Source organism: Nannobrachium achirus (assembly GCF_963921795.1).
Source record: "Nannobrachium achirus genome assembly, chromosome: 19".
NCBI lineage: Eukaryota > Metazoa > Chordata > Actinopteri > Myctophiformes > Myctophidae > Nannobrachium > Nannobrachium achirus.
In genome coordinates, this window is record NC_137826.1 from 20,627,489 (window position 1) to 20,699,577 (window position 72,089).

General features: G+C 41.6%; 6 protein-coding genes across 6 annotated transcripts in view; 5 read left to right on the plus strand and 1 right to left on the minus strand.

Moving 5' to 3' along the window:
- Positions 1 to 4,865: 4,865 nt before the first annotated feature.
- Positions 4,866 to 29,204, minus strand: slc47a1 (solute carrier family 47 member 1). Its single transcript, XM_080749782.1, has 17 exons — positions 28,763 to 29,204; positions 28,417 to 28,518; positions 12,159 to 12,227; positions 11,857 to 12,005; positions 11,513 to 11,555; positions 11,183 to 11,227; positions 10,983 to 11,080; positions 10,674 to 10,771; positions 10,358 to 10,471; positions 9,472 to 9,539; positions 8,411 to 8,519; positions 8,177 to 8,252; positions 8,001 to 8,070; positions 7,523 to 7,655; positions 6,741 to 6,835; positions 6,435 to 6,533; positions 4,866 to 5,450 (listed from the first exon to the last, which is right to left on the minus strand). Exons 1-17 carry the CDS (start codon positions 28,973 to 28,975, stop codon positions 5,079 to 5,081), a joined length of 1,953 nt encoding a protein of 650 aa, XP_080605908.1. The 5' UTR covers positions 28,976 to 29,204; the 3' UTR covers positions 4,866 to 5,078.
- LOC308305107 (X-ray repair cross-complementing protein 5-like) lies at positions 20,056 to 22,163 on the plus strand (the record flags this gene model as incomplete). The annotated part of the gene is given in 2 exon segments (XM_080749781.1): positions 20,056 to 21,765; positions 21,768 to 22,163. Coding segments are annotated over 2 exon segments (2,106 nt in total).
- A 14,225-nt stretch (positions 29,205 to 43,429) lies between the features above and the next one.
- On the plus strand, positions 43,430 to 47,756 carry tmigd1 (transmembrane and immunoglobulin domain containing 1; the record flags this gene model as incomplete). The annotated part of the gene is made up of 5 exons (XM_080749303.1): positions 43,430 to 43,457; positions 45,177 to 45,449; positions 46,007 to 46,291; positions 47,007 to 47,110; positions 47,745 to 47,756. 5 exons carry the CDS (start codon positions 43,430 to 43,432, stop codon positions 47,754 to 47,756), a joined length of 702 nt encoding a protein of 233 aa, XP_080605429.1.
- A 3,262-nt stretch (positions 47,757 to 51,018) lies between these two features.
- Positions 51,019 to 55,201, plus strand: pimreg (PICALM interacting mitotic regulator; the record flags this gene model as incomplete). The annotated part of the gene is made up of 4 exons (XM_080749304.1): positions 51,019 to 51,312; positions 51,744 to 52,087; positions 52,347 to 52,442; positions 55,030 to 55,201. 4 exons carry the CDS (start codon positions 51,019 to 51,021, stop codon positions 55,199 to 55,201), a joined length of 906 nt encoding a protein of 301 aa, XP_080605430.1.
- Positions 55,202 to 57,633: 2,432 nt separating this feature from the next.
- On the plus strand, positions 57,634 to 69,515 carry cct8 (chaperonin containing TCP1, subunit 8 (theta)). The gene is made up of 15 exons (XM_080748499.1): positions 57,634 to 57,765; positions 59,410 to 59,500; positions 59,633 to 59,712; positions 59,802 to 59,951; positions 60,386 to 60,566; positions 60,750 to 60,811; positions 60,900 to 61,037; positions 61,995 to 62,173; positions 62,725 to 62,791; positions 63,261 to 63,348; positions 65,365 to 65,480; positions 66,290 to 66,361; positions 67,150 to 67,314; positions 67,538 to 67,657; positions 69,207 to 69,515. Exons 1-15 carry the CDS (start codon positions 57,706 to 57,708, stop codon positions 69,279 to 69,281), a joined length of 1,644 nt encoding a protein of 547 aa, XP_080604625.1. The 5' UTR covers positions 57,634 to 57,705; the 3' UTR covers positions 69,282 to 69,515.
- Positions 69,516 to 70,825: 1,310 nt separating this feature from the next.
- rskrb (ribosomal protein S6 kinase related b) overlaps positions 70,826 to 72,089 on the plus strand; it is a 21,229-nt gene continuing 19,965 nt past the window's right edge. The window contains exon 1 of the mRNA XM_080748408.1: positions 70,826 to 71,092. Within this exon, the coding sequence (XP_080604534.1) occupies positions 71,063 to 71,092 (30 nt within the window). The 5' untranslated portion in view covers positions 70,826 to 71,062. The remainder of the gene's footprint in view (positions 71,093 to 72,089) is intronic.

Consider the following 72,089-nt stretch of genomic DNA (forward strand, 5'->3'; position numbering starts at 1 on the left):
AATAGGAACACTAAGGTTAATTTGGTTAAGCTGCTGTCACGGTGTCACTTTAAGATTATCATTAAAGCAAACTGTTCTTTGCTTTATTATGCACTCCTTTGATTTGGACACAAATGTGATGATGATGAAGGTGGCTGGCTGGCCTTAAAATATACACTTGCCAGCTGCCTAATGCCAACCTACACAGCAAAATCCTCCTATTAATTTAATTCTGAGAGTAATGGTCCATATTTACATGCTCAAAATTTAATTAACACTGAACATTTTGCTGTGCGGTTATATTACTCCACAGAAAAGTGCCCACATAATTGGGCATGTTGGTTGAATGAAGAAATTTCAAGCCGAGCACATCAATTATCCCTTTTTGCTCTTAGCAGGAAGAGATAACTAGCCTGTCAGCTCACACTTCATAATCACAGCCCAACAGTACACTCGGCTAATGAGTTCTTTGTGTTAACAGCATAAAATTAGACCTATTAACGCCTGAGGTCCATAATTTGGAGTTGAGGTAATACCAAGCACCGCTTCCATTGAAGCGGATTGTTGCTGATATAATAGATAAAACCTTGCCTGGTCCGTCTGAGACCCTTTGTTTGGTGGCACAGACAAACACAGACATCTGGTTGGTCTGATATCATTCATGATTCCCATAAACATGATTCACAGCTTAACCACAGTCAGGGTTGTCGCACCAAATTCTGGGCCCTGGTTACAAGGATTCACTGCGGGCCCCCCATGAATGTTCTTCATAGGGGGAGGGGGGTTTAACCCATTTAGACTGGGAACGCAATATTACTCATTTTTTTGTGCTTTGACTATTGAAAAATAGCAGATATACAAGCTCTGTGCCGCGCTGTGAGCTTGTAGAGCTGCTATTTTTGAAAAATCTTGAAAATGTGTGCACGTCTTTGAATATTTCAAATCCTTCTAAGTTTTCTTTTTTTTAAAACCTATGTTTCTATATCAGTGGTGCTCAAACCTTTTCATGTGAAGGACCCACAAAATGATATGTATTTGGCGACAGACCCCCATCTCAAAATATTGAGTTCCAGGGACCCACCAGAAGCAAATTTTGAGGTACAAATGTTCGCTTAAAAAATACATATATTCAAAGATTTGCACACATTTTCACGACTTTTCAAAAATAGCAGATCTACAAGCTCGCAGCACGGCACTCAGTGCCATGCGGTGAGCTTGTATATCTGCTATTTTTCAATAGCTAAAGTATAAAATAATTAAGGCCCCTCCGCCTTGGGCCCTAGTAACTCAGTCCCACTTTTCCCCCCCTTGTGACGCCCCTGACAACAGTTAACCCCTGCCCCCTTTCCTGAGCATGTCATTATAGGCAATCATTCAGAAAACATTCTGCAAAAGATGCTGATCTTATGAGTGTCTCTTTTTGCTATTTGACATATAAATAAGTATATGGGGTTTAAGAGGTTAAAGAAATCATAATGGACATGCCTCCCACATGCTGTGGAACAAAGTTAACCTTCTATGAGGGAGGCAACAATTTCCAGTGCACAGAGCATTGTAGGAGAAGAAAACTAAATATAAATCCCCAATTAGTAGCCCGGGCGTTTATTTCGCAAAATGGGGTCGGACCCCGGGCGCTTAAAAGGGACCAGGCGGCTATTGGTAACAGGCTTTTATTTATTTTGGCACTGGCCAGCACTGGGCCATTATTTGGTAAATTTTTCTTTCTCAAACTATATAATAGGGGTAATAATCAAAATGTTATAATAAATGTTATAATTATTATTATTATTATTTTAATTGTTATGAACACCCAGAAAATAGCACATTGTGATCTATTAGACCAAACCTCATTTAAAAAATATCAAGAGTGTATGAATGCCTTTTAAAAAAAATATATATACTATTATTTATACTAAGGGAATCTTTCTCCAAAATAATCAATTACCGCATGCCAGCAAAGACGCATCTAGGTCTGTAGTCAATGAGTCAACGACCCAATTAGCGCAGAAGTCCTGCAGCTGGAGCTGTTCTGACTGGACTCGCTGACATGACCACTGAACAGTTCCACTATCCTGACATTAAACCATTATGGTATTGCATTATGATTAAGCCTTCTGCATTCCCCTTGCACCTCAAAATAATGGATTACTTCTTCAAAATGCGGACTGGATAAAAAGAGGCAGCAACAGTAGGTAATGACTCTGAGTTATTCTGATCCAGCTGGCCTTTATTGGCCAGTCTTTCTCCATCACAACGTTTTGCCATTAAAGTAGCCTACTCACGCAAACTTTGCATTGTAGCAATGTTTTAGACAGTAATGAATGGTGGTCAGTGCGCAGAGAGCAGCAGACTCCTTTTTTCCTCTCTCTTTTTTTGGAGTCCTTTGGCAATCTGTTCCCCGACGCACACCTGCGCGTCATGGTAGCGCTGCACTGGGCTGGGCACCATATACATTTGGCTTAGAAGTGTCTGTCCACAGGGCTGTGAGCTTGTAGATTTGCTGTTTTCAGCGCACTACCGTCATCATGCAACATATGATCCGTAGCGACGCACAGCGAGTGCGGTGCGTTGCAACGTGCTGTCACAGCACTGCTGTGAGCTTGTAGATTTGCTGTTTTCAGCGCACCACTGCCATGCAACATAAATGACCAGTTAAGTTGAATAAATAGCAAATAATACCAAACAACCAAACAAATAATAGCCCGGGCTCTTACATAAAACATAATAAGGATAATATTAATTGCAAATAACGGCCCGCTTATACGAACCGTGCGCTTATTTGAAACAGCGCAAAATGGGGTCAGACCCCGGGCGGATATATGGGACCCGGCGGCAGTTTGCCACCGGGCGATTAATTGGGGATTTACGGTAGATGAGCTGTTATCTACTCCTCTGTGCCCAGCTGGGCTCACTGTGTGGATTTGTATTATGTCCAAGCTGGTCCCCTTTGCCATTCACATTATTAGCTGCAGTGCTGGTGTACGTGTAGGCTACATGGTAAGATGGACTTGTTTGAACTAGGCCTACGTATGTAGGCCTACATAACGTGTCTTCTATATACACACATTATTGGATTGTAGGTTAGCTATAAATAGATACATACATAAATAAATAACTAATATCTTTACAACTGGAGCCAGACAGACGGACAACGTGGGCAGTGATAATTTTATGTATCTAACTAGGGGTTTTTCATGATGCTGAATCCATTGCAAGCATTTGTTTTGCACAAAAAACATTCCCCTGGTTATAAATGGCCCCAGAAAACGATGGTTTAGTGATGAAAAGTGATGAGTCATCACTTATCACAGTTTTGTGGGTGTTTTGTGGGGCCATTTATAGCCCAAGGAATGTTTTTTGTACAAAACAAATGCTTGCAATGGATTCAGCATCATGACAAACCTCTAGTTAGACCCCTCACATCCGAAGTTCAAGTGAGTGTAGCTGGGTAGCCAAACAAAAACGTCATCCCTACATTTTCAGTGGTACGTCATCAGTTTAAAATACTATATCACAACAGCGCAGTTTTGAGTGCAGTTTATCCATCAGATCAAAGATAATTCTTCATCTCCATCTTTGTAGCTTTACACAACTGTGTTTTATTCAATCACTTAATGTCACAACATGTCTTCAACCACATTATGTACAAAACTCTATGTAGCCGTCTAGTATTATTGAGTAACTTAGTTGTACCATATAGCTGGCTACTTAATTTGAAAGAGTTTTAGTCTGTAGCACTGCACAATACCTTTTTTATGAAGACTAGGCCTATGTAATAGCTTCGCTAGCTAAATTTTTAAAGTTCCCCCAACTTTGACAAAATGTTATATTTTTTTCATTCAACTCTCATTCAAATTTATTATTTCAACTTTGCTCTTAATGCTAAAACAATTACATATTCTAAACCATAATGTTTATTTAGTTTAGATCTAGAAGGACTTAGGGAAACACATCTGATAACAATATTATTTAATGTATTTATCAAAAAAAATAGAAAGCTTACAAATAGCTTCAGCAACTTTCCTGCCTTTTTATTTAATCAGGAAGTAAGACACAGGACCTTAGGGTAAAGCTAGGCCACGTTTATGCCTGATTAAATAATGCTTTTGTAGAAATCTGATGGAGTTGACAAAGATCTTGGACGACACAACTTTAAAGGGCCAACATTAAAAAAAATGTTTTAGTAAAGTAGTTTAAGTTGTATATCCTTGTCTGAGACCAGGGTTTAAATGTAAAAAAACAAAAGATAAACAGACAATGGTATAAATCATAATGAAAAGCTTTTTTTTTTTTTTTTTAATTAGTGTGTTAATAAGAATAAGTAATAATTTGAAATGTTTTGAAAGGACATGATATGTCCCAATTCTCAGGAATGGTTGAGCTGCAGCTTGTCCAACACTGTGTACAGAACAGTATGTATCATTGGTCAGGGTTTTGCAATACCCCATACAAACTGGTATATATAGTTGGACATTTTATATTGGAATTATATTTTCTCAAAATGTATTTTAGATACTATTTTGGGCCTCTCAAAATGTCCTTTCTCCCATATGAGTCCAACATTTGAAACATTTTTGCCATGTACCGTTTGTCAACCACCACCACCACCACCACAACAAGACAAGAATGAATATGTGTTTTATGGCTTTCTGTTGGATGTGCTCAGTAATGCAGTACCCACACCTGCTGACTCATCATCTATACATCTATTTTCAGTCTACACTCGAAGCTGCCATGGTGAATTGAGAACTGAATGCTGTATCCTTGGACACGTATACTGGCTTTTTACCACATGCCGTTCCTAGCAAAAGGGAAAAGAAAAGAAAAACCTTTCAGTCGTCATTATTTCACAGAACATGGAAAGCAAAGGGAGGGGGGGGGGGGGGTCTCTATAATACATTGGGAAAATTGCCACTTTTGCCAAGAAGTGACAACAGACGACCATTAGATAGATGTCTGCTGGACAATCAACTGCCACAAGCTGGCTCGGTTCGACTTCTTCGAGTTAACTCTCAGGAGTCTGCATTTTACAGTGTATGAGCATGTGCGGCTAAAAGGCTCCCCATGTGTAGCTTGTACGACTTAACATTCAATACTGCTTAGGGAGGTGGGGTCAGTTCCAGGTACACTGTTGGGGTTGGTGTAGAGTTATTTGCCCAGTCTGTGGTGAAGTTGCTCCTGCTCTGAGCAGAGGCCTCTGGTGGGGGGAAGACAAAGTGCACGGTAACGCCTACAGCCAGGACGAGAACTGAGGTCAAGACAGCGAGTCCTCGTCGCAGGATCAGCTGAGTGAGGGAGAGTTTGGCGTTGGGCTTGATGCCTGGTGTGTTTTTACCACCCTCTGTTTCTCCCAGTGTCTCTGAGGGGCCCTTGCTGCTACTGCCCTCCATCTTAGGCCTTGGTTTCAGATCCCCATCCTGGGTGCTGACAGCGCTGTAGCCAGCAGGAAATCCATCACCCTCCAGTTGGGCCTTTAAAGAGGAAGGAAAAAGGTGAAGAATGCAATGCCACAACAAAACCCTGTGACGTGTCCTAAAAAAAATGCTCGAGACCTGGATCGCTGGCCTAGCAGTCCGGGCACCTAGGCTCCAGCGTAGCCTAGGTTCGAGTCCCCTTCCCGAGGATATTAGCAAGATGTCTCTCCCCGTCTCTCTCTCCGTTTCCTTTAAATCTATTCCATACCTATAGTATGAGTGAAGGCAGAAAAGCCCCATGACAATATAAAAAAAGAATGCTCGAAACAGAATGATATCTTGGTAACTACACAAAAACGGGACAGCATTGCACTTATTCTGGGGGTGCCAGCATTTACTGTTGAGACTTCCCGGTGTGTTGACAGTGTTGTTGACCTATAAGACAACAAAATATCGTTGGTATCCGCCCGAATATGGACAATTCAGACATTTATGTTCTTAGATTTCTTCCGTTTTTTTAACGCCATCTATTTCCCGACTGGAGTCAAGCAGCCAGACCATACCTTAACAGGATGACAGACTGGCTCTCCAACAGTAGGAGAGCCAGTTTGCTCAACGCAGACATGCTGAGAAAGGAAGCAATTCAAGGGCGCCCTGGAGAGGACTGCTATCGCTGTCAACTGCCTGCCCTACGACAACTTTAACTGCAACTATACATGATGTCACCCCACGTGTTCTCTGATGCCTTCTAAAGCCATGTTAAAACTTGGGTGACATGGGAATGATCCCAGACTCTTAATTGTGCAACTATATACTAAACGTGACTGGGGTTGGCTCTGTCTGCCCTCTACACACCTTTGATTTTGACCTATCAAAGTATAATGGTGTGACCAAATCTCTTACCCGAAAATAGCATTATGTACCATTGTGAACTTGTAGATCAGCTGTTTTCTGCGAATGCCACTACCACCACCAGACTACGGATGCTAGGGTTCAATTGGTTAAGTGACACAGATCAGTAAATAAAAAAAACACACTTACTGTATTAGGACAGTCTGACACATCAGGGAGTTTTGTTACCAGCTGACTAACAGGACGTTTTGATGTGACAATCATTGTCTTGCCAGCTCGCACTTGTGCCTGCAAAAGCACACAAATCAAATACTGTATAAAAGGGGGCCCATCAAAGGGCAAATGTAGCCCACTTTGACAATAAATTTGTTTCCCAGTTCAGATGAGAAAGAAGTCAGATTATCCTCTTTCCTCCGGTAAATATAACTGTGTGTGGTGTTGTCAAATGAAAATGGTAATCTCTAGGACCTTTATAGGATTTAGGGGACATCCTACCTCCGCTGTGACTTTCTTCCAGTTAAGTTTAAAGATGATGAGAATGAAGAAACTGGTCTGAAATATGACACAAAGAAAGATACCCAGCCACAAGCCTGACACAGGGAGAGCGTGCACACACACACACACACACACACACACACACACACACACACACACACACACACACACACACACACACACACAGGAAAATATCAAAACGAGTAGCTTATTCACAACCACAGCTGATGGGAAACAACAACAGTGAAACAAAGGGAGGCATAATCCGCTTTTCCATTAAGAGGGGGGACCTTTCCAGAACCTGAACCTATTTTTTTGGTTCTGGTTTTGTTTCAGACAAGGTTCTGGGAACCTTTTTTAGGTCCTGCTCTTGATGTAGTTCTAAACTTGAGTTCTGGGAACCTATGGGCGGGGTCAGCAGCGCTGCTGCTCTTTTTTGGAACCTCTGGTTTGGTTATATGGAAACGTAAGCAGAACTTGGTCCCGGAACTTCACAGGTTCTTGAAAGTCCTTGGTTCTGGAAAGGTTCTAGTTCTGGTTCTGCCCTGTAGTGGAAAAGGAGCTTATATTGTGTGTTTTAGTGTCTACTTGTATTGCTAAACCAAATTAGAGAGTGTGTGTGCGTGCGTGCGTGCGTGCGTGTGTGCATGCGTCAGAGAGAGAGAGAGAGAGAGTGTGTGTAAAGGTAAACTCTAATCAAGTGCATACTGTATGTAAGCTGTCTGCATGGACATGCATGTGTACATTCATAATACTCTACTACACAATAAGCAAAGCATTACCGAATATTCTGAGGTTGGCAGCAAACATCAGTGCTATTCCTATTGGCAACCCTACGCAGTAGTAGGACACCAAGTTGGACAACGCAGCAATTTTCTGCATCCCAGCACCCACCATGATCCCAGAGGAAACACACTGAAGATACACAGAAATACATATGAGAAGCACAAACTAGCAAAGTGACAAACTAGCAAACACCCGTAGGCTATGTATCCTCCTTACTTTCACTGCTTGTTTTGATATTTTACTTAATATGACTTTATTACCTTTTTTTTCATGCCAAATGTTCCCCTTTTTCTCCCAGTTTTAGACATTATGCCAATTCCCCACACACTTGTGTTGTCTTGTCACTACTGACCCCTACTGGTTGGTCCTAGGGAAACCACATGCCTTTCCATAAACATATGGAATCACACAGTGTGTGCAGGAGGAACATATTTAGCCATAATATCACAAAAGTGTCCTCAAAACATTGCTTACCAACAGTGCGTCAAAGAACTGTAAGATAGGGTAAAGATTGAGGTTATATGAAACGATCTCCACAATGTTTCTGCAGATGTAGAAAAGGAGACGTTTTAATTATTTTCATGTATTAAATGTATGTGGTTTATTATTGTTATTATTATTATTAGTAGTATAAATTAAGCACTACTCACTCATCTGAGGTAAATATGTAGCCAATCACAGACTTGGAGGCAGCAATAATAACACCCTGAAACACAGCCAGGACGGCTAGAAAAAAATGAAAATACAATTTTACAACATTGTGTGTGTGTGTGTGTGTGTGTGTGTGTGTGTGTGTGTGTGTGTGTGTGTGTGTGTGTGCGTGCGTGCGTGCGTGCGTGCGTGCGTGCGTGCGTGCGTGCGTGCGTGTGTGTGTACGTACGTACCTGACAAAGCCAGAGTCACTCTGCAGGTAAGAATGGCCCTTGGAGTGTCACCAGCCCCGAGGGCATTTCCAACACGCACGCAGGCAGCTGCATGGACACCTAGAGGGATCTGATACCACAGGTCAGTTACCTCTAGAGACGTTCTCCTATATCCTTGTATTCTTTTCTATGTATTCTTTCTTTGTAGATCGGCTATTGTCAAATAGCCAATGTAGATAACTTGTCAAATAGCCAATGTAGATAAATGTAATCCATTTACCATGAGAGGGAGTGGGTTGTTGGCTGATTTACCACTGTTTCAGGGTTGTGGCACGAGGCGAAGCCAAGTGCCAAACAACCCTGAAACGGTGGTAAATCAGCCAACAACCCACGACCCTCGAATGGTAAATTGCTTTTCTACCACTTCTACCATATAAATGAAAGAAAACACAGTTGTAACTTGCAAGGTTATTTAGTTACATCAACTGGAACACAACAGTGGGTGGGTCCATGAGCCAACTCAAGGTTGTTGACTGATTTAAAGTGGTAGAATGTCAAATAACCAATGTAGATGAATTGTCAAATAGCCAATGTAGATATAGGGTTAAAGTAGTTTAACCAATTTTATTGAGGGGGTCCCCGGACACCCACTTTGCGAACCACTGTGATACTGTAGGTCAGTGGTTCTCAACCTGTGGGTCTGGACCCCCAGGGGGGTCCCCAAATTACTTTGGGGGGTCCCCAGATGATTAACTTTATGTGCAACATTGTTTTGTCACTCAACAGTAAACAAACCAACTTAAAGTTTAAGTGTATAGAGGGTACACGCACATTTCTAAGGATTTTTTAATGCCTCTAAAATGACAAATTACAGTAAACATTGGCAGAATTGTCAAATAGTAGAGGCAGAAATTGTGAAAATATACAATCTACATGCTCACGAGTCACAGCGCCTCGCGTTATACAAAATGTAATGCCTCTCTTAGTGCTCGTTAGGGTGGGGGGTCCCCAGTTAAAATATGATTATTTTGGTTGAGAACCACTGCTGTAGGTGATGAGTAGAATGAATAGACAAATCATACCATATATGTAATGGCTCCCAGTTCCAGCAACACATGCTGGGCTGCAAGATCCACCTCTCCCAATATTCCTGTATTAGAGAGAATTCTTTTCTGTAACTTGCGGGCCTGATGATATCTCTCATGTAAAAGAAAAACAGCACAGACTACAGCTGACATTCAGCGTGGCGCCGCTCTGCGGCTGTGTGATAGGAAATAACTCTTCATTATGTGTTGCATGCTGGGCAAATATGTGAATGAACATTATAGTAACAAATTAATTTAAAACCAATGCAATCCAGCTGGGTGATGCAGTATCCAAATCATTACAGACTAACTTTGTGTTTTGAATAACAGCAATCAAAACACAAAGTGTAATGCCAAGACAAAGGAACACTGGATTATGTTCCACCATGGCCATGTAGTTTGTTAACATTTTTGGAGCAGAGAATATTGGTGGCTTGTCACGCATTTAACTTGCTTTACTTTCACCCTAATCATGCTGGTACTTACTTCAAAAGATCAGGAAGCACGCAAACCATACACTATACAGTTAGGGATGAGTCGTCAAAACTCAAATATCAACTGTTTTCAGCCTCAGATTTCTGCTACTGTGATATCCAAGGTGGGACTGCCGGGTCTCTGCTCTACATGTAAAGTGTCTTGAGGCAACTTGTTGTGATTTTACAATTTAATGAAATTGAATTGAATTGAATTGAATGCCCAAGATTAACTGTTCACAGGTGGGCAGATGGACAGACTCACAGGAGCAAAAACATAATCCATCATGGTCTAATATAGAATCCATTATGAAACACTTGACATCATTTCTTATAATTTCCTTACAACAATATCATTAAAAAGCGCAAATAAAGTAAGGATACAAAAATACAAAGTCACAAATACTGACCCGCCAGGAAACTACCCACCTCCCAGATCCACCATTCAAAGCAGACCATGAGAGTGCTGGGAATGGCCAACTGCATATAGGAACCCCAGTCCTGAAGGCATTCACTGGACCAGCCTAGATGGAGGGCAAAAGATTCACCAACAATAAAAATCCAGAGAAGACAGAGAATGCAAAATATTAACACTCAAACCATGTTCTTATCCGTACGACTATACAGACGTACTTAGTTATAACCCAAAATACTATGTTTTTTGCGTGATTTTGATATCTCTATTTTTTTCTCATCTTTGTGTGTTTTTGTGTGTGAGGCATGCACCTGCCCATGTCTGTTTATGAAGCTTCTTCCAACGAATGTAACCATAGAGAAGCAGACAGAGTATGATCCAACCGAAGCTGTTAGCTATTGCCGATCCTCTGTAAGTACAAACAAGCACACACACACGCGCACACACACACGCGCATACACACACACACACACACACACACACACACACACACACACACACACACACACACACACACACACACACACACAGCAATGCTTTGTTGCTGAAGCGTAATTGTAGGCTTATGACGAGAAAACAGTCTGAGGAGGACAGGAAGAGCAAATCATGGGCACACCTACATCACGCCCATCTTCAGGACGATGATCAGAAGGTAGTTGCATCCCAAGTTGATGATGTTGGCTGCTGCTGCTGTGTACATCTGGGGCAAAATGATCCCCTGTCCCATGAAACAAAATAGAATTTACTGTCAGGCACAGGATGTTATAGTCCGACCAACATCATTATTACTTCAAACCAGCCCGTACAAATTAATCCTTACTTGATTCTGAAGGTATGCAACCTGTAGCTGATGCAGGAACATAGCCTGTAGGGGGGGGGAATGTAATTTTCAGACAGCAACTCTCAAACACAAACACACTCTTAACGTGTAGATCTCTGATGAGATCATTTGATTTTCAGGCTATGCTAATGTCTATTACTGTTCTATACATAACACTGACTTGTAAGTAGGCTATTACCATTCAAATTAAAGAAAACTAGTGTATACTTTGTAAGCAGAAAACGTCAGATTTAGTCATCATAACACTATCTACAGAACATTCCAATTAATTTAGCTTCTTAGCAGAAAGGTGTAGTAGAATGCACTCACTGGAACAGCAGGGAGAAATGCTATCATATACAGCTGGGCAATCCTAGAAAAGTACAAATAATTTTATAATGTCAGTAAATAGTGTGTATATACTTCTGTAAATGTGTCTTTGTTCCTTTTTTGCCTTCCAAAGTAACCATTATTATTACTTGCATGCAGTATGTACAAAACATGTATATGCACGTAATGAACTGTATATGTCACTAGTCACATATACACTAGTTTTGTGCGACAGTCTTGTATGGTGAAGCAGGGCTTTATACTTTACGAGAACACATACACATTTGAAACTTGGAGATACGAGATTTCTGCCCGACAGTGATGATACAGTATATTGAACTTACCTGGCTACCTCCCACTCCTGCTGCAGGAGGAGAAGCAGGCTTTGTGAGTTGATGAGTAGCCCCCAGCAGGGCAGACAGAACAGCAGTAGTATCAACATGCTCCTCTGGAGGATTACTCCCACACGGTACATGTTCTTACTGCCAAAGGTCTGGAAGAACAAGCATACTGCTACATAAGACAGGAAGGACTGGGCAACTAAATTAGTTGCTTTATATCAGTTCAATGCTAAAACCTTTCCACACTATGAGGCCATTATTAAGTATTCTTGTGTTATTATAATAACAAATAGTACTGTGCTCACCTGAGAAATGAGCGTGTCACAAGCAACAGCGAGGCCAAAGCCTGTGGCTGCTGTGGTCACGTTCATAGTCTGACAAAATGGAAAACAATATGGAAAATTAGTCAACAGATGGATAATAATTCAACCCACGTTTGATCGATTGTTATGACTGCCCATTATTCTGAAACCCCAATAGGCCGAATATGTTCAGATATTAGGGTTACTAATAATTTGGACCAATGGTGCTTTGGAATAAAAAGCTATTGCACCGTTTGGGCAGGGCCATCCTTTTGATCGGCAGCTAATCTGCTGCTTCTCTGTAATGTGTGACAATCTTTGTCGAAGGCCAAGGACCCCTGCCAATATTGCTTCTGCATGAGTCCACCACTACATTTGCTTCACTGTGTATCTGGAATAGTGTTTACTTTTTTATTTTGCCTGAACCTCTCTACCTTGGCATACTTGTGAACTGTGTTAGCTCGAGGTCATTGAGTATAGAGTATGTCCTTTTGAGCTGCTCTCCAATAAACTTGCTGTACAGCACGTGTCCACACCCCCACCTGTCTGGTCCCTCTCCTGCATAGTAAAAACCTTAGTGTTCATTCATCTATTTGTAATAACACTGAGTGTACAAGTTAGTGTTAAATGAACACTGGGACTTTTATTGTGTACTCTGTCAGTCAGTCTGTTTGGGGCAACTTTGTTATTCACAATCAACAAACCCCAAAGGCAAGAACCCTTTATCGCAAATACTATAAATGTGAATCTAACTGACAACAATTGCAAAATTCAATCAACGAGTGGGGGGTGGGGGTATGGATGCTGAGCGTCCTGGACCATTGGTCCAGAGAGAGCGGAAGTACAGATTAGCTTTGCCTCTGTGTGAATATCCACTCAGACCTGTGTCCTCAAGCTTTGTGGTGATAACAAAGGTTTTGTAATCTAATCTGAGATAACCTGTGACCATACATACACTATCACTAACACCTTGATAAAGATCTGTTTACTATGTGATGGTCAACCCGGATTTATGAACAAACAAGCCAGGAAAAAGGGAGAAACGCTCATAACCCTCTCCCCCCATATGTTTCATTATTATTATTATATTATTGCTGCTACAATGTCTGAGGAAACAGAAAAAAAGGAGTTTAGTCTAATGCACCCATGACCATTCACAAGATGCAACAATGAAAAAATCTTGAACCTTGAACCTTCAGGGTACTACTTTCAAACTGGTGTCTCTATTTTGGGCAAGGTTTTTTTGAAATATTTAAACCAGCATGTCCTGTTTTTTAATCATACTTTAATCTTTTGTAAATGTGACCAAAATAGGTCTGCCAGGGTTAATGTTATCAGAGATCATTATGACTCATTTTGTGTTACCAAAATGAAACATTAGTAGTTATGGATGTGCGTACCGGTATATCTGTTATTCTAACTTTGACTCTGACAATCACATACCGTAGATATTCCAAATGATTTCTCTCCCAAAAACCCCAGAGAACCAAGATTATAATAATAAAATAATAACTAGAACTGCACTCTGTCGAGGTGCCAACTTGCGCCTCGTGCACAAGTAGGCCATGTATGGCCGAATACATGAAAGGTCGACCTAAAACAAAGTCGACCCAAACTCGTTTCCCAACGGGTCTGTGGCCTTAAGCTAGATGCAGAATAGACCCTTTGCTTCTGGGGGTCCCTGGAACAAAATATTTTGCGATAGGGGTCCATCCGTGGAACAAAATATTTTGAGATGGGGGTCCGCTGCAAAAAACACATTTTGGGGGTGCTTAACCACTGATAGGCACATTCTACAAATGTCTTCTAAATCCTAACCTTTCCTGAAAAAACCTAGGTTGCTAACATTGTTTCTCAAACTTTGTCATTTCAAGGACCCCCATAATGATATGTATTTGGCCACGGACCCCCATCGCAAAATATTTTTGTTCCAGGGACCCCCAGAAGCAAAGATTAGATTTGTGTCTATTCTGCATCTAGCTTAAGGCCACAGACCCGATGGGAAACGAGTTTGGGTCGACTTTGTTTTAGGTTGGCTTTTCCTGTTACCGTATGGCCTACTTGTGTGCCAGCAGAGTGCGCCATGAGGTGCGCTCTGCTGGCCTCATTGGCTGTTAATGATGACATTACCAGGAATGCTCTTGTATACCAAACTCCGCTGACATGGAAAGGGAAAGGATGACATCACCATATCAAAGGTATCGTGATGTCTGATTTGGTGAAGGTTTACATCAGATGATGAGTAAAAACGCCAAGAACAATATAGTCTGGTTGGAAAGATGGATGGAAGGAATAAAGTCAGACAAGTCTGGTTGCCCTTAACCTCGCGTCACCAGGCTTTCTTGGGGGAAAGCCTGGTATTCGTTTACAACGGGCCGCTTGATCCGGTCTAGGCGGAAACCACAAGCAGAAGAAGCGGCGTCGCTTTGTTTTGGTTCCCCTCCGTTTGACTACACTAAGTAGCTTAGGGTAGTCTTTCCAGCCGCTAGGTGTTGGACTAAAAGATGCATATACCAAATGAATTTACCAAAAGCAAAACTACGCCGCATCAAGGGGTTTATTAGGTAGGCCCTAAAAGTATGTCCTTGAGCGCAGGGGAATTATTTTGGGTTAAAACTGGTTTGATTGTTCCGGCCAAAGTGTAGTCTGTCTAGGACTACAACATGACGTAGAGTGGTTTACGCCCCCGACCGGATCAAACCCCGAAAAGTGAAGGGATCCCAGGCTAGGTTGCCCTGCAGGGGCAACCACACTAATAATAATAACACTTTATTTAGATAGCACCTAGCAAAACAGAGGAAACAGCTAAACAGCAAAAGACAAAAACATAACACACAAAACCTAAGGGGAGTTAAGGGGAATGGGGATTAAAAGCTAATCTATAGAAATGAGTTTTGAGGAGGGATTTAAAACGGGGGACAGACTCGGCCAGCCTGATCTGCATGGATTGCAGGATGTGACGTCCCCACAATGAATTGGGAAGCTGACTTTGGACTTGCATGTTTGTTTGAGCTTTACAGCCAAGTGAACTTTGATTTATAGTATTCCTATCAGTTCTGAACTACAAAATCCAAAAAGTAATCCGGTGCCCTACTAGTCTACTACTGTGACCTTTCTAACCTTTGTCTTCTTACAGTAGCCTAAATTAAAGCAGTAAGCTCAAAACTTCTCAAATCAAGGACCCAAAAATATATATGTATTGGGCCGCAGACCCCCATCAGAAAAGGTTTTGTGCCCCCAGAAGAGAAGATTTATCTTATTATTATTCAAAAGTTTCTAAACATTTTCAATGTTTGTCAAAAACCTTCAAAAATAGCAGATTTACAAGCTTGCAGTGCTGCACGAAGTGATGCGCTGTGAGCTAGAGCTGCTATTTTCTTTTAATAGACAACATATAAATGGATAAAGTGGTTGAAATGATTGTGATGCTGTATTAACCACTTTTGCTGGGGACCCCCTGGATCCCTCGAAGGACCGCTGGGGTTCCCCGGACCCCACTATGAGAACCACTGAATTGTGGGTTATAGGGCCGATGCATACTCCACTTTTAGAGACAAATTTATTTCGGTTATTTCGTTATTTTCGTTATTATTACTCATATCACTCTGTAAAAGTTTTATTTTTATTTTTATACTAATGCTAAATAAAAAGCTTAACCATTTAAGCTCCTTTTCATACTTTCACAGATCTACAAGCTCACAACACGTTGCATACGTTTTTTTGCCTATAAGGACATGCACAAAATAGGGACGTGAGGTTAAAAGTGGTTAAAATATATAGTAAATATAATATTTTAGGGTATAGAATCTGCATCTGTATGGGAAATGAGTGTGCACAAAGTACTGATATAGTAAACTATAAATAATATAAATAACCAGTAAGACTCCCTAATCGGGAGATAAGCGACCGTCAGGTCGCAGCGTGATTTTAGGGCAAAATGTGTAGGAGTAGTGTCCAAAAATGTGTTTGAAGATATTGGCCTGTTGGTGGCGCTATATGGGACAGATCCATATTGATGAGATGAGTGTAGACATAGGCTACTGTGTACCGATTTGCGTGATTTTAGGGCAAAATCTGTAGGAGCAGTGTCCAAAAATGTGTTTTAAAAAATCGGCCTGAAGGTGGCGCTATATGGGACAGATCCATGTTGATGACATGAGTGTAGACATACTGTGTACCGATTTGCGTGATTTTAGGACAAAATGTGTAGGAGCAGTGTCCAAAAATGTGTTTTAAAAAATCAGCCTGAAGGTGGCGCTATATGCGACAGAACCATGTTGATGACATGAGTGTAGACATACTGTGTACCGATTTGCGTGATTTTAGGACAAAAATTGTAGGAGCTGTGTCCAAAAATATGTTTTGCAAGAATCGGCCTCATGGTGGCGCTAGAAGAGGGTCATGTGTGAAATGATGGGTGGAGGTTGTGATTTGGCAGGCAAGGAGTATGTGTGCAAAATTTGGCATGGATCGGGGCAACGGATGCGGAGATATGAGCAGGGCAAAAGTGTGACGCGTGCGTGTGACAGACAGACAGACTGACGGACAGACAGCTGGTCGAGGTTTTGACAGTAACTGCGACCTGACGGTCAATAAATAGGCTGAAATGGGTCAAAGAAAGCACGAAAGCAAGAAAGACACATGGTTACAGCAATTCGAGGATTACACAAGTAAGTCATCAGACTTATTTCCGCTGAGGTCCTCAAACACAAAAAAACTGTTAATAAGTAAAAAAAAAACACATACATATACAGTACAGTAAAAACATAACACGTGCTCCCATTAGGTAGTTAATGTTTGTACAGAAAGAAAGAAAGAAAGAAAGAAAGAAAGAAAGAAAGAAAGACAGACAGACAGACAGACAGACAGACAGACAGACAGACAGACAGACAGACAGACAGACAGACAGACAGACAGACAGACAGTGTGCTGTAATCCATATCAGTAAAACCAGTAAGACTCCCTAATCGGGAGATAAGCGACCGTAGGTCGCTTATCTCCACAATTACACCAAAAATGTGTTTTTCCAAAATAGTCCTGATGGTGGCGCTAGATGGGACAGATGCGTTTTGATTACATGACTGTAGAGATACTGTGCGATTTGCGTGATTTTAGGGCAAAATCTGTAGGTGTCCAAAAATGTGTTTTAAAAAATCGGCCTGAAGGTGGCGCTAAATGGGACAGGTCCATGTTGATGAGATGAGTGTAGACATACTGTGTACCGATTTGTGTGATTTTAGGGCAAAATCTGTAGGAGCAGTGTCCAAAAATGTGTTTGAAGAAATCGGCCTGATGGTGGCGCTATATGGGACAGGTCCATGTTGATGACATGAGTGTAGACATACTGTGTACCGATTTGTGTGATTTTATGTGAGCTGCAGTGGAGGGGGTCCTCCACTGGGGGCGCCACCACTTTTGCATCCGTTCTGGAGCACCAGGAGTCGGTGGTCCCAGGGAATTCCCCGTGAGCAGCCCCGTTGGGGTGGTCATTTGGTCATTTTTGCACATTTGGTCATTTTTTACACCTGGGGGTCCCCCTGGAGCTCCGGGGGTCCTTGGAGGTTGTAGTTTGGCAGGCAAGGAGTGTGTGTGCAAAATCTGGCATGGATCGGGGCAACGGTTGCGGAGATATGAGCAGAGCAAAAGTGTGACGTGTGACGAGTGACGTGACGGACAGACGGAGGGAGGGACAGACGGACGGCCGGTGGAGGTTTGGATAGTATAGGAGTGCAAGTAACTGCGACCTACGGTCGCAATAAAGAAAATTCAAAAGGTACTTACCTGCCTGTAAAATAAAAAGAGGAAGGTACTTAAGGTACAGTATGAGCAGGTCAACCAGCACAGAAAGTACATTTCTGTTCTGGCAGGCAGAACCACCATAATATAGGGAAATTAACTAAATGTATTCCTGTTCTCGTTTTGCGGCGACAGTATGAGTCATCATCTTACTCTCTCCATCTGCATATTCTAAAAGTGGCTTCACTTCATCTACTACATGATTATGTTGAAATTTCATTTGGTGTTAGCCATTGTAAGCTTTCACATCCAGGCACTGTTCTTTCAACCTAGGCATTGTTCCCTGAGCACTCCATCACCTTTGCAAAATCCTGCTTTATTGCAATTCCCGATTCATGCTTCGTTGTACAACAATGTCACAGACCAAAGATTGCAGATCACAACACATTGCGGTTGCAACCAGTTGAGCTTATAGATTGCTATTTTCAGCGTAAAGAGCAGGCACAAGAATGATTATGTAAAAGCAAAGTTTTTACATGGAATAATGCATTTGAACCTCTTGCTCTTCCTATCATTTTGGGACGTAAGCCCCTTCCCAATTCAGAGTGCGCACCCTTCAAAGTGCGGGACTAGCTAGGGTAGGATAGGGTGTTGCCCTGAGCCTGTGGGGTGCACGTAGGACACACGTTTTGCCAGTGAATTGGGACAGCACTGCTGAGTGCGGAGCCAAGCCGAGGGCTACCGAATGGAAACGAACGAAGTCGAACAGCAGCCATTGTTATTTTCACAGATGTATTATTTACCTTCTTAAACTCTCTCAAACACCTTTTTGTGGCACGGATTTTACGATAGCATTTAGTTGTTTGAACATCATATGTGTGGTCAATTCACCATGACAGAGCCTATTTAAAAATATATCGCCAAGACATTCGGCCAGAACCGGCAGCCGGCAGTGATACACTCATGTAGCCGGCTAAAGCAGCCTAATAGACAGATACCGGTACATGTGTATCCCGGGACAATACACACCGCTTTTGAGTTTGAGGGCTCTTTTGGGGTTGACGTTATTAGACAATGAACATTTTAATGGTGGACACTCTGGTTGATTCGGTTGAGTTGAGGTGACCATAGTCCATAGTGGCCATAGTGCACATTCAAAGGGTAGATTGAAGAGGTCTACGAAATGGGACAGCATATGTGACGTCATTGCACTTGAAACCCGCTCTTCGTAGTGTCCGTTCCAACCCCCGAATTGAGAAGGGGTTAGTCTTCTTTTTCTTATTATTCTTTAGGCTAATTCCCATCTTGGTCTCCTCTTGCCTGGCAGCTCCATCTTCAACATGCTTCTCCCAATGTACCCCTTATCCCTCCTCTGCATATGCTCAAACCATCTCATCCTCACCTCTCTTGTTTCACAGAGACACTGACTAGCATTATTTCCTGGGCCATACACTTAATAGTATATTATTATACTGTAATTCTTGGAATATGTCAAACGTGTGTGTCAAACGAATTTTGTCTCGGGCATAACTTGTAAAGAGGAATAAACTGTGTTCGGGAGATGTGTGCATCAGCTTCCCTGATTGGCTAACCAGACGGATTGGCTGAGCGTCACGTCACATTTGTGCCACAGACAGTATAAATTCCTATTTGGCTGAATGTTTGGCCGAGCTTCGAATTACGTTTGTGTCACATAGTCAATTTATTTGGATTTTTCAAGATAGTACGTGTCAACTAGACTGTCACTGCACTCTGTCGAGGTGCCAACTTGCACTTTGTGCATTCGTGGCCAACTGGCCATGTATGGCCTACTTGTGCGCCAGCAGAGCGTGCCTTGTTATTTATATCAGGTCGCACTTGTTGATGATGACGTGACCAAGAATGCTGGTCCCTAATTGGCTGTTGATGGTGACGTCACCAGGAATGCTGGTCCAAGTTAAAAAATATATTGTTTCATATCAAAGACCAACCTGAGACCTGTCTATTTTGCCCTCAGATGTCTAATGAGTGCTGTGACAAGGCTTTAATTTATGTACCACTTGTAAAGGTTGACTGAGTGCCAAGGACAATTTCCAAGATTCAAAGTTTTGGGGGGTTTATCTTACCTAAATCAACTTCCACCAACAGTTCCGTGCAAATAAGTGAAGGCCTTTAAAACAATACCATGGCACCAGCAGCTAAGGCAGCCTGTGTGTTGTGCATGGATGTGGGGTATTCCATGTATAGCCAAGGCGGAGAAGGTCCTTTTGATCAAGCCAAAAAAGTCATTCAGAAATGTGTTCAGCGTCAGGTTTTTGCTGAGTCAAAAGATGAATTGGCATTGGTTCTTTTTGGCACTGACAAGACCAAGAACCAACTAGCACAAAAGGACCAGTACCAAAATATCACTGTACATCGTAATCTGTCTGTACCTGATTTTGGGCTTCTGGAGGAAATTGAGAATCAGATCCAGCCTGGAAGTCAACAAGCTGATTGGCTCGATGCCCTTGTTGTTTGCATGGATCTTCTTCGGAGAGAAAAAGAAGTGAAAAGGTTTGACCGGCTAAACATTGCCATCCTGACAGACCTCAGCACCTTAGCCAACCAGGACCAGCTGGAAGTTATTGTTGAAAATCTGTCAAAAGAGGGCATCAACCTGCAGTTCTTTTTACCTTTCCCGTTGGAAGGTAATGATGGTAACGAAGCCAATGGGGACAGTAATGAATCCAGGCATGCAGGGAGAGGCAAAGCTTTGTCCATGGAACAGCAGCTTGGCGTGGAGTTGATTAAAAAGATCATGCTGGGTCTGGATGACGTAGACGGCTTGGATGAAGTTTACTCCTTCAGCGGTGCCATTGAGCAGCTGGCCATGTTCAAGTGTATTGAGAAGAGACCTATGGCCTGGCCCTGTATGCTCACCATCGGCAGCTCTCTGTCCATCCGCATTGTGGGATACAAAGCAGTGACAAGTGAGAAGCCCAGGAAGGCGTGGACTACAGTGGATGCTCAGTCCCACAGCAAAGAAGATGTTAAGAGAGAAATCGTATACTGTCTGGACGACGACAATGAGACCGAGGTTGGGAGCGATGACACAATTTCTGGATTCCGCTACGGGAGCGACATTGTTCCCTTCTCCAAAGTGGACCAGGACCAGATGAAATACAAGCATGATGGTAAATGTTTTGCTGTCCTAGGCTTTGTCAAACAGAACATGGTCCAGCGACATCAATTCATGGGAAACCAGGTCATCAAAGTATTTGCCCCCAACGACGACGAGCATGCAGCGGTGGCTCTGTCGGCTCTTATCCGGGCACTGGATGAACTCAAGATGGTGGCTATTGTCCGTTACGCCTATGACCGGCGCACTAACCCTCAAATAGGAGCAGCCTTCCCTTGCGTCAAGGAGAAGTACGAGTGTCTCATGTACGTTCAGCTGCCCTACATGGAAGACCTCAGGCAGTTCAAATTTTCCTCTTTGGAAAAGAACAAAAAGTTCAACCCCTCAGAGGCTCAGCTGGCTGCAGTGGACTCTCTGATTGACCGCATGATGCTGGTAGAAGACGATCAGAAAGGAAACAATGTGGATTTGTTCAAGGTCCACCATATTCCCAACCCTGCCTACCAGAGGCTCTTCCAGTGTCTGCACCATCGGGCAGTGAGCCCTGGCACCCCTCTGCCCTCCATAGAGCCATGGCTGAAGGCCCTTCTGGAGCCACCCAGGGCCCTCGGTACAAGCTGCAAGGCTCCACTGGAGGAAATGAAAAAGCTGTTCCCTCTGAAGAAGGTAGAGAAGAAGAAGCAGTTGAAGACCAGCGCTCAGATCTTTGGCAAAGGCTCTGAAGAGCCTGACTCCAAGAAGGCAAAGGTGGATGAGGAGGGGGAATTTAATTTTGTTCTTTAATTAAGCAGAAGACACTTTCATTTGGAGAAGTCTGTCAGCAGCTAACTCAAAGGATAGAGCAGTTGCTTAGCAACAAGAACACACACTACTTCATGAAATGCATCAACTGTATCCAGACCTTTAGAGAGCAGTCTATCAAGGTGAGGAATGCTGCTCTGTACAATAGCTACCTACAGTCCCTGAAGTGGAGCATTCTTGACAGGGGCCTGCAGGACTTCTGGGATCTGCTTGTTCAAGATGCCATAACTCTCATCAGCAAGGCCGAGGTCGAGGAAAGCATTATATCCAAAGAGGATGCTGCTCAGTTCCTGGTTACAGAAGAGCAGAAGGTGGAAGCAGCCCCTTTAGTGGAGGATGATGGAGATGTGGATGACTTGCTGGACATGATGTAAGAAGGGAGGTAATGTGAAGCTTCTTGAGCGCACATAGTGGTGTCAGAAGAAAAAAGAAAAATCACACCCAATGTGAAGTGAGCGGTGGTCGTGCTTGCATAACCTCTTCAGACTAGGATTTGAGTCTAGGATGTACAGGGTATGCTACACACACACGTTTTGCTATGGCAAAACGCTGAGGAAAAAGGCTACAGACATACGACATATGACATCACTAGACAAACATGATGCTACGTACACACATTTTACTATGGCAAAACGCTGAGGAAAAAGGCTACAGACACACGCACAGCCACTCTTAGGAGCGGTTTACCACCGCTCAAAAAGTTAAGACAGTCCAGAATGCCTCCAGAACCAGCAGCAAGCCACGCTCTCGAAGGAAGAAAGTGCCACAGGACGGAGCCGTCGCGAAGGCTTCCAGCCCAGATTGGACACGACCACCACTTCCCACGGGGCAGGTTCTGCAACCAGGTCAGGCGGCTGGAGATGGTAACACCCAAGGAGAGCAGCCAGGAAGCCCTTATGATAGGGTTTATTGCCTGTTAACAGTTTCTTACGTTTTGGGTTGTTTTCCTAATTTGTTTTCAAGTTAGTTTTCATCTCGTCTTTTTGTAAATTCAGTGTTTGTTTGTTCGAGGCCTTGCCACTGTACACACTTCTTCAACAGGGAAAAATAATACACCCTAAAAGTTATTCTTGGACTTTTTGGAGCCTTGGCCCTCGGGCAACCTTTACACTTCTTTTTACTTATGTTTTGTCTTTCAAATGTACGTTTTTGAGCGGTGGTCACACCGTCTCCATAGCGTGGCCGTGTGTGTATCCGTATATGTATGTATGTATGTGTGTGTGTCTGTCTGTCTGTCTGTCTGTATGTAGCCTGTGGTGTATGTAGCCTGCTATACCTTTTCTGACCACACATGTTAAGGGAGGGGCACTGTTGTTCAGGCCAGGCCAGGCACACTCACACTCACATTCACACACACAAATACACACACACAAATACACACACACACACACACACACACACACACACACACACACACACACACACACACACACACACACACACACACACACACACACACACACACACGCAGCCTCCACCGCTCAGTTCACACAAGTGTGATTTTTAAATGTATGTACTGTTTTTGCCAGACCCATGAAATGGGTAGGCCTACATAAGCAAATGTCGGTCTGTCCGGGTTTTCTATATAAAGGGTATATATGATGATGACATGATGATGACATGCCTACAAAAGGCATGATGTCATAAATGATGATGACAGACAGGGGGTCTGGCACAACCAGGTTGACCTGGTCTAGTTATAATGTATGTGGAGTCATGGACCCCAGGAATACTAGCTTTGCTTTAGGGCACAGCTAATGGGGATCCTAACAAATAAGCAAATAATAAACACACCACTTTAAAAGTAGGGCACTGTGCTCAGATCAGTCAGTAGTCAGGTTCAATATGTTAAGATCTGTTTATTCGTTGGAATTTTGTGGGGATTTGTAAAACTATACATTTTTGAAATATTCAGAGCATGGGGAATCCAGAAATCTTTGTTGCCATTTGCTCTGACACCTGCAAAGTCACCATTTTGGACGTTCAAAATGGCCGACTTAAAATACATAATTTGTGCTATCTTGGCTTCTAAACAACCTAGAAACATAATTAAACATGCCAATCCTATGTTTTCTGGGTCAAGGCATCGAATGAGTAAATGATGGGTGTAAAATATTCCGGACCCCCACCCCCTTTCTGGGGGTTATCTATATTGGGACCTCCCAGAACAGTACGCCAGCCAGTTAATGTCTGATTTTCATAATGTTAGAGTTGTCTTGTAGGTTTTAAAACATCCTGAGTTCATTTATTACACTTTTAAAACAGCCAGAATAACATTTCTGACTTTTGGTCAGGGTCTTTCCTCACCTCACCTGTGACCCCCCAATCGCTGTGCTCCTGCTCCAGAACAATGTTAAATTAGATCATAATTGAAGCAAAGTTGTTGTAGCTGGGCTCTGAAAACAAAGAGTAGTAGCAAATACCAGGGGTCTTCCACAGGGGGTCCGGGACCCATGGGGGTCCTCAGAGTTACTGCAGGGGGCCCGCTGAATCTTGATGGGATCGTTTTTTTTTTTTTACATTTGAAACTTTGAATGTTTTTATGTGTCTTGGGTTTATGTATTGAACTTTGATGGTTTATTAGTATTCTCAGTATTATTTATAAAATGTTTGTGTTAGACAGTTATGGTTGACAGGTGTTACTGCAGGGATTGCAAGAATTAAGGTATTGCAACTTCTCACTTTGGGCACGCAGACTAACGTGTCCATTTATTACACACACACATGCACGCACGCACGCACGCACGCACGCACGCACGCACGCACACACACACACACACACACACACACACACACACACACACACACACCTTTGTTATCGTCACCCCAAAAGTCGCACTCTTATAGAGCTCATGGTCAATTATGCCCAAAGAGATTCACTACAATACATGTCCTCCCTAATAGTGTTGACAGTCTCCACCATAGCATTTGCAGGGAGGAGTGCAAGGCAGGTTATTGAGCACCTGCACCGTTCCTTGCAACCTGCTTTGCAGCCACATTTGATGAGCTCAAGTCAGTGGCGTAGCCAGGATTTAACAACAATAAAGACCTGATTACAATTATATAACATTCTCTATAATCAGTAAATGTACAATAATGTAATTTAATAGGTTATTGTATCAAGGACTGCTGACAACGTGGTCAGAGATGGGGAAGGGAGGTTAGCCCTCTGTTAAAATGTCCCTCTTTACGCAACACTGGAAGTTGTGTTAACATATTCTGAGGGGACGTTGGGGTGAACGTGTTGCTCCACAATAAGCTGGTAGAAACCAAACTCTCAGTTCCACTTCTACTTTCATAAGGGTTGTAGGGGCCTACACAATTTTTCTGATGCTGACTGGGGAAGAACAAAAAGACATGGGTCAATGCCTTCTTGAAGCCGGATAATGATGACAAAGCCATTAACCACTTCAAGGACCTTGGCAAGGTTTCCATTCCTCCTAAGCTTATTAATGGTGAGCTTCCATCAACATTGCAGTCATTGGAGCATTTTCCATTCCATGTTTACAGTTCAAAAGGTCCAACAAACCTGTGCTTACTTAGATGGGAACTATTTCTGTCAAAGAACTTGGAGGGTGCGATGCTACCTCCAACTCGTGCCGCACTTGCCATATATCCCCTGTGCCAACTACGTCACAATGCTGGATAAATCATACCTGACAAATTGCCCAGAGCTTCCACCAATCGAAGAAAATAGATGGAATTCGAGAGTGGAGTGTATGTTTCAGTCAGGTGTCTTGCCCTCAAATAACCTGCCTTTCACTCTATGCTATGGTGGAGACTGTTTCAACACAACTATTAGGTTAGACGCACATCACGCCACACAGCATCAATTTCTTTTTTCTTCTTTTTTGGGTGGGCACAAAAACTAAATGGGGGGGCATAGGCCTACCTAGGCCCACCTGTGGCTATGCCACTGGCTCAAGTACTGCCTTTATTTATATGAGTTAAAGAGAAGGTTGTCAACCGAAATATGCCTTGCCTTACCTGAGTTTCTTTTTAGTTGACCTTGTATCAGTGAACTGTACTGTCATGAAACTGTACCTTTTCTTATGCAAAACCTCTAATAAATACTTCAATCAATTAAAAAAAGAGCTTCCACCAATCGAAGAAAATAGAAGGAATTCGATAGTGGAGGGTATGTATGTTCCAGTCAGGTGTCTTGCCCTCAAATAACCTGCCTTTCACTCTATGCTATGGTGGAGACTGTGTCAACACTATTAGGTCAGACGTGAACGTGTTGCTCCACAATAAGCTGGTAGAAACCAAACTCTCAGTTCCACTTCTACTTTCATTAGTTCCCCATGATGCAACACTATTTGGTTAGACATTGAAGATGACAATGATGAAGACGAATAGATCCTGCATGTCTGAAATTACTGTATTGTAGTGAATCTCTTAGGGCATATTGACCATGGGCTCTTTAAGAGGATAGGTGAGGTTCTGGGGAGACAATAACAAAGAGGTGTGTGTTGTGTTGTCAGTGTGAGTGCAGTGCAATAAATGGACACGTTAGTCTGCACACCCAAAGTGAGAAGTTGCAATACCTTCATTATTGCAATCTCTGCAGTAACAGCTGTCAACCATAACTGTCTAACACAAAAATTTTATAAATAATACTGAGAATACTAATAACCATCAAAGTACAATACTTTAGTAAAAAAAAATAGAGATATGGCGGGCCCCCCTGTAGTAACTCTGAGTACCCCTGGTATTTGCTACTATACATTTTTATTTTCAGAGCCCAGCTACAACAACTTATATGCTTCAATTATGATCTAATTTAACATTGTTCTGGAGCAGGAGCAGAGCGATTACTGAGATAGGCTCAGGGTTAGGGTTAGGGTTAGGGGGGTCCCAGGGTGAGGAAAGACCCCAACCAAAAGTCAGAAAGGTTATTCTGGCTGCTTTAAAGGTGTAATAAATGAACAATGTTAAATCATTTATTAAAAGTGTAATAGATGAATGAATGATGTTTTAAAACCTATACAAAACAACTCTAACATTATGAATATCGGACATTAACTGGCTGGCATACTGTTCTGGGAGGTCCCAAAATAGATAACCCCCAGAAAGGGGTGGGGGACCGGAATATTTTACACCCATCATTTACTCATTACTTTGCCACTCGCCCTTACTGATTCCTTGACCCAGAAAACATAGGATTGGCATGTTTAATTACGTTTCTAGGTTGTCTAGAAGCCAAGATAGCACAAATTATGTATTTTATGTTGGCCATTTTGAATGGCCAAAATGGTGACTTTGCAGGTGTCTGAGCAAATGGCAACAAAGACTTTTGGATTCCCCATGCTCTGAAGATTCCAAAAATGTATAGTTTTACAAATCCCCCAAGAAAATCTGACAAAAACCTGACTACAGTGTGTGTGTGTGTGTGTGTGTGTGTGTGTGTGTGTGTGTGTGTGTGTGTGTGTGTGTGTGTGTGTGTGTGTGTGTGTGTGTGTGTGTGTGTGTGTGTGTGTGAGAGATAACACACACACAGACTATGAACACAGACGGCTCCTTATGTAGTTAAGCAGTGTTATGTAGTTAAGTAGTTCTGCTAAGACTCTTGCCTGCAGAACCGTGACTTTACCCTAACCAGGCTTTTGTTTTCAACGGGCCGTTTGATCCTGTCTAGGCGGAAACCACAAGCAAAAGAAGCGGCGTCGCTTTGTTTTGGTTCCCCCCGTCTGTTTCCCCAATCCTTAGTGTAGTCTTGCCAGTCGGTACGAGTTGGACTAAAAGATGCATATACCAAACGAATTTTCCAAAAGCAAAACTACGCCGCATCAAGAGGTTTATTAGGTAGGCCCTAAAACTATGTCCTTGAGTGCAGGGGAATTATTTTGGGTGAAAACTGTTTCCGGTTTGATAGTTACGGCCAAAGTGTAGTCCGTCTAGGACTACAACATGATGTAGAGTGGTTTCCGCTCCCGACCGGTTCAAACCCCGAAAAGTGAAGGGACCCTAGGCTAAATTGTTGGCCTTGGACTAAAACCTGCAAGAGCAGCTCTTCCTCTGTCCGCACATCACATCATTAGGCACTCAACAGCGGTGGAAAAGTAAATGTACTTAATTACTTTACACCACCAACAGCCAGTAATTAAAATAACAAATCAACTCTGATTAGATTGTTTTCGGGCCCCCCAGCTTTCATTATTGTTGCAATTACATACACAAAGTGACTTAACCGACTTAATCCATCAAACATGGTCTGCAGCTCTTAGCCTAAGCTCACAGTCTTTGTTTAGTCTAATCACCTACAGGTATGACAGATACCAGGCAGCAAGAACTCACTCAAATATGCTGCACAGGTCCATTTGGCTGCAATTGGTTTAGTTTGGTCACTCACTAAACCAACCAGAGTTAAATGAACAACACTGAGGATTCTAATGTGTGTACGGTACATCAGTCTAACCTCTGAATATCATGTTCTCTATTGCCTCTGGAAACTGTAGCATCAAGTCAGAATACACTCTGATCCCCACCACAGGATAATCTCTTCCCTGTCCCCTTCAGCCTCACTCTGTCCCTATCCATATTCTTTTTTACATAATGTACATTTACAGTATGAACATTTCTATTATTAGTAGTAGTAGAAGAAACTAGAAATAGTGGTAGTCCTACCGCTGAGAAAAGTGCATATCCAGCCAGTTCTGCGTTGCCTATATGACCACAGAATATGGTATTCACAAATGACAACAGGAAATTGAGAATCCGAGATATCAGCTGTAGAGAGACAGAGAGGGAGACAAACAAGACAGAGAAGTTTAAATTATATGACCATGCATATCAGGAATACAAATAATAATCAGATAAAAGTACTGTTTCGTATAATGGGGTAGAAGGCACACACATGTTAAATTGTACAGTGCACAGACTGTCCTACAAACAGGGCTGCGTGGATGCAGCTGCAGAACAGGGGAGCATTCACAGGGACCCCCCGCTGTGCTCCCAACTTTCCCCTACTCACCAGCGGGCCTGTGAGCCGCAGGACATGGTACAGTTCCTCCCTGTAGGCCAAAGGTAGCAGTCGCTGCACACACGCACACCGGAACAGCTTGGAGCTGACGGCTGGCGTGTCGTCTCCCTCAACCCCGGCCCCAGCGGTGGCCCCCGTGGCATCGGGAGCCCCGGCAACCGGCGGCGGGCTGGCAGCCGGTTCTGGACCGGCCGGCTTCTCCATTCAGATGCAAGGAGAAAGCAAGACAGAGAGAGGGAGAAAAGGGGAGACAGAAGAAGGGAGAGTGAGTGGAGAGAGAGGGAACAGGGGGAGAGAAGGACGCTGCCCTGTTCGTGGACATGGGGGCAGTCGGTCCATGAAAGCAGCACGGGGTTAGAGGCAAAAAGAAACACACCTCCTCGAGGTTACTGATTAAATCAGAGACCACCTCCCAGAGGAGAGAGAGGGAATAAAGGAGAGAGAGAAAGGAGATAAAAGAGTGTAAGAGGAGGAAGGGGAAGGTTTGTGTAGAGTCCCCGGACAGCCTTTGCTCGTGTGCTTTGTGTGTGCTGTGTGTGCTGTGTGTGCTGTGTGTGTGTGTGTGTGTGTGTGTGTGTGTGTGTGTGTGTGTGTGTGTGTGTGTGTGTGTGTGTGTGTGTGTGTGTGTGCGCGTGTGTGTGTGTGCGTGTGTGTGTGTGTGTGTGTGTGTGTGTGTGTGTGTGTGTGTGTGTGCGTGTGCGCGTGTGATGTTGATGTTGATGTAACCTGTTTGCAAGTGCATTTTTGAGTATGTGCTTTTTCAGAGCCCAGTAAGCTGATGAGGAATGCCTATTTGTGCAGTGTGTGCAAATGAAGTGCACTCTGAGGGCTCTGGTTAACCACATAGCCTCCATGGGCCTACATGGTGGCTATGTCTGAAGGCCCTGGTTAGCCACATAGGTCATGTCCTGTATGTTCGAGTGTCTATATGCTAGACATTAATCTTATCTGCTCCTGAATGTACTTTGAACATTGATTTCATCCATGGAGCCAGCCTCTCTCTCTCTCTCTCTCTCTCTCTCTCTCTCTCTCTCTCTCTCTCTCTCCAAGTTCCTGGCAGAATTGATCTCTCTCTTTAAACCGAGTTCTTGGCAGAATTGCAAACATTTGTTCATGTACGTTTTAGCAACCTTTTTGTCTGTTTTGCACCCTGTCCGTCTGTGTGTCCGTCCGTCCGTCCGTCCGTGTGTCCGTCCGTCCGTCCCTCCGTCTGTTACCTGCTAGTCTCTGGTACCGTTGCGGCCAATCTGTGCACACACACACTCCCTGGATGCCAACTCAAAACCTTTGCCACACATTTTTCACATGGGCCTGTTCTAGCGTCACCATGAGGCCGGTCTTTGCAAAACACATTTTATGTCACCTACAGATGTTGTCAAAAAATCATGCAAATCGATAGACAGTATCTCTATAGTCATGTGATAAACGTGGATTTGTGCGATTTTCCATATTCCATCCTGATTGGCTAAGATTGGCTTCCAAAGTTTGCAGAATTGGTCCGTTACGAATATAATGTTTCAAATCTTGCAATTTTGGTGAAATTGTGCACATACATTCCCACTAGACCGAGGAAGAAATGACACTTATTTTAAATCAGCTTCATGTTGGCACTATAACAGGTCGATTCGTGTTTTATTTATACAGTAACTCCACCAATCAGTGTAAAACTTTGTATGCACACTCCCTAGAGGCCAAGGAAAAACCTTTGTCCTGCATTTTTCACATCTGCCTTTTATACACCATCAGGAGGCCAACTTATATATATTTTTAAAAAAAAGATATTACTCCTTCAGACTTTATCCATAAATCACGCAAATCGGTACACAGTATCTCTATAGTCATATGATCAAGACGGATCTGTCAGATATTTCATATTCCATCCTAATTGGCTAACATTGGCTTCCAAAGTTTGCAAGATTGGTCCATTTTGAACAAAATGCCTCAAATCATGAATTCAGCATGTGATTACCGTGAAATTGTGCACGCAATAGGTCAAGGAACAAATGCCACCATTTTCACATTGGCCTGTTATAGCACCATCAGCAGGCTGACTTTTGCTTAACACATTTGGAACAAAATGCCTCAAATCATGAATGCAGCGTCTGATTGCCTTGAAAGGCCGAAGAAGACATGGCATCCTTTTCACAAGGGCCTATTAGTGTGTTATGCAACAGCACATACAGTTAGCGCAACAGTGTAGCAACTCTTGCTAACCTTTGATCTGTGTAGACCACATTCTTCAGTGACTTAGTGAGACCAAGACTTACTGATAATAGTATAAATAAACCAGGCCAGACTTCTTGGTTTAGTCATAGACTCAGGGCTGAATTTCAATAGCCAGATTAAGACAATCACGAAGACAGCCTACTATCACCTTAATGATATATCAAGGAGTAAAGGAATTGTGTCTCAGCAGGATTTGGAAAACCTGTCCATACATTCATCTTCAGTAGGCTCAGTAGATTATTAGATCCCTAATGAGTTCATTATAGGAACGTAATTCTAGTGTTATCAGATGTGCCATCATCTTTACTGTAGTTCAGACATCGTTGCAACAACCTCTTTGCAATGACAGGGAGACAATGTACAGTACATACGACTTACAGAATAGTATTAATACCAATACTACTACTACAGTACCAATAGAACAGTTATTTGCATACAAACATTGAGACTGTGAATGCACACAAGTTGCAGAAAGAAATGTGTGCTAGCAATTCCAAAAGCAGCTGTTTTGAGGAGTGAGTGTTTTGGTTCATTCATTGTCATGTGTATGAGGCTTGTGAGGCGCAACCAAGTGAAAAGCAAGGCAAGCGAGAGCCCGCGCCAAGCAGTCCCAGCAATTGGGCTGGGGTCACAGTACGCGCACCTCCGAACTGGAAGACAATCCTCAGACGAAAGTTTGATGGAATGCATTGAAGTGTTTCCATTGCATCTTTGGAGCAGTTGGTTCTGCCTGTGCGCACATGCCCATGTGATATGGGGTCTATACTAGGCCTAATTCTACCACCACCACTAGTGATAATAACCAGTAAGACCCCCTGGGGTAAAAAAGCGACCTCGCCCTAAAGGGCGAAATAATACTGTGACTGATGGCTGTGGCTCTTGAGGTAGAGCGGCTATCTGGAAACAGGAATGTCCCTTGTTCCATCCCTGGCTGTGTTTTAAAATTGTCCTTGAGCAAGACACTGATGAAGCCCTAACTGCTGAACCCATGTTACGTTTTTGCATTTAATCAAAAGCCTTGCTATGATATAGCTACAGTATTACTGACACTGAAATAATATTATGATGTTTGCAATGATCAAGCTGTGTGCAGATAAACCTCTTGAGCTTGATATTTAGGATTTCACTTTGTACAACAAAGCAATATAATTCATACATCTGACTTACTCAACTGACCATGATTTGCCATACAGAACAGGAATATACTGTATTCCAAATCTTTAAATATAAATTATACTAAAATAAGTTTCATTAAATGATTAAAGAAGGTTTAATAATGAAACTATATTTTTTATTTAAACACACTCTGTACCATTAGTAATAATAATCTTTATTGTCACATACATAGCAACATTTATTTTGACTAATCTTTCGCAATGAGCTACAGCTGCTTGCTGCGCTCGGGAATCAGTAATGGTGATCAACCACCCCAATCCAACCCTTTATGCTAAGTGTCTTTGGTATGACCCGACCCAACCAGGGATCAAACCCCGACTTCCAAGTCTTAGGGCAAACACTCTAACCACAAGGCCACAGGACAGAATAGCTAATGATTGCACTGCCACTAACAACTAACAGTTAACATAACAACGGTACACACAGTGTCTGGTGAATATTTAACATTTAGCCAACATTTTAGGCATTTTGCTTTAATGTGCCCAGGTGTGAGCTTGAAAGATTTCCCAACCAAGATCCCAATATTAAAATCAACCAATAGATAAAGGCTGAGCACCTTACAAGGAAACCAAGGTGGGATATACTGTAATAGGCTCTGTGCATAATAGTCCCAGGTTTCCAAAAGATGGCACACCCGTTTTAGCTGCCGTTCCGTTTCCCATAGCTTTGATTGAATCGACAACAGTCAGCAGGTTTGAACCGGAAACCCATTATGACACCTTGATATGTTTTGCTGGTCCAATTAAAAAGAACACAATAGAATAACAGAAAGGATAATAAAAATAAAATAGCCCACATTGTTCAGTTTCTGACATAGCCTACAAACATGTGCGCTGATGGTTCCATAGTCTACTCTAGAGGAGAACCTGACCGAATTGCTGATGTCATGTACTGACTTGGAGGCCTACTTCAGGTTACGTATCACAGCAGAGCAGAGCAGAGCTGATGCTAACAAACATGTGGCTTGCACTGGAGCTTCTTCCAAATCAAACAGACCTATGGTGAAAATGAACCTGAACAGGAAATGGGTATATGACACCTTCTGGAAACACAGGCCTACACTTACAGACAGAACTTAATGGGGGTTGATGTGTTAGTCGCTGGGGTTATCTAATGGGTTCCACTAATCGTTGCTCTTTTTCTTACTCAGGCGACAGGCCCACAATATCTCCAGGGGGATCAGGCATCATTTCCTGTGCCCCAGCCCAGCGCCACCACAGCCGTTCCCAACTGTGATTAGATCGGCACTTTCCCACAGCTAATCATTGTGTCACAGCTAATAATTTCTGAACTCAGCATCATCAATCTCAACGTGCGTGTAGTAGACTATTGAGACTGCTGACGCTACTGCTGAAACCATATACTGTGGGTAAGAGTTTCTTCAAACATTTTCATGTCATGGGCCCCTAAATTGATACATATTTGGCCACGGGGCGGCCATAAGACTTCTTTGATTTTCCGAACCTTTGTCGTAGCTACAGTATAGGCCCTCTGTCCTGCACTCACTCACTGTCTTGTCACAAGTCTTGTCACAAGTCACATTTTACTGTTTTATATTGATTGTTTTCTTATTAAAACCACATGTCTCCAAAGCTGATGATCACAATCATATCTGAGTAATCTGTGTCAAAAGCCTTGCTTAATCATATAACTGTGGCACATGGTAAATCTGTTATTTTTGTTGAACTACAACTTCATGCAACAAAGCATGAATTAAACACATCAGTTGAAGGGAAAGATTCTGTAGATAGATATGCTGCCCTCTTGTGGCAGAGAGAGGGAGTGCTTCTTTCTTATTTATTTCTTTTCCTAGAGCAGGGCTACTGAACTTAAGATGTCTCAAAAAGTCTAAAAATGACTAAAGATTACAGTCCTATGTTTGAGGAACGATTTTGTAACCCATTACATGAAGTAGTAATAGGTACTAATAGATAAACACACAGAAAACAGACACATTTCCATCTATAAGGCCAAATAACCTCATTGAACAAAAAGATTATCATGGAATGATTAAAAGGTATTGTATAAAACAAGACAAAAATAATTTCCTTGTGGTTTTGTAGAGAAACTGAAAAATTACATCAGAAATGATTTGTCCACACCGAAAGTTGACAAAATCTACTTTTTATTGGTATGACCATGACAGGCCGCATAGACATGCCGCAAGGGCCACGTGAATAGAATAGCGCTGTCCTATAGCATCTTTTAACATCATGTTTTTTATCACATCAACACATTATAAACAATATGTTAGCATACATTTAAAGGTATATTCAGTGATTGTATTTCATTCAAATAAAAATATAATTGGTACATTTTCCATTCATTCTCCTCACTAGAATGTGTGCTGACCATATAAGGATACTTTATATGAGATACTTCAATGGTTTCCAGTGGAAATAAGCTTAGTCTTTTCATGGATCTCCTTTTAGTAGACCTTGTACCAGTGAACTGTACCGTCATGAAACTGTACCTTTTCCTATGCAAACTTCTAATAAAGTCTTCAATCAATCAATCAAGGACTTCCACCATGGCCCGTGTTGCGAGTATAGCTAGATTCAGTTTTCAGAGGTGGCCAGCCAGTCCTCGTCCAATCAGGGTAGAGTATGGCCGTAGTTATGTTATGATGTTTAGTTATGATGGTCAAAATAAAGGTTTTGAGAACCACAGTCGCTCTGAATTAAGAACGTCTGCTAAATGCCTAGATTGTAAACTACTGAACTCATAAAATGCCACAGTCTCGTAGTAAATCAGTATCATGTATATCCTGAAGCTGGAGACGTAGGCCTACCGATATTCAGTGATTGGATCTATTGATAAAAACGAGAACATTATAATGGTGTAAAAAATCTATAAAAAGATGACCCCCGGCCACTTTCATTATCACTGAATACACCTTTAAGTCTGACACAGATGTGCTGGACAGAGGTTGACAATAGATGAATATGAAGACAGTACAGACCAGTATGTTGTTACAAATATGTTTATGTCAATTTAGGGCATAGTGCAAAGTTATTACTTCCTCTTGATAACGTTTCACAAAGCAAGTGTTGCACAGCAACTTCCCAACATGTTACATTCCACAAGTTCAAATACAGTATATGTGTCCATATTCATCTTCTTATTTGGTCTTCTTTATTTGGTTCTTATTTTCATCCAGGCTCCTAAGATGCTTTCGCAAAAAATACTCCCAAAAGTCTGTACATGGCCCTGACACTAAAATTTATAATAACAATAAAAATAGAATAAGAAAAATAAAAAGCAAAAAAATAAAAGCAAAACAGCAAAAACTGTATATTGTATAAATAGCAAAGTAGCCTATAATAAAGTAACTTTTAATTCAACAGCATCTACACAGATTGTGACCTGGGCTTTGTCAGGGCCAGGATTCAGTTACACAGGGTGGTGTTGAATCTCTGAATGGTGATGAATTTGGAGACACAATGGTGTTTAATGCTGACCTGTAGTCAATCTCACCTACTGTATGTGTTCCTTAGTTCTAAATTGATGGTTTAATAAACATTAATTGTTGCTGTCAATTATTTGTGCCCCCTTTTGTTCTCCCATTGTAGTCATTATGCCAATTAAGTCCTCTCCCCACCTATGTGTTGCCATGTCTGTTGCACTCTCTGGCTAACCTGCCAGTGAGGAGCCTCCGCAGCCGTAGGAGTTGCTAACACTGCGACAAACTGGATGCACTGCGGAGGAATCAAAACCGTAGACTTCCCAGTGGTGGATGGATACTTTGCGTTTGCGCCACCCGAGCACCCATTAAAGGAGAATTCCAGACTAGCCTTTATATTACCTCAATCTGATGTTATCATATCCCAGAACGAGTGGCAGAGTTTTACATTTTTTGTAAATGTGTTGTTCACAGTGACATAATACTGTCCACAGTGTTTGTACTTCCTGAAGTCTTACCAAACGAGTTTTCTCTTGTGACATCAACCAAAGTCCCCTTTTTTTCGAGCGATACAAATAAGCGATTTAGCATTGTATCCCCATCTCGGAGCTGCCGTCTTCTGGGATATGATGACATCGGGGGGCTCTCTCCATTCCGACATGTCGCCACTCCGACAGTGGGTAAGAGATAGGGTTAGTGTCTGTCGGAAAGGCGACATGTCGGAATGGAGAGATGCACCCGATGACATCAGATTAAGGTAATACAAAATCCGGAATTCTCCTTTAACTCTTTAAAGTAAAAATAATAACCACAAATCAATAGTTTCATATAGTATTGATATGGTTATTGATGGTAAAGCTTTTCTTTCTGTAAAATAACATTTGAGTTTCTCTCATTTGGACTGCTACTGTTTAACTTGCAAAGCAGAACACTGTGCTGCAGTGTCATCAATCAAGTTAAGAGGAACATCACTTCCAACAGATCCAGGTTCTTTTTTCTGAACATAATGAATTGTACAATAGTCCATCATTGTGCCAGTAGTATGCACAGTACCAATATTGGTTCTTAGGATATCCTCTGCCCCAGTACCTGCAGAATAAACAACAGTATGTGTATTTAACCACATCCACTCAGTCACATACAGTGACTTTGATAGAATTACAATAGAAAAACGTGTCTCACTGTGTTGTTGTCAGTGGTGTTCCATCCATCCACACCCATTTGCCCTCATACCACATCAGACCAATCCAAGATGATGTTTCACACCCAATGTTCAATCCTCTGATGATTTCCTGGCCATAGTTTAAACATAATTAGTGCTCTCTATTAAATCCAGGTTTTCACTACAATAAGGGAACTACATCACATGCATCTATGTGGATGACGAACACCTGGACACACACACACACACACACACACACACACACACACACACACACACACACACACACACACACACACACACACACACAATCACTAACCTGTTCTGCTTTACTGTTAATGGTCATCAGATATGCTCCTGCCTCCAGGCATTTTCTTCTACTTTCCTCCATAGTTTTCTCTTCGGTAGATCTGTAGTAACAGCGGTCTCCAAACTTCATCCATCCATCGGGACACGACTTGACTAAACATCAGAGTGATGGATTAGTTCTAACAGTCAAGTCAAATACAAAACCTGAATAAGAAAATACCAGAGTAACAGAATGAAGTCGTTTTAGGTCTATTACCCAAAGAACTGTGAGGCAAGACTGTAGGATAAACACTCCCTTTAGAGATCATCATTAGCCAGATATTTTTTTCTCCAAACAAGATTAAAATAAAATACACAAGAACAATTGCTTCCGCTAAACAGGTATAGAAAACCTGCAGTTTCTGAACTGTCCACAGCCCTTGGAGACACAGACCAAGTAGACAGGAATCTTGAGCAGTAGTGAGGACCAATTATTATGAAGATAGGTTGAAAATCTGTGAAGTCATCCTTTAAGAGTAAGAGACAGTAGTAGTTACTAGTTACTGATACAATTGCAAACAAAAAAAATATTTTTAGGTGAAGGGTAAGTGCACCAGAGCTCAATTACATTAAAGCATAATGTTCATAAAGCCTGTTTTACACTACAGAAGTCTCATATCTGGGGCGGTTAATGTACAATTCACCATGGCAATTTATTTCACTATACACACGTTTGTAGCGTGTGAATTGTTCCCTTTCATTGATATAAATGAAATGCCATGTTTGAAGTATTCCCACTGACCTAACCGGGGAAATCTGACACCGTTGCAGACACCGTTGATTACCAATTCTGATTTGTGAGTACATGAGTAATTCAATAACAATACAATATATTCCTGTTTGTAACCTTATGCACCTGCTTTAAGCTGGTTTACTTCACTTTTTAACTGGTTCTTTTCCAGCATCAGGTTGTTGTAGGAGGTGTTTATTTCATTTCTTGCCAGGATCAGGTTGGTGTAGGAGGCATTTAATTCATTTCTTTCCAGGGTCAGGTTGGTGTAGTCAATCTGTAATTGATTTCTCTCCAGGGTCAGGTTGATGTATGCAGCGTTTCGCTGCTCCCCCTTCAGGGCCAGGTGGTTAATGACTGAATTATCTGCAATGGACAAATACTTTGATGATAAACACAGTTGTTGCTGCTGTTCACCATGAGGTCAAACATCATTGTGGGAAAATAGTACTTTGCACATGCATGCACTGACTATTACACATACACAAATAAAAAGAAGAAAAAAAAAACTACAGTAGAAACTAGTTTCAAAATAGCTTCAAAATATCAGGCTGCAAACTCCCTGAGTGAATGAAGACAGATTGATGGAATACTCACAGTGCACCACCAGGCCTATGTTCACACCCAGCAGCAGAAGACACAGCATACCCGGACACACATGAACAACTCTGGAACGCCTTTTCACTGTGCTAGGGCGCTGCCGCTGTCCTGAAACAGAAAGTAGCCTACTGCCAGGTGTGCAGTGACAAAGAGCTACAGAGAGCTACCAACCAGACCACCACAGTGCTTTGAACTGACCAAATTCTCTCTAAAAATGCATTTACACATCAAAGGAATTATGTAGTGATGGATATACACTTGTTAAATGTTGTTAAAACCTGAATGAAAATCAAGCTCACCCTGAGTCTGTCTTCCTGATGTGTTGTCCCTCATGTCCTCCTGTGGTCCAGGGACAACATCCACGCTCTCATAGATGTCCACCACACTCTCCTCCAACTGTCCTCTGTCCTCAGTGTCCACTCTCTGTCCTCTGTCTCCATCCCTCTTTGTGAAGACTGGCATGGCATAAATAACTGTAGACATCTTACAAGGATGAGAGGCTTGACTAGCTATTGAGTACAAATAGTAACTGTGTTGTATTATCCTGTATTGATTATGTCCAAATAATTACGATTACTAGATAACCATAAACGTATTGGTTTAACAAAATATGATCATGTCTATCTGTATCTGGTTGGCATAATAGTGTGAGAATAAGGAAGTACAAAAGGAAATGCACAAACTCAGACACACATTGTGAATGCACGTGCAAGTTCTGGATAGGCGTACCGTTAAATGTGTGATCACAACATTGACCACAATGACTTTCAACAGTGACTGCAGAATGCAAGGTGCTATATGCGATGGGAAGTTTGTTAACTTTATGTCATCCTTGCTGTCATTTAACAGCACAGCAGCTTCAGACCTTCACCATCAGAACACCCTCTTGTCATTTTATTTTGACCAAATTTGCGTCTACATCCCACATTTCCCTTTTTCTTTACTTTTATAGCAGAGGGAAAAGTAGCACTACGTTACCAAACCTCAGTGTTTTAACAAAGCAACACTCCTGTATCCTTTTTACTAGGGCCCAAGGTGGAAGAGGGGCCTTAATTATACTTTGGCTATTGAAAAATAGCAGATCTACAAGCTCACAGCATGGCACTCGCGCTGCGAGCTTGTAGATCTGCTATTTTTGAAAAGTAACTCAAATGTTGCTTCTGGGGGGTCCCTGGAACGAAATAATTTGAGATGGGGGTCCGTGACCAAATACATATCATCTTGGGGTTTCTTACTTTCTTCACATGAAATACACTTGCCACAAAATGTTCGGAAATCTAACTTTGGTCGATTATATCTCCCCTTTAATAAACTCAAATGGTATTGTGTTTTATATCATTTTCATTGTTGATTTGTCACCTTTACAACGAGGTACAGCTTGTAAGCATCGGGCATTCGAGGCATGAGCTACACAGCCAAACGTGTGGGTAGCGCTGACCAAAAATGTGCCAACATTCGGTCCATTATATCCCCCCTTTAATTGTGCCAAATGGTATTGTGTTTGATATCATTGTTATCGTTGATTCGTCACCTTTACAATGAGGTACAGTTTGTAAGGATCTGGCATTCGTGGAATGAGAAACACAGCCAAACGTGTGGGTAGCGCTCCTCCAAAAATTGTCAAAATGGCCTGGCAGGCCTGCAATACTGTTCTTTTGGTCTTCACCTTTGTTACTTGGGGCATTGAATGATTGCACTCTCTCACAGTAATAAGGAAACGAAAGAACAACACATATTGGCAATTTTTACACGTTATTAATGTTAAGCTCAGTGTCAGGGAAGCCCAAAACGAGAGTAAATGCCAGCAGAACAGTATATTGCAAGCCATTTTGGCAAAATTCTGGTCGGCGCTACCCACACGTTTGGCTGTGTAGCTCATGCCTAGAATGCCCGATGCTTACAAGCTGTACTTCGTTGTAAAGGTGACAAATCAACGATAAAGATGATATAAAACAAAATACCATTTGGGTTTATTAAAGGGGAGATATAATCGACCAAAGTTAGATTTCCGAACTTTTTGTGGCAAGTTAGTTTGAGCACCACTGACATAGAAACATGTAGAAGCTATAAGCAGTGAGCAAATCCATTTTGAAAAACCTAAGACTTTGACAGCAGCAGAAGACACAGCATACCCGGACACACATGAACAACTCTGGAACGCCTTTTCACTGTGCTAGGGCGCTGCCGCTGTCCTGAAACAGAAAGTAGCCTACTGCCAGGTGTGCAGTGACAAAGAGCTACAGAGAGCTACCAACCAGACCACCACAGTGCTTTGAACTGACCAAATTCTCTCTAAAAATGCATTTACACATCAAAGGAATTATGTAGTGATGGATATACACTTGTTAAATGTTGTTAAAACCTGAATGAAAATCAAGCTCACCCTGAGTCTGTCTTCCTGATGTGTTGTCCCTCATGTCCTCCTGTGGTCCAGGGACAACATCCACGCTCTCATAGATGTCCACCACACTCTCCTCCAACTGTCCTCTGTCCTCAGTGTCCACTCTCTGTCCTCTGTCTCCATCCCTCTTTGTGAAGACTGGCATGGCATAAATAACTGTAGACATCTTACAAGGATGAGAGGCTTGACTAGCTATTGAGTACAAATAGTAACTGTGTTGTATTATCCTGTATTGATTATGTCCAAATAATTACGATTACTAGATAACCATAAACGTATTGGTTTAACAAAATATGATCATGTCTATCTGTATCTGGTTGGCATAATAGTGTGAGAATAAGGAAGTACAAAAGGAAATGCACAAACTCAGACACACATTGTGAATGCACGTGCAAGTTCTGGATAGGCGTACCGTTAAATGTGTGATCACAACATTGACCACAATGACTTTCAACAGTGACTGCAGAATGCAAGGTGCTATATGCGATGGGAAGTTTGTTAACTTTATGTCATCCTTGCTGTCATTTAACAGCACAGCAGCTTCAGACCTTCACCATCAGAACACCCTCTTGTCATTTTATTTTGACCAAATTTGCGTCTACATCCCACATTTCCCTTTTTCTTTACTTTTATAGCAGAGGGAAAAGTAGCACTACGTTACCAAACCTCAGTGTTTTAACAAAGCAACACTCCTGTATCCTTTTTACTAGGGCCCAAGGTGGAAGAGGGGCCTTAATTATACTTTGGCTATTGAAAAATAGCAGATCTACAAGCTCACAGCATGGCACTCGCGCTGCGAGCTTGTAGATCTGCTATTTTTGAAAAGTAACTCAAATGTTGCTTCTGGGGGGTCCCTGGAACGAAATAATTTGAGATGGGGGTCCGTGACCAAATACATATCATCTTGGGGTTTCTTACTTTCTTCACATGAAATACACTTGCCACAAAAAGTTCGGAAATCTAACTTTGGTCGATTATATCTCCCCTTTAATAAACTCAAATGGTATTGTGTTTTATATCATTTTCATTGTTGATTTGTCACCTTTACAACGAGGTACAGCTTGTAAGCATCGGGCATTCGAGGCATGAGCTACACAGCCAAACGTGTGGGTAGCGCTGACCAAAAATGTGCCAACATTCGGTCCATTATATCCCCCCTTTAATTGTGCCAAATGGTATTGTGTTTGATATCATTGTTATCGTTGATTTGTCACCTTTACAATGAGGTACAGTTTGTAAGGATCTGGCATTCGTGGAATGAGAAACACAGCCAAACGTGTGGGTAGCGCTCCTCCAAAAATTGTCAAAATGGCCTGGCAGGCCTGCAATACTGTTCTTTTGGTCTTCACCTTTGTTACTTGGGGCATTGAATGATTGCACTCTCTCACAGTAATAAGGAAAAGAAAGAACAACACATATTGGCAATTTTTACACGTTATTAATGTTAAGCTCAGTGTCAGGGAAGCACAAAACGAGAGTAAATGCCAGCAGAACAGTATATTGCAAGCCATTTTGGCAAAATTCTGGTCGGCGCTACCCACACGTTTGGCTGTGTAGCTCATGCCTAGAATGCCCGATGCTTACAAGCTGTACTTCGTTGTAAAGGTGACAAATCAACGATAAAGATGATATAAAACAAAATACCATTTGGGTTTATTAAAGGGGAGATATAATCGACCAAAGTTAGATTTCCGAACTTTTTGTGGCAAGTTAGTTTGAGCACCACTGACATAGAAACATGTAGAAGCTATAAGCAGTGAGCAAATCCATTTTGAAAAACCTAAGACTTGCACAAATTTTCAAGATTTTTCAAAAATAGCAGATCTGGATCTAGTTAAAGCACAAAATAATGCATAATAAATAATGTGCTCCCCTATGAAGAATATTCATGGAGGTCCTGCACTTTTTCCCCCTCAGTCAGAACCAAATCCCTTCGCCCAAGAACCTTGTACCTTCAATCTGTACTCTTCAAAGATCTAGACCGATTTCATAATTATCAAACATTGAGCTCACAGGGCATCAAGAAGGTTTTAACTGTAAACAGCTACGGCTAATTCCTGCTAAATAAAGCAGTGTTCATTAAAATTCATGGTAGATGTAGTGTGGTAAATTTCAATTCATAAAAAAAGAATAATAATAATAGTAATAATAATATATAACAGTAGCAGATACTTTTACCCTCATGTAACTAACCAATTGCAATGCAAAATTAGCATCTTCAAACATCAGTTTACTCACTTAAGTGATGCCAAATTATGCATTGGACACAAAATATATACCTTCAAATATGGCCTGATGGTCATCTTTGTAGATCTGCCTGTAATCAGAAAACAAAGCAGCTATCATTTTGTATTTGTGTGTGATAAGACATTGTGTGCAGAAGTTGTTCTGCTATGAGAGTCCACACTGACAACCTTGTTGCTTCAACCGGATCAACTGTTTCAATGTATTGAGTGTAACTGTGGCAATCACTTAATAATGATGTAATCACAATAAGAGAATCCAGCTCAGTTGTCATGTAAAAATACTAACAATTGTGAATGTTTATAGATAATTGATAATAGCCTATATTAAACCCAGTTTTTATGAAACAATAAAATCTATAAACAATCATGTCTTTGACGGCCTGTGAGGCCCTGGGTGTGTGTCCACCACACCCATGAACTTTTAGTGCTTCTCCTACCAATAAGGAAATTCCTTCATTTCTGATGTTTCAATACCACTCAAGGGTGACAATAAAATTACTCAAGGGGAGGCGGGGGGACTGAAGGAATTCGCTGACAGGAATGGATGAGGTGAACGCAGCACTTATCCACTCCTTTGCATTGTTATAGCATATAAAGGATCTGCAGATCTCACCTGAACCTCAGTCTACAACAACCTCCCATCGACACGGAGAGAGGCGCACAAAGACAACCTGGGGTACTGAAAAGGTGAGAAAGATGTTTCAGCAAAAAACATTTCTCCTGTAAGAATCTTTCAGGGATTTTCATTTTAGATTGTGTTGTTTTCATTTTGTTGATGCTCTTATCCAGACCATCTTATGAGTCAGAATTAAATTCAAACTAGAATATACCAACTCCTACTGTAAAAGACATCGTAGGATATACTTACTCATACTCTGGAATCAGAATAATGGCTTTTTTAAATGTATTTAGCTCAAAGTGTAATATTTGATCACAAGTGTATTATTTGATCTATGGCCTATGTTTGTATTAAATATTTGCAAAATCTTTGATGCTGAATCATAGATCAGTTGAATAATTGCAGTTTATATACATTCAAGAGAAATCTGGATAAAGGATTACCACTGTTCATTTGGAAGTATGACGATGGTTTGACTTTGTACTGAAATAGTATCAACAGCAAATAAAGTTTAAGATGTGAAGTGGCCCAATGTTGTATTTTAAGTTGTATTTTTGTAATCTGCCATGTACATGTAGGCCTGAAGTATGAAGCTTGAGTGTTTAAGTTGGTTAAACAAACAATGATCAATCTGGTCGTTTGATCATTGTTTGTGAATTATCACGTAGGTTCATAAAATGAAATGTAAAAGTGTCCTGTAAGTCCATATGGGCTGGGCTTCCTTGTAGCATGACACTTTAATAAAGAAAAAACAATCAATCATAAACAGTAGACAATAAAGGTGCACGTCAGAATGCTACTATGTTAGGCTGCCCCACTGTGGTTGCAAAGTTTTATGGCTCATCATCTCAATCTTAAACTGTGGGAGCCTGGATTTCAGGATTGAAACCAGAGCCAAAGAAAAAGGAAAACATGGCAATAGAAGAATACAAATGTCATCATCCATGATCTTTTCCTTCTTTCCAGGTTGACTGAGGGACCACTAAAATGGAGCTGATTTTGAAAGCCTTTTCCCTCCATTTGCTACTTTACTGTGCATCTCAGGCATTAGGTGAATCTCCTTTCTCCTATTCCTAACATTGCTCTTACATTCATACATGTTTGTGTACGCCGATGGTTTAATCTTGTTCCCTCTGCATCTCTCTCTCTCTCTTTCCCTCCCTCCCTCTTCTCTCTCTCTTCTCTCTCTCTCTCTCTCTCTCTCTCTCTCTCTCTCTCTTTGTCTCTCTCTCTCAAATTCTTATAAAAAAGCTTTATTTACATGATGAAATGTGTTTCACATTGCCAAAGCATACATATAACATTACATACCGTGGCGTATACAATATATTATCTAAGGAGAAGCAACTTAATAACAAACAAACTTATGATAATGAATTGAGTGAAACAAAAATGAAACAATGACAATGACACTCTCTCTCTCTTTCTCTCTCTCTCTCTCTCTCTCTCTCTCTCTCTCTCTCTATTTCTCTCTGTATTTGACCTCTTTTTAAGGTGTGGAGATTGAGTCTCAGCCCGGGGTTGGCGTGGAGGGCTCTATCTGGACAGAACTGGATGAGACGGTATCTCTGACCTGCCTGACTCTCCCTGATAATGTGGTGGAGTGGCGAAGGAATGGAGCTCTGGTCCAACTCCTAGAGGGCAACAGTAAGGGTCGCAGCAGTCTGTGCGTCTCTCCTGTCATCCGCGAAGACTCCGATGCAACGTTCTCCTGCCAGCTAAGAGGAGACGCCAGTGTCAATGCCTCCGTCACCTTGAATGTCACCTGTGAGTCCTTTTCATACTTGGGCCAGAGTACAAATGGAACCTCCATTATAGACTCCCATAATTACAGACCTGTAACGGTCCATTTGACACCCCCTCAAACTGCTCAAAGTACCCCACTTTGAGAACCACTGGCAGTACAAAAATGTGTGTCGCTTGCCAAAAGATTCTCAGAATACAAGCTTCATCATAAAGCTATTAAACTGGCTGACATTCATCTTTAAGCTATTTAGAGACCTACATGTTAAGTGAGGAGGAGTGCTTGTCAGATTAAGGAACAATCCAATACACTCATGACTGATGAAGGCACAGCAGCGTTGAAACACGTTGGCTTTTATGGCCTTAATGATGTTCACACACTGATCCAAAACAGTAAAAAGAAAAGAACAGGATTTCTCTTACGGCAAGGGCATTTGTCAGTGTTCTATTACTGTTATCCACACACACACACACACACACACACACACACACACACACACACACACACACACACACACACACACACACACACACACAGCCAAAATAGCCTTAGAATGTATCTTCCTGCCTGTCTTCCTAAGATGCTCCAATGCTCTCTGGAGCGGAGAATGTGACAGTTGAGGAAGAAGCGGAGCTTTCGCTGAGGTGTGACACCCGTGCCAATCCGCCCGTGTCAGTGTCATGGCAACGAGACGGAGATCTCCTGGACCTATCGTCCCGCGGCCTTACGGTGACCAATGACGGCGTCACCACCCAGCTGAGGATCCGCATGGTGAAGAGGGACTGGCATCAGGGCACATATGAGTGTGTAACAGTATCTACCATCTATGGGACACGCAGCAGGCTCTTCCGTGTTGAAGTCACTGGTCAGTGTATACAAGCAGACCCATGGTGAACCTTTTGTATTCCCATCCTGAAATACAGATACTCAATTAAGTCTGGCAGTCAATTACCTCAGTGTGCCTTTAAAAGGCAACTTTGTTTTTTTACAACAAGGGCTCATATTTTAGATTGTAATTGGAGAAGAGAAAAGGTGAGTGTTAAAATGTTTTAATTTTCGTTCTATCGTTTTAGCACGTTAGCAGTCTTGATTTCAGTGGGTGGGGGCATGCGTGCAAGTGGCTAAATATGTATTTTTAGACACAATAAGCCAGTGATTTATTTATTACTATTTACAGTAACATTACTAGCCCCCATAAGTCACATGTGCCCATGAAAGATTGCAGTGCATCTTGGGAATGGGCTTATTGTATGTACAAAGACATATTTGGCCACTTGTACGCATGCCCCATGCAGCCACTGAAATCAAAATCATCAAAATCTCTAAAACGATAGAAAGGAGTAAACGAAAACATTTTAACACATCTTTTATTTTATTTTATTACAATCTAAAATATGAACCCTTGTTTTAAAAAAAAGTTGTCCTTTAACTCTGAGAGTGTACAATTCTCAGAGTTAAATTAAGTATTTATTTGTGCATTCACCATGTTGTCCCAGGCCTTATGGTTCCCTGGTTATACTTAACAGATAAGTGAGTTTCTGCTGTCCTTCTCATTAATCGGACATGTCCTCCATTTACAGACAAGACTTTGAAATTCCCTTTGATGCCAATAATTGCAGGGGGGGTAGTGGTATGCCTTACCGCCCTTCTTGCAGTTGTCTCGCGATGGAGTCGGATTATGAAGGTAAAACATGCATGCACAGACACACAAACGCACGCACGCACGCACACACGCACGCACACACACACACACGCACGCACACACACACACACACACACACACACACACACACACACACACACACACACACACACACACACACACACACACTGTAATTTGATGTTACTCTGAAACACTAAAACTTCTATAATTGTCCTTCTTTGTTGCCAGTGTTGCAAGTGAAGCCAATCCAGTTGCCCATTAGGCAGCATGTCAGCCTGCATCATGTTCTATTCCATCAAGTGAGAAAAGTCGTGGAAGGACTTCCACTGTACAAGAGACTTAAGAAAACCTTTTATACACTATTTAATTAATTTATATGGTTTGAAATGTATTAAAATTTGACTAAAGATACTAGTTTCTTTTGTGTCTGGTCTGTTATGTTATGTTTTGTTTAATATTGGCGTGTTACCTGCATTTATAATTGGAGGCAGACATGTGAATGTTACAATATAAATCTGACAGAATCCAAAAATATCTAAACACGTTTAATTCTGTTTAATGCAATCAGCTGAATTTCAAACTAATTTCACAGCGACAATGAGAAGCTCAGAAAATTCTCTGGTGTGAGTTTTCGGTTTCCCCATCTTTATTGAAGATTAACTTCTGACTCAAGAACATCTGTTAGGGCCCATTAAAATTCTTGTTACACATTTACTGTCAAGAGACAAAGGGACACATCCATGCTAAAACACACGCCTCTACAAGACATGGTTCAAGGTCTAGGACTGGGTCATAGGCCTACTGTTCTACATAATAAAAGAACACTTAACAGTTTCTCATAAAACATTGAGAATATTACTCAGTTTATTGATGTGAACCAGGGATAGTGATGAAAAACTGCTGTGTACTGTGCTCCACAAATCCCTTCACTTGGAATGTTCACAGCTCATACTGTCCTTGAATACCTGTCCTTGAATTAAATACAGAGGGCTTTCAACGTAAAAAAAAAGGCCATTAAAGGTCTTATTTGAGATGTTCCTTTTAGGCAGGGTGTTTAACTGTACTTGTACTATACATTTCAATTGTATTGACTATATTGTACTGTTCTCCATTTTTGTCTAATAAAATAATCAATACATCAATCAATCAATCAATACCGTAGATATAAAACAAAGGATCAGCACAGACCATAGACTCAGAAGTGCCTTGGATAAAGGTGCTATATAAATGTAGGCCTACTACCATTTACCAGAATGGCACCTTGCACCTGTCCTGCAGCCATTAGTAACTCACCTCACGCCTTAGGCCTACCCATAGTATTTAGGTCTTACCTCATACAGGCTATCCTACCTATAGGCTAAAGTAAAAGTATGTAGTTAAAGTAGCAGCAGGTATCAGGCTACCTTTGATTGAAGAACCTGCTACTTTATATCTTGATTTGTTCTTTTTTCTCCTTGCTCCTTGGGCTTTTTATTGCTAACTGCTAATAAACTTTTCAACAATCAATCAATCAATCAATCAATCAATTCTTCCTCTCTAGACTCTATCCTTCCTTTTCTGAAAACTACAGTGGAGCTTGCAAGAAAAAATGACAACCACCATCCACTCGGACTATGGCAGCGTGACTATGGGATTTAGCAGCACTGGGATTTTTATTTTTTATTATGTTTTTATTAACAAAATATTACAATACATTCAAAGAGAACAGGACAAAAAGCAGTCACGTTACAATAAAATGAAGGAATACATGGGAATACAAGGTAGACCTACGTGAGGTTACTTTTAAAGTAATCTCTCGAGACAGACCGATAGGTGTCGCCCTTTCTTTGACGATGGGTTCCCAGTTTGCTTTTAAAGTAATGCAGCACTGGGATTTAGGATTTAGCTTTGTTGCATGGTTACGTCATTTTTAGGGCGTTGCGTGGCTCGCGCAGCGTTGCCAGGTCTGCTTATTATAAGCGCCTTTGGGCTTGTTTTTTCTGTAAAGTTGCTTGTAATTTAGTTGCGGGTTGCGGTTTTTTGGGGCTTGTTTCTAAAGTGTAGTTGCTTATCTGGGCTTGTTTCCTAATGTTGTTTAAACCAGTAGAACCAGTACCGGTCCAGTGGTACATTTTCATGTCAAGGAAGGACCCCCACTTACCACTTACAGGCAGCAGCCGTTCGCAACTGGTAAAAAACCTAGCCCAACCCTACCCTCCCTGCCCCTTCCTTGTACTTGTAGCCTATACTTGTATATTCCTTGTATATACTTAGGCTACTGTTTGTTTAGATTTACTGTATATTCCTTGTATATACTTACTGTTTGTTTAGATTTACTGTTTTCTTTTCTTTTTTTCCCCCTTTTCTTTACATATCTACTGCATAGTACTGTGTTCTATTTGTCTGTCATTCAATGTTATATGAGATACTTAAATGGTTTCCTGTTGAAATAAGCTTAGTCTTTTCATGGATCTCCTTTTAGTAGACCTTGTACCAGTGAACTGTACCGTCATGAATCTGTACATTTTCCTATGCAAACTTCTATTAAAGCCTTCAATCAATCAATCAAATCAAATTAATATGCATTTGTCTGCACTCAGTCAGACTCTGCAGACCCCCATCGGAAACATATTGGAGCTGAAAATAGCAGATCTACAAGCTCACAACACGTTGCGGCTCGCGTTGCGACGCGTTGTGAGCTTGTAGATCTGCTATTTCCAAATAGCCGACAGTTTTAAAGTGCTAACTTGTAAGTTGTGTGGCTTCCTTTGGGCTTGTTTTCATAGATATGGTTGCTTGCTTCTCTCGCAAAACCTGGCAACATTGCTTGCGTCTGACTCCGGTGGTCCACCCACCCAGGCTCTGCAGTCTGCACCCACCCTCCCTCCCTAGAGTCCCTATGATCCCACCCACCGCCAAATTCAAATTGTGTGGAAGAAAGAAAAGAAAGAACCCAACGCGCAGCCGGAGGTTTATCAGTGTGGAGCAGCAGAGAAAAGCTTATTACACATTTACATTACACGGTAAGTAACGGTAAAGTTAGTATTTACTTTCCGCTGCTTGTTTTATCTATCCTGGGGCTGACAGAGAAACTGGAATGTGAGAATTTGAGCACATTATGCAGACACGCCAGACAGTGTTGGATGGATCTAACGTTAGCTATAGCAGCTTTAGCAAAAACAAAGCCTCCAGATTAACCACACGAGATTTCTTAAATGTGTGTCAATTTAATGTGATTGTATTAAAAATAGTGTTGTTGTTGTTGTTTTTTAGCAAACTTATATGTATAGGCCTGTCAAGCTCACAAAACTAGCTGACTCTTTTATGTAATTGTTTTTTTTAATACCTAATGTGCTTCACTTTTGTCTTCTGATCAGTAATCATCATCAGCTTTTTCTTTCTCCAAATATATTTTGCACATTAATAGTTGATCAACACAAATATGACATATTATTAAACTATAATGAGGCTATGAACGGGCATAAATATGAACGTACATTTAGTACTGTACTGTACTTTCCTGTGCTTGTATTTGCAAACTGTTAATAAGTACTCAATCAGTAAATACAGGAGATGATGACCAGCAGAGTTGTGTGTGTGTGTGTGTGTGTGTGTGTGTGTGTGTGTGTGTGTGTGTGTGTGTGTGTGTGTGTGTGTTTGTTTTTGTGTGTGTGTGTGTGTGTGTGTGTGTGTGTGTGTGTGTGTGTGTGTGTGTGTGTGTGTGTGTGTGTGTGTGTGTGCATGCATGTGCGTTTTTGAGTATGCAGTATTTTTCAGAGCCCAGTAAGCTGATGAGGAATGCCTGCCTAGTGTGTGTGTGTGTGTGTGTGTGTGTGTGTGTGTGTGTGTGTGTGTGTGTGTGTGTGTGTGTGTGTGTAATTATCCTGCTGCTCAGTGTGCTTACAGTATACTCCTCTTTAGTAGATTGAATCTACATGGCCTCTTCAGTGATGAATGGTCTTGGTGTTGCTGTGGTGGGAGTGTGGCGGGCCCACACAACCCTGGATGAGTCTGACGAGGCAGAGGGCTCTCCACAAGCCCCCGATCGTTTCCGCAAGCTCCGCTCCTCATCCTCGCTCAACTCCCTGAGAATGTCTTTGCGGAAGCGGCTTCCCCTGCGGTCTGTCCAGGCCAGCTCCCTCCCCGAAAATCCAACTTGGGAAAACCTGCAGGAGCAGCCCAAGACCAGCACCATCCGCAAGCTCACCCGCAGCGCGCGAAACTCTGTTACGGAAGTGTATCAGGTAGGCCTACTGACACGATTTGAGCATAGTTAAATCCAGGGATGCACTGACAAAAGTGAGAGGAAAAAAGTATATTCCCCTCATGCTGTCCCTGATGCAGGGCTTGACATTAACTTTTGAGGCACTTGTCCTCTGGACAAGTACATTTCACATTCACTTGTCTGGATAAAAACAAGCCATTTCACAGTAATTTCTTATAAATAAGACCCCCTTGGCCCCCTTCACCTTCCACTCCATAGTATCAGCAGTCATAGGCTGCATACAGCACAAAGTTGATTTGGAGCATCACAGAAAAAGTGAACCCAAGAGCCACTTGTCCAACGGACAAGTACATATTTAATGAACTTGTCCATAAAGATTTATTAGTTGTCCCGGACAACAGGACAAGCCTTAATGTCATGCCCTGCCTGCTGCCCCATTCCCTCCCTCAGAGAATGCAGAGGAACTCCTCGCGTGAAGAGTGTTTGGTTGCAACACCGGGGCGGATATTATGTGATGGCGAAGAGAATGGTGTGTCAACCTCTCGCACCCCGAGACGCACTCCTAGTCGACTTGGAGCCACCACAACTCCCGGGCGCACACCAAGACGCACCCCGAAAGCTGCAGCCACGCCCCGGCGTACTCCGGGTTCAAGGCACAAGTCGGGGATCAAGGGGGTTCCAGAGGCTGATAAAGATGTGCGGGGGGTGAAGGCAGGTGGAGGACGGAGGCAGCTTATCCGCATGGCAGCGTTACGAAGTCCCTTTGCCTCCCCTAACACCCAGAGTCAGAGACAGTGAGTGCTTTATCACTTCAATCAGCACTGTACGCAATATAGTAGGCTTTAACATGTGTTAAAGCCTGGCTGTGGAACATATTTGTGAATTCAATTAAATATTTTTTCCACAATTAAGCAAATGTGTGTGATAACATAACAATGATACAAACATTTTATATACTGGTAGTTTAATTTCTAGTTAATATTATATTATAATTATATTGTATAATTTCTCCACATTTCTTTGATCTCATTGGTTGCCTCTCTTTTCTGACAGGAAGTTTGACCAGGACTTGGAGAGTGTTTCCAGTGGGCTTCGGAAGTTGAAACACCTGTCCAGGGCCTTTGATGACATCATCAGGAGAGAGGACAGGTAAAATCTCAATATTGTTGACAGTGTTACTTGCTGAACACAGCGTTATTTGTTTATTTTATGAGAGGTGTTTTTGTTATTGCTGAGATAGTGGAAAAGGTTCATTTAATTCGAGAGATTAAGTGTCTTTTGTTTTGGTCTTATAGGCTAACAAGTCTACTGTGAAATTTAAGCAGGAGTCATTTATTTTTTGTCTTTTCGAACCTGGCAAGAGGCAGTGAACGTGTATTCAACATTATTAGTATTTATTTTTTATTACTTTAGCATTTATTTTTGAGTATTTATTTTATATTACTTTAGTAGTTGCTTTAGTACTAGTATTTATTTTTTATTACAGGCACTTTAGTTTCTTTTGTAACGTTTTACTTTATCATAACTTTGGATGTAATAGAGTCTATTACTTCCAAAGTTAAATTAAATAGACAATAGAGAGCCTGACTGATGGGGGACAATGTAAACAGACAAACAATGGGTTCTAAAGCAGAATCCATTGGGCTCTTGTCTAACTTTAGACAAGAGCCCAATGGATTCTGCTTTAGAATCCATTGTTTGTCTGTTTCGACTCTAAAGGATTCAAGCTGTGGTCACAGCAGCCGCTAGAATTTGTGGTTGAAACATTGTGGTCTCTGTATGTGCGTCTGTTTTCAAGTTATCAACCGTGGGTAAGGAAGGGCTGCTAAGTTGAACAGTAGAACATGTGTGAATATGGAAAAGTTACATTTATATTTGAAGGAGATGGATTTCCATCGATTTTTATTAATGCACCCTGTTGTTGAGCCATGATATTAAGCTATGAGGATCTAATAGAAAACATGTGACGGCTGACACTGAATGCATGACTGCCCCGACCTCTCCCGTGACCCACCCACTAAAAGAATCCCAGTCTGCTCTGCAGCATCTCTCCCCCAAAGACCCCTCACCCCTCCCCCGAGCAGCGGCGCCCACATTCTTCCCGCCCGAGTTTCAAACTGGGTCTCTGTTTCTGGTATTTAGTTGATGTCAAGAGGGTGGGGGTGAATGGGAGCAGGCAGTTGGGGAAGGAAGCCAGATGAAAAAACATATAGGACAGAGGACTGTGTGTGTGTGTGTGTGTGTGTGTGTGTGTGTGTGTGTGTGTGTGTGTGTGTGTGTGTGTGTGTGTGTGTGTGTGTGTGTGTGTGTGTGTGTGTGTGTGTGTGTGTGTGTGTGTGTGTGTGTGTGAGACAGAGAGATTTCCTGTGTTGACACTCAAACATTTGAAACATGCTCAGGCAATGAACTTGGCCTGGCTGTCATACCTAAAAGATTTGTATGTACTATGTTCTGTTGGAATGAAATTCATGGGCGTAGTTAGTTACATTGTCCTATTATCTGTGTGAATTCCAACTGCCCAAAGAACATTCTGTGAAAAACATGGATGGATTTTTATAAATGTAACCGTATTCACATTTTCCTCCCTACAACAGGCAGTTCAACTATTCCCTAATTGCAGAGTAGAGATGAAGGTACATTTGCATCCCAATTATGAATGCTACTGTATGCTATATTTAATAAACTAGAGATCATAGAAGAGGATGTGTTGGATAAGAGCGATGGCTTGCTGGATGCATGAGGGCTGTTCATCTAAATTCTCTGAGTGCTTTCTGACAGAGTCAGAATACAAAGTTGGTTCATCTCGATGTTTTACTTGACTGGAAATGTACTCATGTGTTCAGCAGTTCAGCTGACAATTACATGCTTTTCTGCTTGCATCTCACACATTCTGCCTGCACTGGCCTCTCCGACCCTCAAACCCAACCTTTTCTTCTTATCCAGTACTTAAAGTTGTACCATGTAACTTTTTTTATAAAACAAATCTTAAAATTGTCCTAACTGTTAAATCGCTAAAGTTTTAGAACACCCACTCCGTTATTTTCAGCTTCTGAAGCCTTCTCTTTATATGTTTTCTATGATCCTGGCCGTGGACCGGATTTCGCGCCAAAATGACGTAATCTGCATCATCTGTATACGTTGTGTATACGTTGCCCAATCACATCGCCGATCATGCACACATGGTACACTACCGGCCAATCACAGCTTATCTGCTCTGGTCTCCAGGAAGCGCCTCCGCTTGGCTACAGTGTTTACCATGGTGAAGGATTTTAACCTCTTAATCCACAAATCCTGGCCAGAAAATTACGTTCTACCATGCGTTCTACCCCTCCACGGATTACTATCGGTCGCGGTGGTTTGCGGCGCCGCTCCGGTGGTCCGCGGCGGTGGTCCGCGACGACTCCGGACGAAAAACGGCCGAAAAAAGCAATACCGCTACTGACCACTAGTTGAACTTACACAGTATAGCTTTAATATTATACTTGGTCTAGGGCGACAATATACTGTAATGTCTACATTTGACAGTTATTGACATGATATATGCATTTCTGCAATATATTGTTTTCATTATCAATTCCTGCTGTCACTCATTGCATCTAACATTAACTGTGATCATATTTGCAAGAATTTGGGATTATGCAGCATGCAGCCCTAACATACACTAATTTCAAGAAGTGCTTTTTTTACATTTTTATTAGATTTCTCTCTCTCTCTCTCTCTCTCCCCTATTCCTTAGAGAACCTAGCAGGACCAATGCAGTGGATCATTATGGGGGAATGATGAGGAGAAGATTGGACCCCAGCGGTAAACTCAGCCGCTCCAACCTCTCACGCAGGGCTGCAAACGTCTCGCACACATTAGGAGGCTGGGCACACACAGCTGTCAACACCATCCGCAAGCCTAACTGAAACAAATGTTTCAATGTCAATGTTTAAATGAACAAATGGACCTTTTCGTAGCCAATTTCTATACATTCTGACTGTTACGTTTACAGTTATGGTTTGTGGACCTTCATGGTAGTAGCTACTTTATGTAAGAGGGACCAGTGTTGCTGTCATTTTCTTGTGTGTTTACATGTCTCGAGGTAGCTTGTATTGTTGTCGTAGCTGCCAAAGCCAAGGGATTCCTATGTTGTTATACATATGTACGTGTTATAGCTGCTAGTACTTCTGTGATGATTCTGTCACAGCTGGGAAAAGCTAATGTGCTTTATGTCGTCTCTCTGCTCTTCACATAATGAGCATATTTTCCTGAAGTATGTTATTCTAAATACTTTTTGTACTCACACTAGGGCTGGGCAATATGGATGAAATCAAATATATATTCAACCAAATACTGCGATATCAATATTGTGACAATATTGTGGGGTTGGCTATTAGTGCATTCACTAAATATTTACACAACAAGATTCATGATAAATAATCATGAGTAATGCCTATATAATTACTAAGTGGGTAAAGGCAACAGCTAGAACTGTAAGATAACTTCAGAAAATTATTATTTACACCAGGAAAAGACATGCTGTCCAAAGTCCCAGACAATAAAGTGTCATAACTCAAGCTACGATCAAAGAAAATGTTTCAAGTGGCTGAAAAAGCCACTTGGAAACCATTAGACCAAAATGATATGTGATAATAAACTAACACAAAATCTATTTGCCTATTTTGTTAAGGAGGCAATAAATAACATTTACGATACCCTAATATCAATACATTGTCCAGTCCTAAATCACACTATGCTCGTAGAAACTTTGTATCTTAATATCCAATTCGAAATCATTGTATGAGACCATAATTGTAGTATGTGATAAACTAACACTAAATGTTTGTGACGGGGCCTATGTGCCTCTGTTCTATTAAGTATGCAATGAAGAACTAACATTTATAATACCCTTTTAAAGGGTTTGATGATGATCCTGCCAAACTACGTACAGTATATACTGTAGTATAAGTACTATGAAAGACACCTTTTTATTTTTGTATGTTTCTCTGTTGGAGCTTGTATTGACCTTGATATTACTTATTAGACCAATACTTTATACATAATATGGGTAAGATGTGAAGGTCTTGACCTCATGGTCTTGATGAAGCCATGTAGCTATGGGGAACTTGTGATCCTTTTTGGAATTTCTTTATATATCAACGACTAGCTCCCTGTTTGTCTGAAATAAAAGGGAGAAGAATAAATTGTAAACCTTTTTTGTAACTACATGTACACAGCAATAAACCCTTTTAGAAACAAATATTGATTCGTTTTTTTATATTACATAACAAAGCATTTGTTAACATAACAAGATAAAAGAAAGTCAATAGATATCCAATGATTATGATTAATGTGTTCATATTTAAATAATTGTTATACTCTTCAATAGCAAAGCTGATATAACATTTTTTTTTTTACAACTTATGGATACATATCTATACTATTTATATTCAGACATATATAAATGGGTGACTGGGGAGTGACCGTAAATAGCAGATCTTCAAGCACACAATGCCTCGCAATGCCAGTACAGAGTGAAAGAAAGGTCAAGTTTACTAAGTATCGAGTAAGTGGTTAAATGTCTGAAAATACACGAATCCAACATGGGCTGATGATGCTGTCAAATAAGTATGATGAAGCCATAGCCATGAATAGCCCTTCGGCTGAAGAGGAAACTCAGAGAGTGTAAATGGAACAAAATGATATAATTTGTTCCATTTGTACACTCTGAGTTAAATTAACATTGATTTTACAATATAAATTGGGGTCTCAGAGATAGAAATGCCATTAAATGAGTGTCCGTAGCCTAAAGCATGTCAAACTGGGGGTCCTTGAAATTAAAATAGTTGAGAATCATTGCTATAGTCATAACAAAACATCTCTTAAGGCCCATTCCCACTGGGCCAGATAACAGATAAAAAAAATCTCTTTCTCCAGATATTTTTCCATTCAAAGTGGATGGTAGATACAGATAAAAAAAAATATCTGCCGCAGATATTTCTTTTATCTGTGTCAGATATTTTTTTTATCTGTATCTACCATCCACTTTGAATGGAAAAATATCTGGAGAAAGAGATTTCTTTTTATCTGTTATCTGGCCCAGTGGGAATGGGCCTTTATGGGGGGTCTCTCTCTGACATATCTTTTAAAATGGGGGTCCGCGGGCTAATAAGGGTCATGACATGAAAAACTTTGAGAAGCACTGCACTGTGTGTGGCAAGGCAATGGTGCAGCCAAGTGGTGGAACTATGCAATAACATCCCCATGTGTTTGTTCTAGGTTTGTCCCTCACTTGTTCCTGTCAGTAAGCAGTGACTGAACTGAACAAGCTCCTCCTCTCATCTCCGTCTCTCTCCGGCTTTGTGCTCAGTGCCGAACCCACGCTGCAGCTACCTTCTCCTGGACACCCGGAGCTGCCAAACACCGCAAAATGGCCCTCCACGTACCCAAAGCCCCGGGCTTTGCCCAGATGCTGAAGGACGGTGCTAAGGTGAGGCTCGGCGGCAAAGCTGAAATGAGTAAACAAAGTCTAAAACGAGATATTTGTGAGCTATAGCTACTTAGCTAGCATCATGAGGAGGAAGCAGCACTGTCATCATGTGGGAGAGTTCTAGAAGCACCGCTAGGCCGCTCAACCTGTCGGCATGCAGGACCAGCCTCTAGTAGTCGGCCAACCGCTGTCTTCATTGTACCTATGGGAATGGAAGAATATGTTTACGGAGCGCACACGTATGGACATTATTATATGCCGTTAAATCCAAGACAGCAGCACGTACACTACACGCAGCTAGCCATTGCGTTGTAGACAGGGATACACCCATAACCCATTGTACACAAATCTGAGCCATCACACTCTGATCATTAGCATCTTTCAAAATTAATGTTTCTCAGTCTCAGAAGTTGGGTCAATTTGATTTAAGCCCAATCTAAGACTGCAGAAATTCCCATTTGTTGTTGCTACTGACCTTAATTGTACTTTTTCGTGCTAGATTAGACACTACAATAATAAGCGCAGTGAGGCGTTGGCTAGCCCCTTTCGGAACCCTGTGTACCCTTTCTTTTTGTTGTATTTGGGTAGCTCTGGTCCATAGCGTTAGTGGAGTTCTCCCTAACGCTATGTTCCTCTTCCTCCGTATTCCTTGGCAAAACCGGAAAACCCCGCCGTCTGGTCCAAAAATAACAAAAACTGTTTCGCCCCTCATCAAACCAAAGGTATCAGTGGACAGTTGAAAGCTTACTCTACTTAGTGGACGAGGTCTGAGCCCCCCACCACACGATTAAAATACATTTCTAGGGCAAAATGAAAAATATTCCACCGGATGGAGACGCTCTTCTTCGTTTTTACGAAACAGCGCTTCCAACGTCACAGAGTTGAATAACACCCAGTGAGACTAATGCTCTGTGTAAGTCGGTCCTCTGACCTGCGCGGCAGTAGTGAGTTGGAACCTTGATGGCGACGACAAATAGTGAAAAACGAGAAGAAATGGAGTTTCCATCCGGTAGAATATTTTTCATTTTGTCCTAGAAATGTATTTTAATCGTGTGGTGGGGGGCTCAGCCCGCGTCCACTAAGTAGAGTAAGCTTTCAACTGTCCAATGATACCTTTGGTTTGGTGAGGGGCGAAACAGTTTTTGTTATTTTCGGAACAGACGGCAGGGTTTTCCGGTTTTGCCAAGGAATACGGAGGAAGAGGAACATAGCGTTAGGGAGAACTCCACTAACGCTATGGACCAGAGCTAGTATTTGGGATGATAGTGTGTATGTATGATACTTGTCTGGCAACGCGAGCCGTCGCGAGGCTAGGATGATACACGTTCTGAAATGGGCTATGAATGCCTAAATAACCACCAGTACACATCATAATGTGACTTCATTATAAAGGTGTAATTACACTACCAATCTGAAAGAGTGTCTTCTCCTGTCATTCTCAGACCTTTTACAATCTACAGTGTAAAACCCCTCTTGAGTTAAGACCTGTAAGGGTCCATTTGATTCCCATAGCTGATGACTCCCTGGAAACCACTCAAGGACCCCTGGGGGTCCCCGGACACCACGTTGAGAACCAGTGTTCTATGGCACATTTTGTGACATTTCCTTGCCTATATTGATTGATTGTGTCTTTGCTTATTTCAGCACTATTCGGGACTTGAGGAAGCAGTCTATCGTAACATCGGCGCCTGCAAAGAGCTGGCTCAGACCACACGAACAGCTTATGGGCCAAATGGTAAATGTCATACATTTTATAAGCTCTGCTGCCCCGTGACAAGCTACATTTCTGATAGGAAAGTGATTTGCAAAAACGTATTTTGTGAAGCCCACTTGATGCTTGATTTTATAATGCATGTTGTTGTTCCAGGCATGAACAAAATGGTGATCAACCACTTGGAGAAGTTATTTGTCACCAACGATGCTGCCACCATCCTTAGGGAACTCGAGGTGAGGCTATCCGCAGTATTTGTTCAACACATGTCTCAAATGCAAATAAGATTCAACAACTTAATTATCCTCTCGCGTGTCATTTACAGGTGCAGCATCCAGCTGCCAAGATGATCGTGATGGCCTCCCACATGCAGGAACAGGAGGTTGGCGATGGGACTAACTTTGTCTTGGTGTTCGCTGGTTCTCTGTTGGAGCACGCAGAAGAGCTACTCAGAATGGGTCTGTCTGTGTCTGAGGTAAGTTATACTCAAAGCCAGTATCTCTAGACTTCAGTGTTTCCCATACATACAGTAGCTCCTGGATGAAATGCCTTTTGTGGAAACACATCGAAATATCCAATAGACCTGACCGACCTGACATTTGAAATGACATACTCACAACAACAATACAGTTATGAAACAAAGCACAAATGTAAAAAAATGATACAGCTGGGGTAAATGTGGAATTAAAATGGGAATAAAGTACCAGAAACCAAGGAGCTTTAGTGATACTACAGCACTCTTGCTTGGCCCTTTGCACTTGGACCGCCCAGGAATTGTGTGTTCTGTATTGTATATTGTTTGTTTAATTTTGACCTACACTGTAGTCTGTCCTACAATATCACTAACCTAATATACAAATGATGAGGTATGATGTATGCTTAGCCTCCCTATCCCCATTTGTCTTGTAGGTGATTGAGGGCTATGAGATGGCATGTAAGAAGGCACTGGAGCTCCTGCCAGACTGTGTGTGTGCTTCAGCCAAGGACCTCCATGACTTAACTGAGGCCACATCCCTGATCCGCCCAGCCGTCATGAGCAAACAGTATGGCAACGAAGACTTCCTTGCCAACCTCATTGCCCAGGCCTGTGGTGAGTCGGCAAAATATTCTTTATTTAGAAATTAATTGAGGAAGAATTGCTTGAAAAGTATCCAGAAAATTATTGATGAAACGAAAAAGGTTAATTTGATTACATGATCTTGGTGGCAACAAAATGTTTTCATTTGCACCTAATTCTTAATTATTATATATATCTCTCCCCCCATTGCTGCAGTTTCCATTTTCCCTGAATCCGGCAATTTCAATGTTGATAGCGTCAGAGTATGCAAGATCTTGGTGAGTGTGCCATTGTAGACTTGCAGACGATCACAAATAATCTGCGTGAGTGTTGGCTTCCTCTAAATCTCTATCTGTGGTGTCTTAGGGTTCTGGGTTGAATGCCTCCACCATGCTGCACGGCATGGTGTTCAAGAAGGAGGCAGAGGGAGACGTCACATCAGTAAAAGATGCCAAGATTGCTGTTTTCTCCTGCCCATTTGATTGCATGGTGACAGAGACCAAGGTAAGGAAGGTTCCAATAATTTTCTAGTGTTTCACAACACTAAAGCCACATTTTACCTTTTGCATACATTTCTGTTGACAGTGGCATGTCGAGGGGGTGGCCTGGGATCATTACACACTTTGTGCTTTCGGAAATGCCTAACATGGCTAACATGTGACACCATTAACCAAAAGCACAAAATATATAAGATAACAATGGCGGTCTAATTAAGTTTCATTTCAAAATGTGATGGTTGTTGTGGCTTCTTTGCTACTCTAGAGTATTCAAATTAAACAAACCCAAATCTACCTGTAAAGAAACCGGTTATAATCGTGTTTATACATGGGATTAAACATTAATTTCAATGCATTTCAAAAAACAATAATAGAAAATGAATAAATAATTATGTTCTGAAATCAGAGCAACATATATACAAACACATTGAAATCTTAAATATTTAGGGTGCCACACAGACTCGTGTTGCCATTGGTAGGTGTGTTTATCGTTTAAATTAAACGTGAACACTTCCATAGTTTTGCTATAACTAACGTAGATTACTGCCAAGGCTTTTTCCTATTGTATTTACCTGGTTTTCGGAGGCTCCGTGCACGCAGCTCGTGTCCTTTGTGCGTGCAGGGGTTCCTGTTCACGGCCACCGAACGTCTCTTCTTTCACGCGGAGAAGAAAAATACACCGCGATGATCTGTGTGTACGTTATGGTGCATAGAAAACAGGCCTTTTTGACGCGCGATATGGGAAAAGAGATATATGCATTTTTCTGCTGGCAGGATGAATACAATTCAATGGACGCCGGATGTAGTATTTTGTGAGGCATCATGGGAAACTGAGTCTTTTCCCTCACTCCCGGCCACAGTAGCGCGGGGGCTATTGGTTACCATATGAGTTAACACGTGTGGAACGTGTCACTCCAGGTGTTAATATTGTACTGAACATGCTGTCAATTTGTCCATGTCTTAGGGTACAGTATTGATAAAGAGTGCTGAGGAGCTGATGAACTTCAGTAAGGGGGAGGAGGACATGATGGAGGCACAAGTGAAGGCGATCAAAGAAGCCGGTGCCAACGTGGTGGTGACTGGAGGCAAGGTGGCTGATATGGCTCTGCACTATGCCAATAAGTACCAGCTCATGGTGGTCAGGTAAGAGAAATATGACATATCTGAAATGTTAGTGATCAAACCAGATGGATGACTTGATCCAAATCAGTAGCATCTTCCAAAGTGTCACTTGACCATTTATAAGAAACCTTTCTTATACCAGTTATGTATGTTATGTTATATTATATAATTATGTTCTGCTTTTATCATTTGTCCTGTGTATCAATTTTGAATAGCTTTTCTTTAATTTATATTTGTGTCATTTTTAGTTAAACTAGTTTTAGATATCAAATCAACTACAACTTCATTTATATATAAATAAAAGTGCCTTAAAGGAAACACATTTTCTTGTAGATCCTTCTGAGTGTCCATTTGTTTTGTTGACAGCACATGAAACCGAGTATGAGTTGTGTGAGTGCTGATAAATGCACATTTCAAAATAAGTTTGCAGTAACCTTATGAGACACTGCAGCCCTTCTTAGTAAATCCCAAAATAGCCAATCTACAAGCTCAGCATGATTAGCTTGGTCACCACACTGCTGCATAACTAAGTATACGTCTGGCATAACTCACTCTTTTATGTCCCCCTCCAGGTTGAACTCTAAATGGGACCTCAGAAGGTTATGCAAAACAGTCGGGGGTATTGCACTTCCCAGGCTGGTGAGTTCTCAAGAGTCTTGTCTGTGTTAAAATATTACAATAACGGCAATACCCAAGACAAACTCACCTTTTTTTCTAACTATGGCAATGGCAGTGATGCAGCACAAATGAATCCATTTGATTTGGTATTGTGGCTCTCAGTACCATGTTTACCAAACCCTTTACTAGCAATCTTTAATTTCAATTTCTTTAAATAAATAAAAAATAAACTGCTAATTAAACTTGATGAAATTGCAATGTATTTAAACAGTAATACATTGAAGGTAATTTACGAGATATTAGCAATGTTGTGCCAGTGCCAATATCACAGCCGTAAACCACTAATGTAAATGAGGTGGTTGCGTTCGTTAATGCTGTTATTGGAATATATTGGCACTCATCAGAATGCCTCTCAGTCAGTCAGAATGTGAGGTTCCAACTGGTATGATAAGTATTAGCCATGTTTGACATGAGTTTTGCTGTGTTGCAGACCGCTCCTACTCCAGAGGAGATGGGTCACTGTGACAGTGTCTACATTTCAGAGGTGGGAGACACGCAGGTGGTCATCTTCAAACATGGTAAGAATCTCAGGCCTAATTTTTTCAGAAGCCATTGCACTTTTCTTCTTTTTTTTTTTTTTTTTTAACACATTCTAAACTAGTAAGACTCCTCGGGGTGACATAAGATCGGTCGCACCAATTCTTGGCCATTTGGCCAGTGATGTATATCGGACCAGTTACCCATATATGAGATCCATGTACTGTATATAGTACATCCCCTTTATGCCCATACATGGAGATCCTATCTGAACCAGCCACACAGATATGGGCCATGTCTTGGCCTTCTGGCGTGGCCAGTGATATATATATCGATGACATCAGGGATCTTCATATATGGGCATAAAATGGATATGGACTTTTACATAGGTGATGTCAACTTTGATATCACGTGTGTAGAGGTGAACCGATTGATCGGTTCCGATATCAGATCGGCCGATCAAGGCCATATCGGTTTTGATCGGTGTTTCCATAATTGGATCAAAGCGAGCCGATCAAGGGATTGAAGCAAAAGGGACGTTGACGTTGGATTCACGTGCGCGTTGTGCATGCGTGCTTCTGACGAAGGAGAGCTCTGTTCTCCTCTCTTCTCTTGTGTGTGTGTGTGTGTGTGTGTGTGTGTGTGTGTGTGTGTGTGTGTGTGTGTGCGTGCGTGCGTGCGTGCGGCTCCATGTTCACTTCTGTCTGTGAGCCACTTAATCCCCCCCCTCCTCCCACACCACACACAGACATGCACCGAAGAAAGGGGGACAGAGTGAGATGAAAGTTGTTTGTTTTAAACATATTGGATACACCATTGGAATAGTAGCCTACTTCTACCTTTGTAGGTGTTGACTTCTCAAAGTAAAATCCACGATTTGAGTGATCAGATGAATGCGTTTTCAGCTGTGTTGGGTTAACGAGGCTCCGCTCGTGTCTCTCTCTCTCTCTCTCTCTTTGGGTTAACGAGGCTCCGCTCGTGTCTCTCTCTCTCTCTCTCTCTCTCTTTGGGTTAACGAGGCTCCGCTCGTCTCTCTCTCTCTCTCTCTCTCTCTCTCTCTCTCTCTCTCTGCGACGTGAGAGAAGAGAGAGAGGCTGTAACGTTGATGTTAAACTTAATTCCAAAAAACATAATTCCAAAGTCATTGGAGGACAACAGTTGGAGGTAGTTGTTGTCGATCTAAGGATAACGTTTGTAGTTCCCTTATATAGTTTAAAACAGTCATTTCCACAGGTGCTAACCGTTAGCACTAGATGTAAGGAGGATGACGCGTTGCCATTTAGTTTCTGCGACAGAAACAAGCAAACAGGTCTATAAAAAGTGTTGCCATATCCTGTTTTTTCCAGCAAACAGGTCTATAAAAATAAAAAACTGGGAAGGTCAGTCAAACAGAAATGTTGTTGTCTGATATTGTTTAAGAACAGTGGTTCTCAAACATTTTCATGCCAAGAGCAAGGACCCCAAATATGTATATAGTGTACAGAAAATCTTAAGGGCCTATTTGGCCTATTATTGTTGCTATTAACCATTATAGCCAAATAACCTTGAAAATAATGAAGGATAGACAATATTGCCACTGTCTTTATGAGAAAACCTTTTTGTTTTGTTTTTCTTGAGGAGGAATTTTCCTAGGACTAAAATGATTTACGATAATATATCATATTGAGAATCGAATCAAATCATGACCTTAAAATATAAAGTTGAATTGAATTGATATATACAATGTCAATGTTGTGTAAGAGGAATCATTAAATATATAAATGCTCCGACAGTGACACAATAGAAGAATTTATGGATTTCACGCTGTGATCGATCGGTAATATCGGTGGTAATATCGGTGCTTTGATCGATCGGTAATATCGGTATCGGCAGATATTGATTCCAGCTGATCGGTGATCGGTATCGGCCCCAAAAAACCTGATCGGTGCATCTCTACACGTGTGATATCACTGTGATGTGTCAAGGGAACCAACCCATAGACTGTAAAAATGTGTACACACACGTCTACACGGACAAGCTGTGTGACATTTCTCACGATAAACAATTATCGTTAACAGAGAAAGAGGATGGAGCCATCTCCACACTGGTGATCAGAGGGTCCACTGACAATCGGATGGACGACATCGAGAGGGCCATCGATGATGGCGTAAACACCTTCAAGGTCCTCGTCAGGGTAAGTCCCTTTTCACAAGGACACATGCAGCATTGTAATCGGATCATTTAGGCCTGAACACATTATGACGCTAATATTGTATGCTTTAAATATAAAAAAATAGCAGATATACAAGCTCACAGCGCGGCACCGAGTGCCGCGCTGCAAGCTTGTAGATCTGCTATTTTTGAAAAATCGTGAAAATTTGAATTTTGACCCGATTCTATAAGTGTCTTTTGAATCCTTCTAAAGTTTTTTTTGTTTCTATGTCAGCAATCTGGCCAGCCATCGTCAAAGAAAAGGTCCTTTTCACTTAACTAGAGCTCAGTTAGTCTGTTCTTGAGAGACTACTATGTCAGTGGTGCTCAAACCTTTTCATGTGAAGGACCCCCAAAATGATATTTATTTGGCCACGGACCCCCATTTCAAAATATCTAGTTCCAGGGACCACCCAGAAGCAAAATTTGAGTTACAAACGTTCGCTTTGAAAATACATATATTCAAAGATTTGCACACATTTTCACGACTTTTTCAAAAATAGCAGATCTACAAGCTCGCAGCGCGGCACTCGGTGCCGCGCTGTGAGCTTGTATATCTGCTATTTTTCACTGGTTAAAGCATTCAATAATTCTAGGCATAAATGGGTTAACAATCAATGCAACCGGTATGGGGTAGGTTTCATTTTATTGTGGTCTTATCTTATCCTAGCCCACTTATTTTGGTGCTGTATTGGTAGAATAGTGTTAAACAGAAGGTGAACAATGGAAAATGTTTCACTAAAATGGCATCTCTGACTCCTAAACATGGTTAACCTTATTTCCCTTCTCTAGGACAAACGTCTGGTACCTGGGGCTGGAGCTACTGAGATTGAGCTGGCCAGACAGATTACATCATATGGAGAGGTACGCAGAATTGATTGTATCCACTGATATAGTCTTAAGTTTACATTTATTGTATGAATGGGTGGAGGTGTATGATATTATAATATTGTCTTGGGTAGAACCAGATATAATATTGTAAAGGGCCGTTCACACCAAGAAATAACTATAACTAACTATAAATATGTAGTTCTAACTTAAATAGCCTGAATAGAAGACCACAACCATAGCGACAAGGATGGCGGTAAACAATATGGTTTGGATCACTCCGAGTGATTTGATGAACATTAGAAAAACTGGCAGCCAATCAAAATCCACCAGAAGGACATCTGTGATGCAGGCTGTTTTGTTATAATTTAGTTTACGGAGATTTAGTAGATGATTATGAATGGCTAACGTTAGTGGTAGGCTCGCTGGTATTGTGGAGTGGATGCTCACACAATTAGTTATTGTTTTAGTTATTTGAACAACCCTTAAGAATGGGAAGAGCTTGCACATTGATGGACATTTTACTGGTCATCTCTTTTGGTTATATTATGGTTGGTCGTCGGTGCTTAAGTTCAGTGTAAAGTTTAAGGATAGACACAAAATGGTGAGGGTCAAGGTCAGATGTTGCGTAATGACTTATGTCCAAGGAAATGGTCCGGATAACAAGTATTGCTACTCAGTGTTTGTATGTATTTAAGTAAGCCATGTTTTTACATTTTGCTTCAGCCTAAATAAACCAGCTGAACGGTTGCATTTCCTGCTCAGTAATAATAAACTATTTGCTGTGTCCACCAACATTTCCTCTGTCTCCTCCGTCTCCCTAGTCATGTCCGGGTCTGGAGCAGTATTCCATTAAGAAGTTTGCTGAAGCCTTTGAGGCTGTGCCCCGCGCCCTGGCAGAGAACTCTGGTGTCAAGGCCAATGAGCTCATTTCTAATCTATACGCCTCACATCATGAGGGAAACAAAAACATGGGCTTCGATATTGAGGTACGTGTACTCCCGGTGCATTAGTGCAGATGTTTCAATCATGTTGCATACGGCGGGAATTACACTCAAGTTAGGAATTCACTTTGCTGTTAATGTTGTCTGAGAAATTTTGCATTTTTCACATGGAAAATACTTGATATCTCGTTGTTTAAAGGTTGCATACATTTTATTTTAAACCCTATGACTAATTGTGTGTATATATAATGTGTAATTATGTCTGCAGGGAGAAGGTCCTGTCCTGAAGGACATGCTAGAAGCTGGTATCCTGGAACCTTACCTGGTCAAATTCTGGGGCATGAAATTGGCTACCAACGCTGCCGTCACAGTTCTGAGAGTGGACCAGGTGGGTGCCCACTCATACATGTACTGTACACACAGACACTACAGTATGTGCAAACTCAAAACACGACTTGGTGTTTTCACTGATTTGTTTTAATGTTTGCGCTATTGAATTTCTATTCTCTATGACCATATTTCATTGCTGTTGCTTACTTTTCATGTAAGGAGCATGATCCGTGAGCACAATGCAAGGTATTGATAATACAATTTAGGATTTTAGCAGGTGCTCTTATCGAAGGGTAAGATGAGTTAATGGCATCAACCCTAGTCAACAAACGACGGGGTAAATGGTTGTATAAATGGAATGCTACAAAGTAACTACTGTAGGATACCAGGTAAACCTTATTTATCTGTCTAAACAATGCCATCTACCATACTTGGCTACTGTGGACAAGCAAACAGTTACTTCTAAGTCCAATACATGTGAACAAGTAACCAACCAACATACATCTGCATAAAATAATTAGCATCTATGAAAACAAAAGGCAATGAGAAAGACTGAGGTGAGGTAGAGATACATTTCTTTTTTTTAAATTAACCCAAAGTGAACCAAATTCCTTTTTTAAACCAACAAGCACTAGTATGAAAGGCTGTTCATGTACGCTGTTATGTATGTATATGATCAGATCATCATGGCCAAGCCCGCAGGGGGACCCAAGGCTCCCAAACAGAGAGGCCACTGGGACAAGGATGACTGGGATGAGGCGCCCGATAAGTTTGAGACTCACCATTAAGAGTGTGCACAAACACACACCACCCTCTCTCTCAGCAGGTGCTGGAATGTGTGTGCGTTTGAAACCGGGCCAAAATGCTGCACCAATATACTGACATAACTCAGACACTCTGAGTGAAATGGTGTTCCAACTGACTGCCTGTATCTACTAACATAAGTTTGTACTGTATGCGTGTGACGCTAAACTCGGCTCTATGGTGTTTTTTTTTCCCCCAGTGTTTTCAATGCTGTTTTAATATGCACGAGGTGTGTCACTGACATGAGACTAAATCACTTCCAGGTCCTGCACAGAACTCTGAATGGTGTGACTGCATGATGCATGTATTCAGAGATCTGTTTTAATTGTAATGATTACAGTTGGATACAGAAGTTGAAGAAATGGAAATATTTCGAGTTTCAGTATAATCCACTGTAAAATCAAAGAAGATACCTGAGCGAATGAGAGATGCAAAATATATTAAATATAACCTTCTGGGAACTGTATGAAGGCTCTTCCTGCCGTGGTCTTGAGTTGTACCTTACCTCGGGTGGCGATTATTTGTTGCTAAAGATAAAGGTTGATAAAATATAAAGTTTTTTTTTTTTTTTAAGTTATCTTTTAAGCTTCTATTGTCACTTCATCTCACACAGTATGGGGTTGTTACTTGGATTCATTTGTGCGTCATTTAAGCCTAATTTATACTTTTTTTGCACAACAGTGAAAATAGCTGATACTTTGTATATTTTGAGGTTTTACCAGTTATAGCCAGCAGCGTGGATCCCCCCCGAAAAAAAGCTTTCTACTTGGAAAACATTGTTTGATTGTTCTCTCTCTTCTTAGATAATCATGGCCAAACCAGCAGGGGGACCCAAAGCGCCCAGCCAGGGAAAGAAGGACTGGGATGAGGAAGACTGAACTTGAGCCCCTGTAATCTCCCACCCTACCCGCACAAGAGCAACCAGTCCTTGTATCAAAAACACCCTTTTTTTTCTACTTGTTTATTTAAGGCCCAGCTAGTTGGTTTTGTTTTGTAGCTGTGGCCATGCATTTGCTTTGCAAAGAAAGATGATGTTAAAAAAAATGTAATGATGGCACTGTCTGGATTTTTATGTTCTGAGTCCCAAATAATAAAAGGCACTTGAGCTGTCATCATGTTTTGTTTATTTTCAAATGCACAGTATTATAATTCATTTATTACAATGTTCTGAATTGACGCCAGCTTATACTAGCGCACACTTGACTTGACCCTTCATAAGTAACTTGCTCTTAACTGATGTTCAGGTACAGGCCTTTAGAGCAGTGGTTCCCAAACTTTTTAGCTCGAGACTCAAAAGAGAAATTAGACTTTTGCCCAGGACCCAAACTTGTGAAAATGGCATATCTACAAGCTTACAAGCTTGTAGATCTGTTATTTTTACTATTACTTAAATGTCTATTAATCGAAATGATTTGATTTTCTGATTTTATTTATGAAATACTTCTGAAGATGTTGGAATTGCTGTTTGGAGAAGTTGTGTTTTAAACCCTTTTGAAATAAGCAATGAAGCGATTTGTCAGTATGAACTACTTTAGGCCTACTAAACTCATTATTAGACTTAACAGGACATCCTCCCTAAGTGTATGTATGATGTGGAAGGAAACAAACTCCTGCAGGACAGGAAACTGGACTGATTTGTTTTTATTGAAGGCACATTAACATGATTTCTTTAAATTGGGCAGTATTTGGAAGACTGCTATTACAATGTCTGTACATGCTTCAGCTTTGAATAATTATTCAACTTTAAAGGGATCATAACAAAATGTAAAACCATAGAAAGTGGTTAGGCCTAGTGAGGGCTATAAAATAAAGCAGCTACAGATACCCTATGTTGCAAGAGATAATGGAGAAAAACAAATTTGAAACTAGGGGGAAATATAATTATTTTATAATTGCAATGAAAAATTACTCCTCATCCTCTCTTTCTAGATTCACCAACCACCACAGTTTGTTTTCCAATGTTTGCACTGACTGCAGTATGCACATGCAGCAAACAACACAGCAAACTGATTTGTTATTTGTAGCCTATAATTTATTAGCGACAGAAGATTCTGTCTGATGATGACAAAACAAACAACTACCCTCCTAGCCTACACTTTGTTAAAATATACACTACTGTAGGTCTATATTTAAACAAAGTGTATGTGACCTTTGCCATGGAAATCGTTGTTGGCAAATGTTTAATTTTCGACACTAATGATGATGCGTGTCTGTCGAGTGTTCGCGCATGCCTGTCTTGCCAGTGCCGTGCGTGTGCACGCCACCGCTAAACCTAAACCAACAGAATGAGTTTACGCTTTCATTGGCCGACAAAGATGTGGGCGGACTTGGCGCTGTGGGTGCACGGCGTTGCAGGGAATCGGGGATTAACTTGTTTATGTCGCCATATCTCACACAGACAGAGTCAGTTTATACACGACAAGACTGTTGAAAGGGGGGAATTATAACACTTAAATGAATAGAGAGTAGCAGCCAGTAGTAGAGTTTGAACACACATCCATCTATGATCCATCCGTAAACAAACAGGTGAACGAACCCGTGTGTCGTGCCGTGCCGTGCAGAACATATCCGTGCAGGGAGACTGACGCTAGCGCTGCATGGACGACCAGATGAGATAAGAGGACGACATAAGATTGATGATCACCCGGCGGACACAGAAATGGGGGCCGAAGCCAGCAGGAGCAGGAAGGTGAGTGCAGTGCGGCTCTGCGAGCTGCATGCGTGTGACGCACGTAATGGGGATCCCCATATGGAGACCACTCCCGTTACTTAGGACCGTTACATTACGCGGTGATCCTGATTCCTGAAAGATAAACAATGCAATAACAGTGTTATATCAATTATCAACCCCATTCAGAGATCTTTGAACACTGAAACCTTTATGATGATGATAAGGCTTTATCATCATCATGAATTAATAAACGCACAGATTTCGGGGAATTCATTAATCTATTGCCAGCGGAGAGCTTAACTAAATAATAGGGGCATTTGTACAGTGTGTGTATTGATGTTACAGCGTTTGGCAATAATTATGCTGGACACATCTTATCTTGCATGGATGATCACACACGCATGACGCATCTTTGCATCCAACACAACGCAGAAAATCTGTTCTGAATCTGTTGCCCAGGGTAGGGTGGGGGGGCAGAGTGAGTGACAGTCACTCATTTTGGAATCTGAATGGATGTAGGGCACAAGCTTTTCTTCCTAAATAGTCAAGTACTTGTGGGTTGCGGACACATTTGTAATGGGTCCCTTTTTGTTTCCTACATTTTGTTTTTAATTATTATTAGCATTTGTTTCGCATGAAAAACATTCCTTGGGCTAAAAACGGACCCCAAAAGACTGAAAACTGATGACTCATCACTAAACCACCCAGACAGCACAGCGGCGTCGCGCCTATTTAGCTTCGGCGGACAGCGCGAGTTGGACGCAATGGGTCTCATTGGACCTCGCTACGTCCGCTACGTCCGCGCTGTACAGCAGCGCTGTGTGATGCTCATTGGGAAGATGCATTTGCTACGTCGCTGGCGATGCGGCAACGACATATCTACGCTCTCTGCGCGATATTAATGCCTACGGTTGGACGCTTATTCTCCCTCCCCCCTCTCTTCTCCCTCCCGTCACCCCTTCTCCCCTCCCCTCACGCTCCCTTCTCACCCCATCCATTCTACACTTGCAAATGA

Excerpts from the sequence above, each read along its gene's own strand:
- slc47a1 (XM_080749782.1), bottom strand. The coding sequence starts at position 28,975 with ATGGAGAAGCCGGCCGGTCCAGAACCGGCTGCCAGCCCGCCGCCGGTT. Across the intron at positions 11,556-11,856 it reads CAGGAGTGGGAGGTAGCCAG|GATTGCCCAGCTGTATATGA; the intron begins GTAAGTTCAATA and ends GTACTTTTCTAG. Across the intron at positions 7,656-8,000 it reads AGTTCTTTGACGCACTGTTG|TGTGTTTCCTCTGGGATCAT; the intron begins GTAAGCAATGTT and ends GTGTATCTTCAG.
- cct8 (XM_080748499.1), top strand. The coding sequence starts at position 57,706 with ATGGCCCTCCACGTACCCAAAGCCCCGGGCTTTGCCCAGATGCTGAAG. Across the intron at positions 62,792-63,260 it reads GTATTGCACTTCCCAGGCTG|ACCGCTCCTACTCCAGAGGA; the intron begins GTGAGTTCTCAA and ends GCTGTGTTGCAG. Across the intron at positions 65,481-66,289 it reads CCTTCAAGGTCCTCGTCAGG|GACAAACGTCTGGTACCTGG; the intron begins GTAAGTCCCTTT and ends TCCCTTCTCTAG.